The 72089-nt window shown below is 39.5% G+C and overlaps 4 protein-coding genes across 5 annotated transcripts; all 4 read left to right on the top strand.

Moving 5' to 3' along the window:
• Positions 1–41125: 41125 nt before the first annotated feature.
• Positions 41126–42354, top strand: LOC115693646 (fe(2+) transport protein 1-like). Its single transcript, XM_030620680.2, has 2 exons — positions 41126–41917; positions 42022–42354. The coding sequence occupies exons 1-2, from the start codon at positions 41126–41128 to the stop codon at positions 42325–42327; spliced, it is 1098 nt and encodes a 365-aa protein (XP_030476540.1). The 3' UTR covers positions 42328–42354.
• A 3801-nt stretch (positions 42355–46155) lies between these two features.
• On the top strand, positions 46156–50307 carry LOC115693641 (pyruvate dehydrogenase E1 component subunit beta-3, chloroplastic). Its single transcript, XM_030620669.2, has 4 exons — positions 46156–46471; positions 46772–46863; positions 46968–47011; positions 49191–50307. The coding sequence occupies exons 1-4, from the start codon at positions 46366–46368 to the stop codon at positions 50161–50163; spliced, it is 1215 nt and encodes a 404-aa protein (XP_030476529.1). The 5' UTR covers positions 46156–46365; the 3' UTR covers positions 50164–50307.
• Positions 50308–52423: 2116 nt separating this feature from the next.
• Positions 52424–63621, top strand: LOC115693640 (cyclin-T1-5). Of its 2 annotated transcripts, none has more exons than XM_030620666.2 (7): positions 52424–52600; positions 55583–55800; positions 57313–57394; positions 59717–59851; positions 61359–61534; positions 61636–61787; positions 62064–63621. In XM_030620666.2, exons 2-7 carry the CDS (start codon positions 55592–55594, stop codon positions 63131–63133), a joined length of 1824 nt encoding a protein of 607 aa, XP_030476526.1. In that variant the 5' UTR covers positions 52424–52600; positions 55583–55591; the 3' UTR covers positions 63134–63621. The 2 variants fall into 2 exon arrangements, with proteins under 2 accessions (XP_030476526.1, XP_030476527.1); XM_030620667.2 differs by lacking the exon at positions 52424–52600 and adding an exon at positions 53148–53163.
• Positions 63622–68765: 5144 nt separating this feature from the next.
• On the top strand, positions 68766–71425 carry LOC115693645 (fe(2+) transport protein 1-like). Its single transcript, XM_030620678.2, has 3 exons — positions 68766–69407; positions 70701–70850; positions 70996–71425. Exons 1-3 carry the CDS (start codon positions 68769–68771, stop codon positions 71299–71301), a joined length of 1095 nt encoding a protein of 364 aa, XP_030476538.2. The 5' UTR covers positions 68766–68768; the 3' UTR covers positions 71302–71425.
• The last annotated feature ends 664 nt before the right edge of the window (positions 71426–72089 follow it).

The raw sequence follows: 72089 nt of genomic DNA, 5'->3' as shown, positions 1-72089 counted from the left end.
ATAATTTTGACCTGTTTGAAATTCTCTAATGTAATCCTAATATAAGAAAAGATATCTAACATGTATATATTTCCTCAATCATCAAATGCTCTCTTTTTTCTCTAGTTTTCATTGTCTAAGCCGACGAATACGTGCAAAATTCATCAGTACCGCGGAAAGTGTGAGGGGTGTGAATAATAGAAACCCAACTCATTGGGTTTTAAGCTTTTCTTCTTCAGTGGCTTCTTAATTTGCATGACTCAGCTCTGGAACTTAATTCTTTTTTTTATTGAAGTCTATAATTATTATGAAAGCAAAATTTTAAATTTGACGTCTAACTCATATGTACAAAAATGTCAACGATTTTCCTATCATTGATTATTTTGTTGTCCGTCCATCAAACTCTTGTCACAATGTTGGATATTTAAAGTTATTAATTTTGTAACGGTTTTTTATTGTCATCAATTTGTAACGGTTTCTATCTGCAATTAACATAAAACGGTTTTGTAACGTTTTATAACAGCTTTGTACCGATAGTCTAAGGTTTTGTAACTTTGTTTTATTTCTTCATAAACTCTCCATTATTTGTTACTGCCATATAACGGTCATCTATTAATTATCAATAAATTTATAATGGTCTTTTTAACTTCTCTTTTTTTTTTCGTTCCAATAAAAAAATTTCAAATCATAACTCTTGAAGAAAATGAATCAAAAAAGAGCTTTTCCTTTCCTTCTTATTTTCTTTCTTTAGGTTAGACACATAACGATATTTCTGTCCCTTCGAATATTCAGTGCATAGTATTGAAGAAGGTCTATTGTATATTCAGAGGATAGTCACTAGAGCCTATCGCGTCGAGTTTCGTACTCCAAAAAGCAAAATTATCTTTAAGAATAGTGCTTACCCTCATCAGATAGTTTGATTTTATTTTCGCATCTTTTTCAATAGATTTTCATTAATTTCTTATTTTATATAATCTAACATTTTTCCTAAATGAAAAAGATCGAAGCGTTTAGAAAAATACATGTTCTTTGTCTATTAATGCAAATTATGATAATTGTGCAAGACTTTTTACTCCACTTATTTACTAATTCGTTCCATTCAACCTACATTTAAGGCATCTAAACATTCTTTACGTTCCTAAATATCCTTAACTAATTGCTTTTACACATATTGTGTCAATAATCCTATATTATCTCTCGTGTACTTTAATATTAAGATTTGAGTGTTTTCCACCCAACAACAAGATTCCTAAAGTATTTTAGATATTGAGATATTTTTACTTACCATATGTACTTAACAATTTATTTCTGTCGTAAACTTTTATAAATAGTTTCTTCCCATAATTCAATTGTTTAGATATTCATTGATTAAGTCATTCGCTAATCTAATAGTCAGTTTCTTGCACACACGCCACACTCGAGAATTGCTAGTTTTAACAATTATTACGTTTTTGCATATTATGCACTTTGACATTTTGTTCCCTGATGATTTATACGCAATGCGGGATAATATAGTAGTTATTTCTTTTAAAATCGAATCGGCCATTAATCCTATTATATGTCTATCTCTCTAGAATTGATGAGCAAGTTCAGAGAGAGGTTAATTTAATTTATTATCAATTTTAGCTAAGTCCATTATTTGCCTTGCAGTATTTGATTTCCTTATTTACTTAAGAATTAAATTCAACTTTACATAGATCTTATTCTAAGTTATTTTTACTGATGAGAACTCACTTTTCTCCTCCTATACATCGATAAGATGGAATAAACTTGGGACTCCAACTTATTTAAGTAAAACAGAGTAACCAAATAAAACAGAATATGAATATAAGTTATGGTAACTAGGGGTGTCAGAACCGAACCGGAAAATCGAACCGAGATACGAACCGAACCGAACTGAACCGAAAATTTCGTGCATTTCGATTCGATTTCGGTTTCGGTTTCGGTTTGGATCATCATAATTAACCAATTTTTTTTTCAGTTCGGTTTATTTCAGTTCGGTTCGGATCAGTTCGGATCGAACCGAACTGAAATAAACACTCTTCCTCTCGCCGAGACCATCCTCACGGCCCTCCACACTCTTCCTCTCGCCGCCGTCCCTGCTCTTCTTCTTCTTCCTCCCCATCGACTCGCTCGAGTCCCAAGCCTCGACCTTGCCATTACCGCCCCTGTCCCCGCCGCCGCCACTGCCGCCGCCGCCGCTGTTGCCAGTGACGACACTCATCTCTCTCGAACCCTAAACGCGGAAAACCCCCCAAATCATCAAACCCCATGAATCAGCATCCATGGCTCTCCAAGAAACTCCCCCCCGAAGAAACTCCCCGAAAAAAATCTCCCAAAAAAAATGATAAATTACACCGGGAAAAAAAGGCTTGAAATGGCTGACTGGCGGCGGCGGCGATCGCTCTGGCAGGGAGGGTTTCCGAATCGATCGGCGGCGGATGGCGGCTCAATCTACGGATGCGGCGGTCGAAGAAGCCGAGAGCGCGTCGGCAAGAAGAAGAAGAAGAAGATCGAGAGAGAGAGGATTTGGGGGTCGAGTTTGGCCTTTCGGAGAGAAGAAGAGAGAGAAAGAGAGGGGTGTGTGTGTCTGTGTGCGTCGTGTTCTTTCTCTAATTTTTTTTTCTATTTTTTTTTTCTCTTTTTGTGAATTTTCTGCGGGTGGAATTCACCGAGAAGGAAAAAAATGTCATTTTGTGGTGCGGTTGCATTTTTTTATATTATTCGATTATTACTGTTATTATTATTGTTATTATTTTTTAATCTGTTTAATTCCTAAAATTTTCTATTTTTTTTTGGGTTAAGCCTTTTTTATCCGGAAATCTTAACAATGTTTCTTTTTCTTTTTTTTGCCGATGTAGGGATTTTAAAAAAAATTATCATAAAAAAATTATCATGAAAGTTTTTTCATAAAAACAGAAAACCGAGCCATGAATAAAAAAGCAAAAAAAAAAACAAAAAAGAAGAAGAAACCGAAAACCAAACCGAACCAAACCGAACCAAATCGGCTTATCGGTTCGGTTCCAATTCGGTTCGATTCCTATTTGGTTCGGTTCAAGGAGGCACCCTTAACGGTTCGGTTCGATTTTTCAAGAAAACCGAACCGAACCGAACTGTCTATAGCCCTAATGGTAACAGTCAAGTAGTGCTGTGCAGTGTGTCTATTAAGTAAAGATTGACTATCAGTAGAGAGATAGAAGACAATGCACATAGTGTTTATAGTGATTTGGCTTTACTTCCACCTTCCCATGCTGACAACTTAGTGGCTGGATCCCACTAATCAATTGATGAGAAGTTACTGTCGTATGTGCCTGCCTGCAGGTGTTGCTTATACCCGACCCTTAGTCGAGAGTTGCTTGTTGAGTGTATTGAACTCGAGTTCTGGATTTATTTACACTTCCAAGCCCACCCAAGCCCACCCAAGCCCACCCCTCTTTAAAGAATTTTGCGGACAACAACAAATATAGTAAGTGGCATCCTTTTAGGCTTAAACACCATTATGCGAAGCTCTGCTTCTCTCTCGATATCAATCCCGGTGTTCGGTCAAGCACCGACAATGAATTTGCAGCGGCCAATGAACATGAATCTTTGTTTGAGACTAAATTGGCCACTTTAGTCTCTCATATGAGATAAGATCTACTTTGAGTCCTCTTTTGAGAAAATAGTTTCACTTCAGACCTTATGTAAAATTTTTCCCAAACTTAATTGTCGAGTGATTGATCTCCAATATCTTCAAATTTCCCTTTATATCCTCAATTTCAGCGTTCATTTTTCTTGTCAACCTAAAGCATACCTAGTTAGAATATTCAAACTAGGTTTTGAATTTCTTTGCCGTCATATTTGAAGATGTGAGGATATCGGGCGTGCCCCTTTTCCGTCTTCTCTTATCCATCACTAATCGTTTGCCTAACATATACATAAGAAATAGGACCATCACTTTTGATTACCTAGTTAAAAAATACTAGGATGCAATCAACCGATTTCGAACATGGAAATTTTCAAAACCGTCCAAAAAATCAAATACTCAATAGAATAGAATGAACCCATTTTATTAAGACCGAAATTCCCTTTTCATTTTTGCTTCCTCTCCTCTCACAGAGGTACAAAAACTCGCATACATCAATAGTCCTTACACAAGTTCATCTCCTTGAGGCGGAACACACACGCATTTGCCATTTACCAAGGCGGGACGCTGTGGAACAGGACAATGTCCAATACAAGTTTCTCCTAGTCTTTTCCGAACATCCGAGAGATCCCAACTCCCTCCTGGTGCAACTCTTGTTTGAGCATGTGAGATGACAAGACCTTTAAAGGAAGGAAAATGTGGAGGAACTTATCAGTGCAGTTCTACATTTAGAAATGATAAGAGTAAAATTAAGAGATGAGAAGAAACCTACTGGATGCAATCACCAATAGAAAGACCATTGCGCTAAGCTTGGCTTGACCCTTCTCCATTTCCAAGTATATTTGGCTTGATTGATTGTCTAAGGTATATGATTGTCAAAAATATGTGTTTATGTGTCCCACTGAAGTGGGTTTAAATAGATGTCTAAAGTTCGGTATTTTTTGAGTTTGAGTGAAGGCAAGATTAAAAAAAAATTAATAGTGATTGGGTTGCTAAATATGCATATTCTGCTAATATTCTCATTGTCACGCCCTGTACCCTACCGAGCTCGCAACACCCCTCCACGGTCGTATTTCGAATGAGACGTCTTAGGACTCATCGCTGACCCACACTAACACCAAAACATAAAGCACAAGCGAAACTATTAAAAGCACCCAGACAAGATTAAAGATCAAGGATAGCAGAGAAAACACTTGAACAGTCAACAACATATTTCATACAATAACGCAATTACAACATTCAACTTTACACACGTTAAGCCACTAGGGTTAAACTCCACCTTCATCAAAAAGAAAACTGGTGATTGGGTAGGCTAGCCTAGCCATACAAAAAGGACCCTGAAAAGGGGTTTCTAGACTTAGCACTAAAACACCACTACGGCTCCCAATTCAAGTCGGAACTCGCAGACTCAGGCTCCGACCCCATGGGTTCCTCTTCGGGCTCCTCCTCCATTGGCTCTTCTTCGGGATCGGACTCCATTGGCTCTTCTTCAATATCGGACTCTATTGGCTCTTCTTCAAGATCGAACTCCATTGGCTCTAGGATGGCCTCCTCGGGTTTTTCTTTCGGCTTTGACTTGTTGACACCTGATTTTTAGCTTATTTTTCATATTTTCAAAAATCTCAAAATTAGGACTAGGAATCTTGGCCAAGCTTAGAAACCTACTTCTAAACCAAAAATAAATTTTTTAGCATTTTCCTGCATTTTTTCTTAATTTCTTTTAGTCAAAATAAGTGAGAAAATCAAGAAAAATAGCAAATGGAATCAGAAAATTCCATAAAAATAGTCATTAGTCTTATTTTAAATCCAATTTCATTAATACATCATCAATTTTGAAAAAATATTAATTGGGTATATGTTTTTCCCAAAATTGGGCAAAATCAAACCCGAATTGAATAAAAAATGCAATTAAATCTTTTCTAGTCATTTTTAAGTCATAGCATCTTCACAACAAATGTTTCTGGGACCTTGAATTACATAATGGTCGGTCCAATTGCACAATTTGTCAAAGAAATCAGAAAACCCCAAAATTCAATTGAAAATTAAGAATTTTGAGCCCAAATTGGGAATCGTGCCCAATATGAAATTGTCAAACCATGAGACCATTGTTCCTAGGGTTAATCAGATGTGGGTAATTCAATTTTGGCATCAATTTTGCCTAATCAGGTCGTTAGGACATCGAATTGAACAAAACCCCAATAACCCGAATACAAAAATTTAAAAATCTTGGACATGATTTTATCAAAAATTGGAGAAAATTACATATTTGGGTTCAAAATGTGACGAGGAATTCAATTTTGGGGTTTAATTTTGAAAATTCGGTTGAAATTGGGCTTAATTTGGATTTTTAAACAAAATCGGGCTTGCCGGGTCAACCCGACCCGACCCGGCTACTCTTCTTCCTTACCCGACTCACCCAAGAACGCACAAAAAACCCAGAAAAACAGTTCAAACCCGCATCTCTGCTGACTTACCTTGAGTAAATGAGCACGTGAAAATTAAGATGGCCAGCTGGAGAATCTCCAGCTGGTACCAGATGTTCGATCCAACCGATCGAAAATCGTTGGACCGAACTTTGGGTGGGAAAAATCAATGAACAAAAACCAAGAAAAACTGAACATTGAGAAAACAAGGTGTTTGAGAAAATTCCCAAGAGAGAAGAGAGAGAGATTGAGTGTGAGGTGAGTAGAGACTCCCTGAGACCGAGCGATCGACGCTTTTCCGATCAAAAAGCGCCGACAAATCGGTCTCGACGGTGAGTTTCCTCACCGGCAAATCGGAGCAGAAGTTGATTGTGAACGCTTGAAAATCTAGCTCGGTCGACGTGCCCGGAGCTCTTCCGGCAAAGCCAAGACCACCAGTTGGAAGTCTGGGTGTCGAAGAACAACTCTACGGGCACCGCCTAGTCCAGGAATTCCGATTTGATTACATTTGAAGAAGGTAAAATTCTCTCCCAATCACATTTTTCCAGATTTGAGAAATAGTATATTTGAGCTCAATCTCGCTAAACATATGTTATCTTTCACAAATCCGAGTTCTTAGATGCCTAAAACGTGTTATGATCTCATTTTCATCGTTTGTTTGCACTTTGAATGATTAAAAACGGATTAAAATCGAGTCGGCCATTTCTGGAAAATGTCGCCGGAGCTCCCATACCTCGCCAGAGGGTCGTCAAGGCCCTAGGCCATTCAAGTAGGCTTTTCTTTACCTTGTTTGATGATTTTATGTTTGTTTTGAGCGATGTAGACGGTTAGGGCGATGTAGAATGATGACTTGAATTCTGGAAATGCAAGTTTAGTTAGAAATGGTTTAGGCTTTTTCGGACTTGAATTTCGCCGGCCGGTGAACATCCGACGACGTTCCAATTAATTTAGGTTGACACTAGATGATATAGACTGGAGAATGGATCAACTGAGATGGTCAAAATCACACCAGAAGGTCGTCAGAATTTGGCTTGAAGTGACGGCCTGGAAAATGTTCGATATAAAATGTTGCACACCACATGTTCGACAAAATGCCCCAATGGGCATAGGGCGAAACGGCACCGTTTCTAGCGTCGTGCCTGCCGGAGGAGGTGATCGACGACTGACGCCGGCGAGGCTCGGTTCGATCAAGCCAAACCGGGTTGAACCGGGCCGGTCCGGTTCACCACTTCGGCGGGAATTTTTTTAAAAAATTAAAAAATCTAAAAAAAATCCAAAAAATCAATAAAAATTTTGAAAAATTGAAAAATTAAAAAAATCAGGAAAAATACAAAATTTTTTGGAAAATGGAAAAAAATCTAGAAAAATATGAAATTCACAGAAAAATAAAAATTTTCAGAAAATTCAAAAAAAAATTCAGAAAATTCATGAAAATTCAGAAAATTTTACAAAGACAAACAAAAAAATATAAAAATTCAAAAAAATTCAAAAAAAATAGAAATTTCGAAAATTCATAAAAATTTTCAGAAATTCATAAAAATCAATCCTCGGTTAATGAAATTCTCAGAAATTCAATTTCCGAAAAAAAAATTTGAAAAATTCATAGAATGGCTCAAAAACACTGTGGCCAACCTTAGAAAGTGAAATTTGAATTTTTGGAAGTGCCCAAGTGGCATTTTTAGAAAATCTCAAATTCAGGGGTTATAACCCCTAAAAAACCCTAAAACCCTAAAAAATGCAAATCATGAAATGAATAAGCTTCTAGGGCTTCATTAGGGTTTGGATGTCTTGATTGATTTTCATTTTTAGAGACCATTTAGGATTAATTGATTTGGTTGACATTGATTGCACATTCAATTCTTGAATAATTTTCCCGCGATTGGAATGAATAGAATTAGTGGGTAAGCCTCGGAAACTCACATGACACGTTAGACATCGTATCGTTCTTAGATACCGAAAGGGCGTTAGGGATCTCGATTTGGGATCATTAATGTAACCAAATCTCCGTACTCAAAATCTCTGGTTCGTAGAATCGTGGTATTTCTCCCATACCCCGATTAGGTTTCTAGTCAACCTACCAATAATGACTAATTGCGACTCCAAAATAAAAAACTTAGACCAAATAGGAAATTACCATCCGATGTCACTTAAGGTATGGTCTGGGAGAGACCCTTACACGGAAATACCTCCTTAGCGTGCACATCTTGAAAGTCCCAAAATAGCGCAGCGCAACAGGCTTGGCGACTCCGCTGGGGAGTTACCTTTTCTAAGTAGACTTAAGCCTAGATAGAACGATATGCATGTGTTTTGTACTTGCAAGGATCTCAGGTACGTCCTGCTAACAATAGTGTTAAATGATTTTGCAGGCAGATAGTATAAGAGGTGTAGTCTTTGCTAACCCTTGTTTTGCAGGATTGTGTTGGGATTGAATGTGAATTGAATGAATTTTAGAAGTGTTGTTTGGTCATTAATTACTATGCATGTTTTTAAATTGCTTTAGCACTACACTATTAGCACATAACTCGTGGCCCAACCCCGGTTACATTTAGGATGACCCTTAGGAGGTATGTGTTTAGGCGAAACTATGAGTCGATTGCTCATGGGATCGTTTAAATGCAATACCGATTACCGAGATGGAATAATATTCCATTACTTTGGGCCAATTGCCTATTGGAATGGAATCCCTTGTCCATTAAGGTGGTAACCTTGAGCCTTTAGCATATTCTACCCTTTTAGGCGTCAAAACTTCACTAGTTGCATCCGTTTGTCTTTGTAGTTGATATACCTAAAATCAAACAAAAATGTCCCGGTAAGCAAGTATCATTCCATTCTATTCTTTTACAATTATGCATATTAGTTGGCACATTTTCAAAAAATTCCTAAATGACATTCAATGCTTGGTCTAGATGCCCTTTCATATTAGAATGCATGATTAGGGTGTCATACTCCATTTGACCATTCTTTCATTCTTAGATGAAATGTATGGGTCTATGGCGGATTTTCTATGTAATTCAAGTGCTTATTCATTCATTTCAATGTATTCGAAATTGTAAACCATAGTTTAAGACTTTATGGTCTAAATGGAGTATGATAATGGGCATTTACATCACACATTGAATTTGTCCATGATCTCAAATATATGCTCTTTTAAAGTCTAAACGGACTCAAAATGACATTTGCATTATTTTATAGGCATGCAAGTGTATTTTACCTCCGTCTTACCTTAAAAGGACATATAATTGAAATGGATGCATTAAAATCAATCGGTAATCCATGGTGAATAATAATCAATTTCTTTCACGTGCTTTAGATCGAAATGGGGAAACTAAACATACGAGTCATTCCTATTCCAAGAAAGGAGCTTTTGGCATGGTGGGTAAACATGACAAAAGACAACAAAGCATATGTAAGGGAAAGGCTCGGGTATTTGTTCAAGCTCATCAACCTGGAGTACCAAGTGAGCTTAATCCAAGCATTATCTCATTTCTGGGATGTTACCACTACCACATTTCAATTGGGCGAGCACGAGATAGTACGTACACTAGAAGAATATAAGGCAGCCATTGGAATTGATTTCAATTCAAGAATCATCGAACCGCCAATTGGATTAAAGCCCACAAGTGTTATAGCTGAATTCTTAAATTTAAAGACCCCTCAAGTGGAAAAGTTGATCAAGTCAAATACCGGGAGATTTCCTCTATCTTACTTGGTGGCCAATTACTCCAAATTGCCAAAAGAAACCGGAAATACCTCCGCGAGGGTTTTTATTTATGCCTTCTTCGGATTCTTCTTATTCCCCGCATCAAGAACTGGATTAAATCCTCTCGTTGCAGTAATTGCTAGGCAAGTTTGCCTAAAATGGGACTTTTCCAATATGCTCTTGGTGGAGACCATCATTTCATTGAACAAATATCAAAATCAGCAAAAGGGTGTACTACAAGCTTCAACTAGGTTGCTTTCTGTGTGGTTTATTTCCCATATTCGACCTTAGGAACGTTATATGCGCATTCGAGAGATTGACTCATCTACCAATCTCATTGAGAAGTATTTGAAACTCCAAGACAAAATGTCAAAATACTCTTTTCATGAGTGGGCAAATTTCATTAGAGTATTAACTCTTGACCAGTTTCAATGGAGAACTCAATGGCCGAAGATAGCGAAAGCTCAAATTACTACCCAAGACGGCAATTTGGTGCCTTTGCATGGATTAAGCGACAGAACTGCTTATTGCCCACTAAAAGTCACACGACAATTTGGAATGGTTCAACAAATTCTACCTATTTGGCATCCTGACGAGTTCACATTTGAGATATCACAAAAACCCTTATCGGAAAAGGAAGGAAAAAAGTTGCGAATAAGAGTTGATGGGATCGTGAATTCCTTGAAGAAATCAACCAAGCAAATAGTACAATGGCTTGAAGATTTGGAAGGAGAAATAAAGCTCTTTTTGGCGTCTAACGAGTATATAAAGTGGTTGAAGGATAAGCGACCAATCGATGTCAAACCCTATGTACCCTTAAGTGTTACTACTCACTTCGATGAGCCGTACATCCCAGAGTATATTGTGCCAAGTACGCCGGGTGTAGAGCTGTATATTCCCGAGGAGGTTATGATCGATGTGGAAGAATGGGAGACACGAGCCAAGAAATATGAAGAAGCTGAAGCTACCTTAGCTAGCAAGAAGCCTAGACTTGTTTAAGCTAGTGTTCCCCTATTTTGATAAATAACATTGTAATAAAAATTTTCAAAATTGAAACAATTACTTAATGAAGTTTCAAAGTATGTTTTGTAAAGAATCACCATGGATTACAATTCTTTAAATTGTATGATTTCTTAAGAACGACATTGATGAAGAATTTTATACAAAGCTAAGGCTTGTATGAAATTTCTTATCCTTGACAATTTCATGAAACCATACAATTAAAAGAATGTAGGGTTCATGATCATTTTACTATGCTAATATCGAGTCTTTTTGCGAGACAGGTTGTTTAGCAACGGAAGGTAAAAGACTTCAAACTCGCTTACAAGTTAGAATGGCGGAAGAAGAAACCCGTGCTCGACTAACTGAAGTCGAGAATCAAATTACCCAAATGGCTACAATGATGGCAGAAATGAAGGCTTTTATTCTTACATCCCGTGGACAGTATCTTATTATTCCAAATGCGGGAACTTCAAATGCTACTGAAACACCAATTGAAGAACCAGCCAGAAACAAAGAACCGGTTCAAGAAAATCCTCCAAAGACTACACTTGGGGTAGTAAATTTGGAAGAAAATTATCCGACCAAGAAGACATCCAAAACAAAGGATGAAGAAGAGGCCAATTTCTTGGCCAAAATTGAAGAATGCTTATCAAGTCAAGGCTATGAACTTCAAAGGTTCGACAAGTTCTTGCCGTATGCGAAGGTGGTTGTTCTAGAAAATTATAAAGAACCAGCGTTCATGAGCAAGTATGATGGCATTGGTTGTCCCAAACGCCATTTGAAGTATTATCTCCATAAGATGGCGAGATATTCAGATAACACGCTACTTCTTATTAGCACATTTCAAGATAGTTTGAGAGGAGCGGCCCTCGCATGGTACATAGCCCTCGACATAGAAAACTTCACTAAATGGGATCATTTGGCGGGAGAATTTCTTCGCCGGTACAAGTTTAATGTTGAAGTACTCCTAACTAGAGAAGATCTCGTCAGAACCGAGAAACGGAAAAATGAAGGGTTCAGAGCCTAGGCTCAGAGATAGAAAGCTGTTACATCACAAGTAAAGCCCGCCATAAGTGAAGATGAGCTCATTGAGCTCTTTCTAAAATCATTACTAATTGAGTATTATGACAAGCTTCATGTATCAGGCTGTCAAACATTCACCATGTTGGTAAAAGTGAGTGAGAGAATTGAATGGGAATTGAAAGAGAAGAAGGCTCAAGAAACAGCAGCACGAAGGCCTTACCCCGGGAAAAAAGACAAAGAGCTCATCTGAGAAGTGGCTATGGTGTCTAGCCCAAGTACTCATCAAGCATCATTTTCAAAGCAATTGAATGTCGCTTGGAAAAATCCAAGGCAGTTCGAGCCAAATAAAAGGCCCATGAGGCAATACACACCGTTGCCCCGACCCTTGTCAAAGCTATTACTAATGCTTCTAGAAAGGCATTTGGTGGCCAAAGAAGTACCAAAGAACAATCCTGCAAGATTTTCTTGGTACGATGAATCAAAAACCTGCACCTATCACATGGGAGAAAGGCGACATGATGTAGATAATTGCCCTACTCTAAAGTACAAAGTTCAACAGCTCATTAATAAGAAGATACTGAACTTCCAAGACCCCGAGCCAAATGTGCATCAGAATCCTCTTCCTGAGCATAACACGGTAAACATGATCAAAGATGAAGAAGCAATAATCAAGTCTGACGGTAAAGATGAATATGAAGTCAAGATTAAAGCTTCTCGATTAGAAGATGCCCGCTTTCGTCAAGAAGCATTCCTAAAAGGCGAGATTGTAGACAACTTGGGAGAAGACTCCGGAAGATATAACTTCCAAGTGAAATATACCCCACCGCCATGGTCATTAAAAAATGAAGTAATTGTACTTGATGGCTGGGGTGGTATGGATGACGAAATTAGTCCTGAGGAGAAAGCCCTGTCTAAGAAGGAAATGCTCCAAGATGAAACATATGAGGATGAAAAGGAGAAAGAAAAAGTCCGCCAATGTGAAAGGCGTTTCACCCAGAAATCTTCCAAGGAAGGCGAAACCGTAGATTTACTCGGTCAAGACAACGGTAAATACAATTACCGTGTCAAAATATACTCCACCACCATGGGCATTTAAAAATAAAGACATTGTACCTAATGGATGGGGTGGCATGGATGAGGTCCTGATCAGCTAATTAAATCTCGAAAAAAATGAAGATCGAGAAGAGAAAAAGAAGAAAAAGATTCGCCGAGGTGATAGGCGATTTGCTCGTAAAGCACGAAAACAAGGTGAAGTTGTTGATTTTTTGGGTCAAGATAGTGGCCGGTATAATTACCGTGTCAAATATACACCCCCTCCGTGGGCATTCAAGAATGAAATAATCACACCTGATGGCTGGGGTGGAATGGATGCTGACGAAGCCAATAGAAGCATGGTATCCATGATTACACCATTTCTGTGACATTCCGAATTTCGACCCATTTTTAGGATTTATAAAACGTGTAATTCGTCAGTGTGCTTATAGTAAAATCTCGCCCGGGAACTAATCACTCCCGGTTATTGTTTTTAAAATTGAGATTTCGCTAGAATCGCACTCGATCGAATTTGGCCGTTATTTAGAGCCCAAACTTTGGTGTCGAATTTCTCGGAGTTCCAGGACGAATTTATTTGGACGGTGTTGATATTATTGTGGCCCATCTCGATATTGCACGGGATATGTGGAAAGTGAATTTTTGACCGGGTGCGGATTTAGACCGGTAGACCTCTTTTGCAGTGTGTTTTTATTAATACCCTTTGGCCAAATCCCAAATTATTAATTAGGATTTTTCGAGGACCGTTAGATCGTTTTTGGATTCGAATCGTGGCCGTTGGATCGCAATTATTGCGATTTAACCTTTGCTTTTCCCCTCTCTCTCTCTCTCTCTCTCTCTCTCTCTCTCTCTCTCTCTCTCTCCCCTCTTTTCCCCCGGCTTCCCCCCTGCGTGCCTGACACACCCACCTACTCCTTTCTCTCATCCTTATCTCCTTTTTCTTTTTCTTTTTCTTTTCCTTTTCTTTTCTCTTCCTTCTTCCTCTCTTCCGCGTCCGCTTCTGGCTCCTTGCTCCTGCGTCTGTCACGCCGCTGCTCCTCCGCCCCTCGCCGGACCGACCTCCGCCGCTCATCGCCGCCGCGCACCGTCCAACCACCACGCCTTGCCCCCGGCTCGTTCGCCGCGGACAAGCCGCCGGCCGCTTTCCCCTCCCGACGCCGCGGCCTTCTAGCCTCCGCTCCCGCCTTTCGGCTCGCCCTTGCCCGGCTCCTCTCGCCGCCGTCCCAAACTTCGACCGAGCGTGCGCCGCGGCCAAACTCCGCCTCGTCCGCCCCGCTGTTCGAGCTCCGCCAAGCCGCCGGACCCGGCCACCACGGCCGCCGCTTCTTCGTCGTTTCCGTTCGCCGGTTCGTCCGCCGGGCCGCCGAGTCCGAGCCGGAAACCACCGCGGATCGCCCTCGTCACCGCCGTCGTCCTCGCATCTTCGCCGGCGTTAGTTGTGTAAGTTAACCCCTAATCCCGTGTTTAGGGTGTTAAATTTGCTTAGGGTAGTTTAATTAAGGTTTAGATTAAGTTAATGTTGGATTATTAGATGATCTTTGATGATAGGTTATTAATTATTTTATTATTGTTGATTACTTTATTAAATGAATTTATTTCGGAATTAAATATTATTTTATTATTAAATGATAAATTTCGGATTAACTATTAATATTTTATTATTAAATAATTAATTTCCGAAAATTAAATGTTATTATTTTCGGAAAATTTCTAGCGTCAAATTGTGATGCCAATGTTGGTTTTCGCCGTATAAGTTGGCGTATTTAGGAAATGATTTGAATGATTTCGATTCGAGGAAATATTTTGACATTTTGGAAAATTAAATTATTTTCGGATATTATTAATTAATTAATTCCGAATTTAATTTATTGTTATTTCGGAAAATTTATAATCTCAAATTATGATTTCTAGCTTGAATGTTGGCGATTTTACCGTGAATTGTCGTATTAAATTGAATTTATGATAAACTGTTTTGATCGGAAGTTTTTAAGAAAGTTTACGAGTTTTTGGCATTAAATTATATTTATTGTCATGCCAAGTAATTGGTAGTGATGCTTTGTGATTGATAAACATGTTTAGCATCGAAGCTTGCAAGAATTGAATGACTGTTTGCATGTGTGACCACTTGGTTTGTTATGCGGCATTGTGTGAGCACTATTCATGGACGCATGGGCTAATTGAAAGGATAATAATTGGCCGGTATGCTTGTGTGCTCGTGTGGTCACACGTTAAAGCCGTCTTGCTGTGTATCGCTTGACGTTGCCCGATTTATCGGATGCTTGGGGATAATCTGGAGTGCCGATACCTCGGATGCCTTATTGCGGCCCGAGGCCGGACTTGATGCTCCTTACGGGATACCATCTTACTGTGTATCGTTTGATGTTGCCGTATTGGAATGTCGTCATCCTGTGTATCGTTTAACGTAGCCGTGCCCGACGGGGCGGGACGGAGCCCGGTTTTTACCGGTAGACCGCCATCTTGCTGCGTATCGTTTGATGTGTGGTGGCCCCGAGGGGGCGTAATAATTGGAATACGTGTGACGCATAGTGCTTGATTATGGGGTAGAAACTGCTAGGCATGGTATGGGACGTGCCCAAGCGGGTTTTACCTTATAATCGAGACACGCGCGACTGTGTTGCATTAATGCATGGAAAATCTCGTTAAATGCTTCGAGTACGTGACATATGCATTTCATCAACGAGTGTACCAAGGCGAGATAAGGATGCCTGTGGTTGTTTAATATTGTTGCTATTGATGCTGTATTGACTGGTTAGGGACCCCCGTGCGAGTTAGCCTCCTAAGCGGGGCTTAGGCTGCTAACTTATTGAGACTTTCGTCTCATTTGTTGTTGTTAACCACTTTTCAGGCCGTTAGCACATTGATGCACCCAGTTGGTTCAGGGTGTTCGGAAGCTGGTTTTTTTTTGGAGTTCGACTTGTTGGTGGAGTAGATTAACCCTAACCTTTGTCTTTTGCTGGCTTTTTGTGAAAACGCCCGGAGTGGGTTTGTAAGTATGTTCCCAGGAGTTAATCAAGTGAATATTAAAAATGACTTTTGTTATGTCTAGTTTTCCTCTGCTATCCCTGATTTGATTACTGTCTGGGGATTGTTGTGTTGGTTATCGTTTCCACTTGCGTAATTCAAAGATAAAAAGAAAAGGATCGGCGACGAGTCCTGGGTCGTCGCATCATAACGACCACAGCGGGATATTGCGTGTCCGTAGGGTTCGGGGCGTGACATCCCCGTCCGAATTGGTATCAGAGCAAGGTCTGCTCGATCCAAGTTTGGTCGAGACATGGAGTGATAAGGTGCGATGGGTTTTGGGATAGTAAGTTAGGAAAACACTATGTGCCTGTGCTTGGTTATTAGATTTCTTGTTTTTCAGCGGATTGTTTATGATTTCTAATTCCTTTTTAGAATTGGTAAGCAAGGAGGTTTAGGAATGAGCTGAAACCCGAGATTAAGGATCAATTGGTGCCCCTGAATCTGAAGAATTGTGATGAGTTATATGAGATGGCACAGTTAATTGAAAGGAACTTGGCTGAGAGGGCAGCCTCGTTTAGATCATGGTTTGTGCCAAACAAGGATAATCATTGGTTTGGGAAGAAATTGATGACAGGGAATAGGTCTCCCAGCCCTCCTAACGAGAAAGGTAGTATGAGGAAATTGACATTCAATTCAAATGGTGTGTGCCGCTTTTATCATAGGAGCCGTGGATCAGCCCCATGCTTAGGGAAGACGGGAGCTCGATTCAGATGTAGCTAGCACGGCCACCATGTAAGAGACTGTCCACAACAAGCCGCAGGAGCGCATGGACCAGTGCAGCAGGTAGGACAACCTGCTAGGAATGTCTCACCAAACCTGTTGAACCGACCCCAAATATAAGGAAGGGTCTATGCTGTCGCAAGGAAGGAGGCGGAAGACTCGCCTGCCATAATTATAGGTATAGTCTCGTTACACAACCATGCTGCTTATGCTTTGTTTGATCCTGGATCTACGCCTTTGTTGTGGCTAAGCGATTTGTAGACTTAGTGGGGTTAAATCCGAAATTACTGAGAGTGGTCTATAGTATTTCTGCCCCTTTAAAGGATAGCGTAGTGTCCGCAGTTGGTTGTGCTAGTTGTAAGTTATCTGTTGGTGGTCGTAAAGACAACATAGATTTAATTGTTTGGACGATATTTGACCTCGGTGCGATTATTGGGATGGATTGGCTCACCAAGCAATGAGCCATAGTAAATTGTTATCGTAAGACGATTCAATTTGAGCCTATAGGAAGCGTTGGATTTGAGTTTGACGGGAATCAAGGAGGACTATCGATCCCTTTGATTTCGTCACCTAAGGTTACTCGGATGTTAGATGAGGGTTGCCAAGGCTATTTGGCAACTGTAGTTGACGCTTTGGCAGAGGAATCAAGGATGCTAGTATTGGTTATTTTGCATCAAGATTGATGTATTTTAGAGGTATTAAGTTTAAATTTTAAGCTCTGATGGTGAGTACTAATCTTTTGGATGTTTGGATGTTATCCGTAAAGGTCTTCGAATGAGATGGAGGAGTTTTGATTATTGGTGGAACTAGATGAATTGGCCAAGATATGATTTATAGAAAGTAAGTTATGATTTTGAAAACTAAGTTATGATTGATTGAGTTAGGCTGCGATCTCCTATTGGAAAAAAGAGAATCTATATCCAAAGTCTTGATGTATCACATGAAGATACTTAGTATGATAAGTAATGACCTTGGAAGTTATAAGCTTGAGTTGTTACATGTGGTGTAAATTCACTTGTGGTTTATAGGTTGAAGTGATAGGTATGTTCCTCATGATTGGAGGATCCAACTTGATTTTAACCAGTTTTGTGGAATTAGAGGATAAGGATTGTACCCTCTTTAAAGGAAAATGGCTGGATGCTTAAGTTGTAATATTAGAAGTGATAAGTTGAATGATGATTCTCGAGGTTTAGAACTTGGGGAACATTGAATAGAATATAGGTAAGTTTTTACCTTTGGGAGATTTGAGGAGCTGAAGTTATTCAATTAGGTAATGATCATTTAAGTAATAATATTCACGTTAAGTTATGTGGAATTGAGGACAACCTCTTATTTTGATGATTTGGAAGATGATAGTCACTCATGTCTAAGAGTCGATCTTTCAAATAGTGATCAAAGACAAGTTCATACTCAGGCGGTATCAAACTCCATGGAGACAAATACAATCAATTGCTTGGGAGATAATGAGTTCGACATTCGAAGAAATTGATCTTTTTCTAAGTATTATGATTGGAAGTATTTTAGCCATTGATTTAATATTCTGATTTCGTGAATCTCCAATTGGAGGGAGAGGTATTCTTAAGTTATGTCGTAATTAAGATGATAGAGATATTGATAGACTCATTAATAGTTTCTGAAAGTTCAGATCATGCCGGATATGAAAGATGCAATACATTGGAGGTCAGGTAGATTGTAGGTTGGAGCGCAAGCGAATATGCTGGCGGATGTTCTTAGTCGAAAATCTTCAATGACGGTTGTGAATATGATTAATCGGGAATGGAATTTGCTTAAGGAAAATTCAAATTTGGAGTCTAAGCTAGATATGAATGAGCTGACGAGTATGATGGCTGCACTTAGGATTGAACCGGAGATTATGTAAAGGATTAGAATAATGCAGCAATCAAATCTTGAGATTACAAAGGTTTGCAAAGAAGTAGCAGAAGGTAGAAAGATCGGAATTTTCAAGTACCGGATGATGAAATGGTAAGGCTTCATGGACGTCTCCGCGTTCCCAAAGAGGAAGGACTTGCGAATGAGATTTTGTCAGAAACGCATAGGAGAAGATATAGTATCCACATTGAGAGTACGAAACTGTGTCGTAACCTACAGCAACATTATTGATGAAGTAGGATGAAGGTTGATATCGCGAAGCACGTCTCGAAGTGCCTGGCATGTTAGCAAGTGAAAACCGAACGCCATAAGTAGATATGATAAAACCTTTAGAAATTCCCAAATGGAGATGGGAGCTTGTTATTATGGATTTTGTACAATGATTGTTAAGAACGTCAAGTAATCACGATTCTATTTGGATAATAATAGTGGATGGATTGCCTAAATCTGCACATTTTCTGGCTGTGTGAGTAGACATACATTTGAAAAGTATAAAGACTTATATGTTAAATAAATAGTGCGACTGCACGGAGTGCCTGTGACCATTACATCGGATCGAGACCCAAGTTTCACCTTAAATTTTTGGAAGAGTCTTCAAGTGGCTTTAGGAACGAAACTTCAGTTCAATACCGCACTCCACCCATAAACGGATGGACAGTCAGAATAGGTGATTCAAGTGTTAGAGGACGGGTTGCGGGCATATATGATTGATTTCAAGGGTGATTGGGATGAGAAGTTACATCTAGTGGAATTTGTTTACAACAACTGTTTTCAGAAAAGTATTAACATGACCTTATTTGAGGCCTTATATGGAAGGGCTTATGGAACATTTGTCTATTGGGGCGAGGTAGGAGAACGGAAGTTGACAAGATCGGAGTTGATACCAGTTATAACTGATACAGTAAGGATGATACGCGATAGGCTAAGGACTGCCTAAAGTCGCCAGAAAAGTTATGCAGATAGGCGACGTAAACCATTGGAGTTTCAAGTCGGAGATTATGTGTTCCTTAAGGTATTACTAATGCGAAGGACATCGCGCTTTGGCAAGAAAGGCAAGCTGAGCCCAAGATATGTAGGAACGTTCGAAATCTTGGAGCGAATTGGAGCGTTGGCATATCGTCTAGCATTGCCACCAAGGTTGGCTCAAGTACATGATGTATTTCATGTGTCTATGCTAAGAAAGTATGAACCGGATCTGACCCACGTTTTGAACTACGAAGAGATCGACGTGGATGACAGAGTGTCGTACGTGGAAAGACCCGTGAGAATTGAGGATCGGAAGGAGCAGGTATCAAGAATCAAAACGATTCCCCTTGTCAAAGTAGTGTGGCAACATCATGGGACCGAGGGAGCCACGTGGGAAAGCGAAGAGTTGATGCGACACCAATATCCCCATTTGTTTGAATAGTTGGGTTGGATTGTAAATTTCGAGGACGAAATTTTTATAAGGGGGGAAGAGTTGTGACATTCCGAATTTCGACCCATTTTTGGGATTTATAAAACGTGTAATTCGTTAGTGTGCTTATAGTAAAATCTCGCCCGGGAACTGATCACTCCTGGTTATTGTTTTTAAAATTGAGATTTCGCTAGAATCACACTCGATCGAATTTAGCCGTTATTTAGAGCCCAAACTTTGGTGTCGAATTTCTTAGAGTTCCGGGACGAATTTAATTGGACGGTGTTGATGTTATTGTGGCCCATCTCGATATTGCACGGGATATGTGGAAAGTGAGTTTTTGACCGGGTGCGAATTTAGACCGGTAGACCTCTTTTGCGGTGTGTTTTTATTAATACCCTTTGGCCAAATCCCAAATTATTAATTAGGATTTTTCGAGGACCGTTAGATCGTTTTTGGATTCGAATCGTGGCCGTTGGATCGCAATTATTGCGATTTAACCTTTGCTTTTCCCCTCTCTCTCTCTCTCTCTCTCTCTCTCTCTCTCTCTCTCTCTCTCTCTCTCTCTCTCTCCTTCCCTCTTTTCCGCCGGCTTCCCCCTTGCGTGCCTGACACACCCACCTACTCCTCTCTCTCATCCTTATCTCCTTTTTCTTTTTCTTTTTCTTTTCCTTTTCTTTTCTCTTCCTTCTTCCTCTCTTCCGCGTCCGCTTCTGGCTCCTTGCTCCTGCGTCTGTCACGCCGCTGCTCCTCTGCCCCTCGCCGAACTGACCTCCGCCGCTCATCGCCGCTGCGCACCGTCCAACCACCACGCCTTGCCCCCAGCTCTCGTTCGCCGCGGACAGGCTTCGCCGGCCGCTTTCCCTCCCCGACGCCGCAGCTTCTAGCCTCCGCTCCCGCTTCATTCGGCTCGCCCTTGCCCGGCTCCTCTCGCCGCCGTCCCAAACTTCGACCGAGGCGTGCGCCGCGGCCAAACTCCGCCTCGTCCGGCCGCCGTGTTCGAGGCTCCGCCAAGCCGCCGGACCAGCCACCACAGCGGCCGCTTCTTCGTCGTTTCCGTTCGCCGGTTCGTCCGCCGGCCGCCGAGTCCGAGCCGGAAACCACCGCGGATCGCCCTCGTCGCCGCCGTCGTCCTCGCATCTTCGCCGGCGTTAGTTGTGTAAGTTAACCCCTAATCCCGTGTTTAGGGTGTTAAATTTGCTTAGGGTAGTTTAATTAAGGTTTAGATTAAGTTAATGTTGGATTATTAGATGATCTTTGATGGTAGGTTATTAATTATTTTATTATTGTTGATTACTTTATTAAATGAATTTATTTCGGAATTAAATATTATTTTATTATTAAATGATAAATTTCGGTTTAACTATTAATATTTTATTATTAAATAATTAATTTCCGAAAATTAAATGTTATTATTTTCGAAAAATTTCTAGCGTCAAATTGTGATGCCAATGTTGGTATTCGCCGTATAAGTTGGCGTATTTAGGAAATGATTTGAATGATTTCGATTCGAGGAAATATTTTGACATTTTGGAAAATTAAATTATTTTCGGATATTATTAATTTATAATTCCGAATTTACTTTATTGTCGTATTAAATTGAATTTATGATAAACTGTTTTGATCGGAAGTTTTTAAGAAAGTTTACGAGTTTTTGGCATTAAATTATATTTATTGTCATGCCAAGTAATTGGTAGTGATGCTTTGTGATTGATAAACATGTTTAGTATCGAAGCTTGCAAGAATTGAATGACTGTTTGCATGTGTGACCACTTGGTTTGTTATGCGGCATTGTGTGAGCACTATTCATGGACGCATGGGCTAATTGAAAGGATAATAATTGGCCGGTATGCTTGTGTGCTCGTGTGGTCACACGTTAAAGCCGTCTTGCTGTGTATCGCTAGACGTTGCCCGATTTATCGGATGCCTGGGGGATAATCTGGAGTGCCGATACCTCGGATGCCTTATTGCGGCCCGAGGCCGGACTTGATGCTCCTTACGGGATACCATCTTACTGTGTATCGTTTGATGTTGCCGTATTGGAATGTCGTCATCCTGTGTATCGTTTAACGTAGCCGTGCCCGACGGGGCGGGACGGAGCCCGGTTTTTACCGGTAGACCGCCATCTTGCTGCGTATCGTTTGATGTGTGGTGGCCCCGAGGGGGCGTAATAATTGGAATACGTGTGACGCATAGTGCTTGATTATGGGGTAGAAACTGCTAGGCATGGTATGGGACGTGCCCAAGCGGGTTTTACCTTATAATCGAGACACGCGCGACTGTGTTGCATTAATGCATGGAAAATCTCGTTAAATGCTTCGAGTATGTGACATATGCATTTCATCAACGAGTGTACCAAGGCGAGATAAGGATGCCTGTGGTTGTTTAATATTGTTGCTATTGATGCTGTATTGACTGGTTAGGGACCCCCGTGCGAGTTAGCCTCCTAAGCGGGGCTTAGGCTGTTAACTTATTGAGACTTTCGTCTTATTTGTTGTTGTTAACCACTTTTCAGGCCGTTAGCACGTTGATGCACCCAGTTGGTTCAGGGTGTTCGGAAGCTGGTTTTTTTTTTGAGTTCGACTTGTTGGTGGAGTAGATTAACCCTAACTTTTGTCTTTTGTTGGCTTTTTGTGAAAACGCCCGGAGTGGGTTTGTAAGTATGTTCCCAGGAGTTAATCAAGTGAATATTAAAAATGACTTTTGTTATGTCTAGTTTTCCTCTGCTATCCCTGATTTGATTACTGTCCGGGGATTGTTGTGTTGGTTATCGTTTTCGCTTGCGTAATTTAAAGATAAAAAGAAAAGGGTCGGCGACGAGTCCTCGGTCGTCGCATCATAACGACCACAGTGGGATATTGCGTGTCCGTAGGGTTCAGGGCGTGACAATTTCTGATCAAGCTTGATGAGGTAGATAAATATAAGGAGGAAGGTCCTGTCGAACCAATCACTATCCAACTTCCCATTGATCAACTAAGGATTGAAGGAGAAGAAACACATCCTGTGATTATCACTCTCCCTCCAAAAGAAAAGTTTGATACTAAGTATGTACCTTGGGATTACTCTCCTAAAGAAGTTGATGCTATAACCCGATCGGGGATATGCTATGTCCCGAAAGAAGGTGAGCACGAAAAGAAGGAAGTAACCGAAGAAGATGTCAAACAATTGCTTTCAGTCATGAAGAAGAGCGAATTTGAGGTAATTAAATAGTTAAAAAAGATGCTGGCACAGATTTCTCTATTGGATCTCTTTAAGACTTCCAAAAGCCACAAACTGGTGCTTATGAAGCTTCTCAATGAAGTGCACGTTCCGAAGACAATTAATGAAGTACAATTGGAAGACTTTGTTGGCACTATTCTTTTGAAAGATCAAATTGCCTTCTCCGATGAAAATTTACCAATTGACGGGTGTTCTCATAATAAGGCTCTGTATATTGCCGTCAAATGCGAAGGCAAAGAGGTGTCACGTGTGCTGATCAATAATGGCTTCGTACTTAATTTGTGTCCACTAAGCACACTGCATCGCTTGGGAATTAGCGAAGAGCTTATCAAACCGTCTAAGGTAATTGTGCGTTCGTTTGATGGAATGAAAAAAGACGTTATTGGCGATATCGAGCTCGAGGTGAACATAGGCCCTGTGTCTTTCCTGATTGATTTCCAAGTAGTAGATATTCCAAGGACTTTCAACTTGTTACTCGGAAGACCTTTGATTCATATGGCTGGTGCTATTCCTTCATGTCTCCATCAGAAGGTCAAGTTCGTCATTAATGGCAAGATGATCACCGTACATGAGGAGACGGATTTCACCACTTACAAAGAGAGTGCAATACCGTATGTCGAACTCGAAGTGAAAGAAGAACCAAGCTATCATTCCTTTGAAATGATCTCAATGGTGTAAATCCCTGCCGGTTGCATTATAAAATCCCCAGAGTTCTCAACATCATCCATTATGTCTAGAAGGGTGTTATGCCAGTATGGATTTATTCCCGGTAATGGTCTTAGATTGAAATCCCAAGGAATAAAAAAACCTATCACTCCGCTTGCTACAAGAATGAAACACGGAGTAGGTTATATTCCAGATAGCTCTAAAGATTATCATGGAAGCCAAGGCCGAGGTCGAAAGAACCATGGAGGCTGTAGAAGCCGAGGTGATCGCATCATTAATCCATTAATATGGAAGAGCAAAGCTAAAGAGCTTTCCTATCATCAGATCCACATCAAGGAAACTTTTTCTGGACCTTCCAAATTACTTCAGGAAGAAAACTTACATGCAGTGGAAGAATCTGTTCTGCCTGGTTTATTCGAAGAGAATACCATCAACGTTATCATAATCGAGGCAGAAGATACCTACGCACTGGAGTAGGAAGATTCTTTTGAACTTTTGCTATTAGCCTTTTCCATTGCATTTTGTTGATTACAATTTCAAATTTCTTGTGATTTTATTTGCAATTTTAGTTCAATTGTAATTTAAACTCCTGTTGATATAGATGTAATCACGTTTTTCAATTCAATAAAAGTAGTCAAATGTTTTGTTAAGGATATATAGAAACAAAACCAAATCTATGATGAATATTATCTTCATTCGTGAGGCTTGAGGCTTTGGGTTTCTATATTGCTCCTCATTTCAAAAATGATTTTAAGAGCAAGAAAGTTTGATGATATGAGGACCAGCTCTGTCTTTATATTCTTTCAAAATAAATTTCAAAATGAATTTCCAAAAGGTTTTTCATAGGACTACGCACGTTACTTACTTCGTATGTAATTACTAATCATGTTTGTTACATGTCAGGCATGAGCATTTACATATCCATAATAGATTCTTATGTGGCCCAAATCTTTCCAAGGAGATTGCTTGCGATATTAAAGAAGATAACGGGGATGAGGAATGGGTCAGAAAGAAATGGATTCGTCATGAAGAATCAAAGCCACTCATATTAGAGAAAACGATCACTGTTATTATAGGCGGCAAAGAAAATCCCAAGGAAGTTAAGATTGGAGAAAGTCTTCCCTCAGCAGAAGTAGAAGGAATCACAAATTTGCTCAGAGAATATCAAGATATATTCGCATAGTCTTATGCTGACATGCCAGGCCTTGATCCGAGTATAGTGGAACATGCTTTGCCAATCGATCCAAGTATTCCACCAAAGAAACAAAAACTGAGGCGAACAAAACTGGACTTGGCAAAGAAAATAGAAGAAGAAGTGATGAAATTGCTCAAAGTCGGTTTCATTGAAGTAGTATCATATCCAGAATGGGTTGTCAACATAGTACCCGTAATGAATAAAGATGGTCGAGTACGGGTGTGCGTTGATTATCGCGACCTAAATAAAGCAAGCCCTAAGGATAATTTCCCACTTCCACATATTGATGTATTAGTGGATAGCAATGCTGGGTTAGAAGCATTTTCATTCATGGATGGTTTCTCAGGGTATAATCAAATCCTCATGAAAAAAGAGGATTAGGTGAAGACGTCATTCACAACATCATGAGACACGTTTTGTTATAAGGTGATGCCTTTCGGTTTGAAAAATGCTGGTGCCACATATCAAAAGGCAATTGTAACTTTGTTCCATGACATGATGCACAAAGAAATCGAGGTATATGTAGATGACATGATCGCAAAATCCAAACAAGGAGAAGATCATGTTGAGGTGCTTCGCAAGTTGTTCGAAAGACTCAGAAAATACAAGTTGCGACTGAAGTGTCTATTTGGGGCAAAATCTGGCAAACTGCTAGGATTTATGGTCAGTAACAAGGGCATCGAAATAGATCCCTCCAAGATCAATGCAATATACGACTTAAAAACTCCTTCTACGGTAAAAGAAGTGAGAAGCTTATTGGGGCGATTAAATTATATTGCCCGTTTCATCTATCAGCTTTCTGAGATTGCTAAACCATTCTTCAAATTGTTGAAGAAAAATGCCAAAGTAAAGTGGAATGCAGAATGTCAATAAGCCTCTGGCAAGATCAAAGAATATTTGGTATGCCCACCAGTGTCGGTACCACCAATCCCTGGGGTTCCGCTGATCTTATATTTGACGATTCACTATGAGTCGTTAGGAGTGGTACTTGTACAAAGAAGACCAAATTTTTATAAAGAACAAGCCATTTATTACTTGAGCAAGAAGTTCATAACATCATAAATGAATTACTCGGCAGTCGAGAAGACGTGCGTTGCATTGATTTGGATATTACACAGATTAAGGCAATACACCATTTATCATCAAATTTTGCTAGTGACTGAGAATAATCTGATCAAATACCTTCTTGAAAAATCCTACTTGGTTGGGAAATTAGCAAAGTGGCAAGTTTTGCTATCTGAATTTGACATCAGAAGTTCATCCCAAAAGTCAGTCAAAGGACGAGCAATAGCAGACATGTTGGTAGAAAATTCACAGAATATCGCCAATCCTGAAGAACAACTTGATGATCATATATTAACATTGGTCGGCGATAAATAGACCATGTATTTTGATGGTGCAACCAACTTATCTGGATCAGGAATTAGGGCAGTACTGATCTCCCCAAAAGGTTAACACTATATGGTATCTGTGAAACTGGTATTTCCATGCACCAATAACGTCACTAAATACGAAGCATGTATTCTCGGCTTGCAATTAGCCCTTTCAATGAAGGTAAAGAGGTTGCAAGTATATGGAGATTCTATGCTCATCATATTGTAAACAACTGGTGAATGGCAAAATCGAGATGCCAAACTAATTTCTTATCACAGATACTTAGAAGAGATGATAGAAAACTTCGAAGAAGTAACATTCAATTATCTTCCAAGAGCTCAGAATCATTTTGCAGATACTCTTGCAACTTTGTCATCCTTACTACAAGCTGAAGATGGTATGGATATAAAATCATTAAGAATAATATTCTTGAACAACCAGCTCATTGCATGATGGTCTAGGCAAAGTTTGACAACGAACCATGGTATTATGACATCAAAAGGTATCTTCAATCAGGAGAATTTCCTGAAGGAAGCCAACCAGGTGACAGGAAATTTATAAGGAAGATAGCCAATAAATTCTTCCTCAGTGATCAAACCCTCTACAAGAAATCATTCGATTCAATCTTACTAAGATGTGTGGATGCTACAAAAGCAGAACAGATCATGAAAGAAATTCATGAAGATGAATGTGGACCGCACATGAATGGACATTTTCTAGCCCGAAAGATTATGTGGTTGGGATATTATTGGATGACAATGAAAACAGATTGCATCCAACATGTGAGGTGTTGTCATCAATGTCAAGTTTATGGAGACAGAATCAATGCACCGCTAAATGAGCTACATCAAATGTCCGAGCCATGGCCATTTTCAATGTGGGGCATCGATATGATTGGTCCAATCAACCCCAAGGCTTAAATAGGCACCGGTTTATCCTGGTTGCTATTGACTATTTCACTAAATGGATCGAAGCAAACTCCTACACGAATGTTACTGTCAAGAATGTTGCAAGATTCATTAAGCGGGACATCATTGCTAGGTATGGAGTTCTAGAAGCAATAATTACAGACAATAGCTCAAATCTAAACAACAAAATTATGGATGATTTACTCGAATACTTTCACATCCGACATATGAACTCATCTCCATATCGTCCACAAATGAATGGAGTAGTTGAAGCGGCAAATAAGAATATCAAGAAGATACTGGCCAAGACAGCCGAAAATTATCGTGATTGGCACGAAAGGTTACCGTATGCTTTGATGGCATATCGAACTTCAATTCGAACATTAACTGGAGCAACCCCGTTTTCCTTGGTTTATAGAGTGGAAGCAATGCTATATGTTGAAGTAGAAATTCCTTCATTAAGGATACTATCTCAATTTAACAAAGATATGAATAACTCAACATGATCGATGAAAAGAGATTAAGAGCTATATGCCATGGGCAAGCCTATCAGAGAAGAGTGGCTAAATCCTTTAACCAAAAAGCGAAACCAAGGCATTTCAAAACAGAGGATTTAGTAGTGAGGAAAGTTATCTTCAACAATTCAGATCCTCATGGCAAATTCACTTTGAATTATGAAGGTCCATACATTATCAGGAAAGTTCTTCCTGGAGGAGCATTGATTCTTGTAGATATGGCAGGAATAGAATTGGCCTATCCTGTAAATGTAGATGCTGTCAAGATTTTCTATCCATAAAATGAAGACGAACATTCAAGAAAAGATTCGGGTCACTTTAAAACATGTGCATATCATGCATTTCATAAACATGTTTATCTATTTTGCAAAAGAAAGCAAAAGGAGTCCGAACCAGTCGATGGTTTCAGAATCCCTAATGAAGTTGTCAAATAATAGAGGGAAATATCACTTCCAATTCTATTTTTCATTGATATTCCCTAATGTGCTTTTCTTTTTATCATCCTCAGGGAGACCAAAAAAAAAAGGGAGCAACAAAAAGAAAAATCCCCAGTGGAATCAAAGAAAAACATGCAAATAAGAGGGATCTTGGTAAGTTGATTAGATAGGTATCCCTAAATCGTAAGTGCATGTGTTAAAGAAGTTGCCTTTCTAAGAGAAAATCAAATTTCTTCTTCCTCAAGCGGAATGATACTAAGACTGAGCAAAACAAAACATATTGTTTTGAAATGGAAAATACCTTAGAAATGTTTCAGATCAAAATTTTTGAAACACACTTTCTTTGAGAATGCATTAAGCATCAAAATTCCCTAAAAGGGATAATTTGACAAAAGGCTTTGAAAAATTTTTAAAAAAAAGGTTTGGATCAAATCGAATGGAAAGACCTTTAAATGATGAAAGATAAACTGTATCCAAACACGTCCTCTATACACTCAAAACCAAAGTAAAGGAGTGAGTGAGAAAAAAACTCATCCAAAAGAAATAGGAGAAGTTCGCAATGATTACATAGATTGAAATGATGAAAGGCAGTCATTTCACTATCACAAACACATGCTTACCCTTGCAAATCAAATTTGAGCCAAAACAGTGAAGAAGTTTTTCCAAAACAACCCTGTTAAGAACCACCCCACAAGGGGAAATCAGGAGATTGTGATTGACAGCTATGGAGAATAGGATCAAGAAAGATTTTATTGCATACTCTTGCATCAATCTTTTTGTGATAACTTCATATGAAGTCATATGAGAGCTCAAGACATCCCAAGAGGAAGAAGAGCACTTTATTTCTTATACCCAAACACATTACCTTTGGCAAAGCCCAATTGAGCCTGAATATTCATTTCAGAACCCTAAATTGGTGATCATCTCTTCACACTGGAGCATGAGCATATGATCCACTTTAATAGATAAGAAACAAAAGAACATGACACAGAGTCCTTAGAATTAAAAAAAGGTCAAAGGCAAAAGAATCTGGGGCATGAAAAAGCAGTGTGCCGGTAAAAGCAAGGCCAAATGCCCAAGGAATATGAGAAAGAAAAAGAGAGTTCAAAAGAAAGCTCGAAATGATGAAAAAAGTCATGACAAAACAAAGTCAAGATCATGAGAAATCATATACCACAGAAAGTGAGAATGAGCAAAAGAAAAGAGATTGTAATGAATGTCTAAGGGACTCTGATGTTCATGAAAAGAAAGATCTCTAGTAGACAAAAGAGAAAAGGGGTGGTGATGCCAAGAAGATAACCAATTTCATAAAAACCCTAAATTCAAATAAATGAGCATTTTGAGCCTACCCAATACCAACAATATAACCTCTCCCCAAAGACTCTTCAGATTGGGATGTTGAGAGTAGAAACATGACTTTATGACAAGAAGTCATCACTCAAATAAGTATATGCAATAGTATCTTGTCTTGTCCTCGAGGCTCTTAACTTGTAGACCCAAAGTCAGATATTATGAAATTCTGTTTCTTGGCCTTAAAATGCCTATCCTTTGAACAGCCATTGATCAAGCCAACATTACAGTCCTTCGAAAGACCTTATCGGATCAATTGGATTGTATACATTGCGAACATCTCCGAACACCTGAGGATTGGTTAAGAGAGATAAAATGGAACAATATCAGACAAATTCTCATTTCAATCAGATAAAGGAAAAGACCAAGTTCATAGATTGAGACAAATCATTTCTAATGAAGGTCTTCCAAATGATCATTTCAAGCATTTTTTAAAAGATTGCACGCATTTTGTTCAAATAATTCCTCCAAAAGGAAATTTGATTGTCTGAAATGCATTAATGCAAAGAATGCATGTTTCCAAATCAAGTTTCAAAAGTTTTTGGTCAACTTAAAATCAAGTTTTCAAACAGTTTGTGGTAAGCTAAAAAAAAATCACGCTTCAAACAGTTTTGATTAATTTCAAAACTATTTTTCAAAATAGTTTTTGATCAACTAAAAAACCATACAAAGGTTAGTGAAACCTCAAAAATCACATAAATCATTGTCAATGCATTCATTGTTTGAAGTCTTCCCAAAGTCCTACAGACGAGGAGCCCCTTGGCAAATTCAAATCCTAGAGGCGAGAAGCCCCTAGGCAAATTCAAGTCCTACTGGTGAGGAACCACTAGGCAAATTTAAGTCCTACAGGTGAGGAGCCCCTAGGCAAATTCAAAGTCCTACAGGCGAGGAGCCCCTAGGCAAATTCAAATCCTACCAGTGAGGAACTACTAAGCAAATTCAAGTCCTACAGGCGAGGAGCCCCTAGGCAAATTCAAGTCCTATTGGTGAGGAACCACTAGGCAAATTCAAGTCATACAGACGATGAGCCCCTAGGCAAATTCAAAGTCTTACAAGCGATGAGCCCCTAGGCAAATTCAAAGTCATATAGGCGAGGAGCTCCTTGGCAAATTCAAAGTCCTACAGGCGAGGAGCCCCTAGGCAAATTCAAGTCCTACTGGTGAGGAACCATTAGCCAAATTCAAAGTCCTACATGCGAGGAGCCCCTACGCAAATTCAAAATCCTACAGGCGAGGAGCTCCTAGGCAAATTCAAGTCCTACTAGTGAGGAACCACTAGGCAAATTCAAGTCCTACAGGCGAGAAGCCCCTAGGCAAATCCAAAGTCCTAGAGGCGAGGAGCCCCTAGGCAATTTTCAAAGTCCTACTGGTGTAGAACCACTAGGCAAATTTCCAAATCCTCAGGCGAGGAGCATCAGGCGTTCATGCTTCGTGGGTTCATCCTTTAACCACAAAATCTGAATAATCATTATAACCATCACTACCATCAATTCATGTCCTTGGATAAGCAACAAAGAGACACTCACAAATAGGTAAGTTTCTCTCCCTCAATCATTAAGAACATTTCAAAATGTGTTCTGAAAAGAGAACCTTTGGATTAGATCACGAATTTCAAAAGCAAGATCCCTAATCAATTGTTGTGAAATTTTCATCTTATCTTGTTCATTGAGTCGACTAAAAACTCAGGTGTCACCTTATCTTTGAGACTAACCTCTAACGAGCTCAATCTCAAAGAAGGGCAACTGTTGACATCTAATTTTTAACTTATTTTTTTTATATTTTAAAAAATCTCAAAATTAGGACTAGAAATCTTGGCCAAGCTTAGAAACTTACTTCTAAACCAACAATAATTTTTTTAGCATTTTCCTGCATTTTTCCTTAATTTCTTTTAGTCAAAATAAGTGAGAAAATCAGGAAAAATAGCAAATGGAATCATAAAATTCCATAAAAATAGTTATTAGTCTTCTTTTAAATCCAATTTCATTAATACATCATCAATTTTGAAAAAATCTCAATCAGGTATATGCTTTTCCCAAAATTGGGCAAAATCAAACCCGAATTGAATCAAAAATGCAATTAAATATTTTCTAGTCATTTTTAAGTCATAGTGTCTTCACAACAAATGTTTCTGAGACCTTAAATTACATAATGGTTGGTCCAATTGCACAATTTGTCAAAGAAATCAGAAAACCCCAAAATTCAATAGAAAATTAAGAATTTTGAGCCCAAATTGGAAATCGTGCCCAATATGAAATTGTCGAACCATGAGACCATCGTTCCTATGGTTAATCAAATGTGGGTACTTCAATTTTGGCACCAATTTTTCCTAATCAGGTCATTAGGACATTCAATTGAACAAAACCCCAATAACCTGAATACAAAAATTTAAAAATCTTGGACATGATTTTATCAAAAATTGGGGAAAGTTACATATTTGGGTGCAAAATGTGATGAGTAATTCAATTTTGGGGTTAAATTTTGAAAATTCGGTTGAAATTGGGCTTAATTTGGATTTTTAAACAAAATCGGGCCTGCAGGGTCAGCCGGATCGACCCGACCCAGCTACCCTTCTTCATTACCCGACTCACCCAAGAACGCACAAAAAACCCAGAAAAACAGTTCAAACCCGCACCTTGGCCGACTTACCTTGAGTAAATGAGCACGTGAAAATTAAGATGGCCAGCTGGAGAATCTCCAGCTGGCACCAGATGTTCGATCTAACCGATCGAAAATCGTTGGAACGAACTTTGGGTGGGAAAAATCAATGAACAAAAACCAAGAAAACTGAACATTGAGAACAGAAGGTGTCTGAGAAAATTCCTGAGAGAGAAGAGAGAGAGAATACGTGTGAAAGAGAGAGAGATTGAGTGTGAGGTGAGTAGAGACTCCCTGAGACCGAGCGATCGGCGCTTTTCCGATCAAAAAGCGCCAGCAAATCGGTCTCGACGGTGCGTTTCCTCACCGGCAAACCGGAGCAGAAGTTGGCTGTGAACGCCTGAAAATCAAGCTCGATTGGCGTGCCCGGAGCTCTTCCGGCAAAGCCAAGACCACCAGTTGGAAGTCTGAGTGTCGAAGAACAACTCCACGGGCACCGCCTAGTCCAGGAATTCCGATTTGATTACATTCGAAGAAGGTAAAATTCTCTCCCAGTCACATTTTTCCAGATTTGAGAAATAGTATATTTGAGCTCAATCTCGCTAAACATATGTTATCTTTCACAAATCTGAGTTCTTAGATGCCTGAAACGTGTTATGATCTCATTTTCATCGTTTGTTTGCACTTTGAATGATTAAAAACGGATTAAAACCGAGTCGGCCATTTCTGGAAAATGTCGCCGGAGCTCCCATACCTCGCCGGAGGGTCGTCAGGGCCCTAAGCCATTCAAGTAGGCTTTTCTTTACCTTGTATGATGATTTTATGTTTGTTTTGAGCGATCTAGACGGTTAGGGCAATGTAGAATGATGACTTGAATTCTGGAAATGCAAGTTTAGTTAGAAATGGTTTAGGCTATTTCGGACTTGAATTTCGCCGGCCGGTGAACGTCCGACGACGTTCTGTTTAATTTAGGTTGACACTAGATGATATAGACTGGAGAATGGAACAACTGAGATGGTCAAAATCACACCGGAAGGTCGTCGGAATTTGGCTTGAAGTGACGGCCTTGAAAATGTTCGATATAAAATGTTGCACACCACATGTTCGACAAAATGCCCCAATGGGCATAGGGCAAAACGACACCGTTTTTGGCGTCGTGCTTGCCGGAGGAGGTGATCGACAACCGGCGCCGGCGAGGCCCAGTTCGGTCAAGCCAAACCGGGTTGAACTGGGCCGGTCCGGTTTACCACTTTGGTAGGAATTTATAAAATAAATAAATAAAAAATCAATAAAAATCAATAAAAATTTGAAAAATTGAAAAAAATACAATTTTTTTTGGAAAATCGAAAAAAATTCAGAAAAATAGGAAATTCATAGAAAAATAAAAATTTTCAGAAAATTCAAAAAAAATTCAGAAAATTCAAAAAAAATTCAGAAAATTCAAAAAAATACAAATAAAAAAGTAAAAATTCAGAAAAATTCAAAATATATATATAAAATTCGAAAATTCAAAAAATTTTCAAAAATTCATAAAAATCAATCCTCAGTTAATGAAATTCTCAGAAATTCAATTTTCACAAAATAAAATTTGAAAAATTCACAGAATGGTTCAAAAATACGGTGGCCAACCTTAGAAAGTGAAATTTGAATTTTTTGAAGTGCCCAAGTGGCATTTTTAAAAAATCTCAAATTCAGGGATTATAACCTCTAAAAAATCCTAAAACCCTAAAAAATGCAAATCATGAAATGAAGAAGTTTCTCAGGCTTCATTAGGGTTTGGATGTCTTGATTGATTTTCATTTTTAGAGACCATTTAGAATTGATTGATTTGGTTGACATTGATTGCACATTTAATTCTTGATTGATTTTTCCGCGATTAGAATGAATAGAATTAGTGGGTAAGTCTCGGAAACTCACGTGACACGTTAGACATCGTATTGTTCTTAGGTACCGAAAGGGCTTTAGGAATCTCGATTTGGGATCGTTAATGTAACCAAGTCCGCGTACTCAAAATCTCTGATTCGTAGAATCGTGGTATTTCTCCCATACCCCGATTAGGTTTTTAGTCAACCTACCAATAATGACTAGTGGCGACTCCAAAATCAAAAACTTAGACTAAATAGGAAATTACCATCCGCTGTCACGTGAGGTATGTTATGGGAGAGACCCTTACACGGAAATACCTCTTTAGCGTGCAAATCCCGAAAGTCCCAAAAAAGCGCGGCGCAACATGACTCCATGGACTCCTCATCGAAGTCGAACTCCACTATCACCGGCCGGGGGTCAGAATCTTCGGGGGTGGTATCCGGGCTCGTGACCACACCGTCGGGAGCGAGAGCCGCTGAAGGGTCCCACTCACCTACCCCATTAAACGGAACATCGCAAGCCCGAAGTGGTCCATAAATGCCGTATAAATCCCGATAACAGTAAGCCCGATACGTATTAGGCTGCAGCATCTTACTGCCCACGTCTACCCACACCACAATAGTATACTTAATATAGGCCTCCTCGTCTCCTACGGGGTATTCCATCACCGAGTGCTCAGTATGCCTCGAGATCCCAAAACGATCTAGCGGATTACTCATGGTCGGGGTCGAGGGTCTGAAATGATTATATAATAACCATGAGAACGAGTCTCAATAAGCAACACTCTAAACCCTGCCTAGGCTAACACGTACCTCTCGACAAATAGAATAACACCCAACACATTCAATCAACATGCAATAACATTCAATGTCACTCTCTAGCCTTACCTCGATGCATATTTATCCCTGCTCTCAATGCACATTTACTCCAAGGTACAATCAATTTCCTACACATGCATTCATAATAACATTCCAACCTATTCCAATCCCAATCCCTACACATGCTTACATCTTTCAACTTCCGACACGCACATGTGTCCACCTCGATCAATACCGACCCGCATAACGCGCCTCAGGCCCACCTCATTGTACGACTCGCGTAACATGCATCAAGCCTACGGCACGACTCATGTAAAGACACATCAAGTCGACGGTCCTCCGGTTTATCCGGGCATTGTCTCGCGTAACACGCCTCAAGACAAATTCAATTCCTCATGTAAACACGCCTCATCCAATGGATCACATTGCATCATGTTGGGCAAGTCAAGATCTTAGGGCTCACAAAATTCCTCCCAACCAATTACCCAAAAATAATAAATGGCAAGTAAAAGTAAATATGCAAGGAGGGAGTGGCACAATGGTCCTCTAGCTTGGCCATTGGAGGGAAAATGCCAATTTCCAAATTGCCCTTCAACCCTTCAAAGGAATTCAAATAATCACAGGGGTAAAATGGTCATCTTCCACTCCCGGTCCAAATTCCAAATTTCCGACAAATCTAATAAACCTTGAGGTTGGCCACGCTTATGTGACGTCGTCCAAATAAATTAGTTGTGACACTTCGAGAAATTCGACATCTAAGTTTGGATTCAAATGACAGCCAATTTTACTCAAATGTGACTTTAGTGTATCTCTAACTAACGGGCGGCTTTTTAGGATTTACGTGTATCGACCCGCGGTTACTCAAGTCATGGCGACCTCAATCGTCACCGAAGGTCAACTCATGATCGAGTTCTTAGATCCACGTACATTTCCCTAGGTAGCCATTCCCTAAAGGTTATTATCTAGAGAATGATCAGTTCCGGGCGAGATTTAACTACAAATGCATTGAAGAATATACACATTTCATTTATCCCAAAAGTGGGTTAAAATTCAGAATGTCACACCCATAGAGATTTTTTCTTTGTTACCTTTATTTCGCGGGTCTTTCATGGAAATGCACATTTGCTTTATTAGGTAAGACTATATATGCTCGCAATATACAATTGGATTCTTTGAGATTTTCCTACCATAATTTAAGCATTTTTCAGTGGGATGAATTTACATTTTTCTTGGTAAGAAATGTTACTTTCTAATAAAACTCAATTCTATATGATCTCCTGTCAACAAAGAAAGTAAATCTAGAGTGTAATTTAGATTAGATAATCGAAATAGCCGATTTGCTAATTAATATGCACATTAGTTTCCTTTCCTAAAAGTACGTGCGATTTTGACCCATTTAAAATTCTCTAACATTTTCCTAATCTAAGAAAAGATATTTAACATGTATATATTTCCTCCTTCGTTAAATGCTCTCTTTTTTCTCTAATTTTCATTGTCTGACTCGACAAATACATGCAAAATTCATTAGTACCGCCGAAAGTGTGAGGGGTGTGAATAATAGAAATCCAACTCATTGGGTTTTAAGCTTTTCCTCTTCAGTGGCTGCTTAATTTGCATGACTCAGCTGAGGAACTTAAATTTGACGTCTAGCTCATATTTACAAAAATGCCAATGATTTTCTTATCATTTATTATTTTGTTGTCCGTAAATCAAACTCTTGTCACCTATGAAATGTTGGATATTTCAATAGGCATCGTTAAAAAGAAATCACATTAGTGTCAATTGTCGTTAAAAAGTGATCATTTCAGTGCCAAGAACGCCACGTGGACTGAATTTTTTGTATAATATACCATAAAAGCCACGTATTATTTTTTGTCGAAATTTCTTGTTATTGGTACTTAAGTGATCCGGTGAAAACTTACACAACTTTTGGCACTTCTAGTGTCTTTCTGCCGCAAAAGCGAGAAGAAACGTGAAGTGGGAGAATACTAGAAAAAAGAAGTGATGGAATTTCTCTCTGTGAAACAAAGGGCTAAAGGAGGAAAGAAAAAAAAAACTTGGTGATATTTTGTGGAATACTTAGTGAACTAGGATCTTTATTTGAGACTAAATTGACCATTTCAATCTCTTATCTGAGATATCGTCTACTTTGGATCCTCTTTTAAGAAAATAGTTTCACGCCCCTATTTGATATTGTCCCCTAACTTAATTGTATGGTCAAATACGAACACAACCAAAATGGATCTTCGATATCTTGATATTTCCCTTTATATCCTTAATTTCAGCACTTCATTTTTCTTGTCAACCTAAAGCATACCTAGTTAGAATATTCAAAGTATGTTTTGAATCTCTTTGCCGTCGAATTCGAAGATGTGACGATATCGGGTGTGCCACTCTTTTGGGACCTCGTCTTCTCTTATTAATCATTAATCATTTGTCCGACATATACATAAGAAATATTACCATAACTTTTGATTACCTAGTTATAAAATATGGTTTTTTTTTTGGGTAAGGGTTATAAAATATGGTTAATATCACTAAAAACCCCAAACTGGTACACTTGTGATAAATTCACCCCAAACTAATTTTTTCACCACGAAATACCCAACCTGGTACACTTGCGACAATTTTACCCCAAACTAATTTTTTGACCACCAAAAACCCCAAACTGGTATATTTGTGATAAATTTACTTCCATTAGTTTCCGTTAAATTGGATTAATACATCAAAAAATCACAAACTAGTACACCTATGACAAACGGAGGATAAAACCCAAAACTAGTACATCTGGCAACTACTATATATCATTTAACAAAGTAATTTATCAGTAAAATTTAACGAAAACTAACGGAGGGTAAATTTGTCACGAGTGTACCAGTTTGAGATTTTTCGTGGTAAAAAAATTAGTTTGGAATAAATTTGTCACAGATATATCAATTTAGGATTTTTCGTGGTAGTAACCCTATAAAATACTATGATGCAATTGATCGATTTTGATCATCGAAAATTTTCAAGACCGTCCAAAAAGTCAAATACTCAATAGTATGAATCCATTTTTTTAAGAGTGAAATTCCCTTTTTATTTTTGCTTCCTCTCCTCTCACATACGCACAAAACTCACACACATCAATTTTATCATAAATGTATCACTTTGGGATTTTTGGTGGTTAAAAAATTAGTTTGGAGTAAATTTGTTACAGGTATACCAGTTTGGGATTTTTGGTGGTCAAAAATTTAATTTGGAGTAAATTTGTCATAGGTGTACTAGTTTGGATTTTTTCGTGGTATTATCCCTACGGTTGGACCCAAAGTGACCCTTTTGTTTGAGGTTAGATATTTTTTGAGATTTCCCTTCCTACACTTGGCATGAAGAAATGCTTCTTTATTTCTTTTTCAAGAATATCCGAGGAGAGGAACATGCAAAATTGGATAGGAAGAAGCCGGAAGAAATTTCAAACTTTTCTTGCGACATAATTCTCGACTATTCCATGTGCAAGCACGATTGCCACTTGCCCCAAATAACTCGACAACCTTCCAATTCTTCTTATTCGAAATATGCTTCGAATAAATTATTGATCCGTTTCTTGACAGTTTAAATTTTTAAAGGAAAAAAAAATCGAATTATCCAATGCCATAATTGTCATATCCCCCTCCCCTCAACCCCAAAAAGAAATTATTTGCCATTTGGAAGAGATCATGGTGTGAAAACTAATGATGGCATTGCTGATTAGGACAACAATATTGGCAGTGCGTATGATGCTTCTTGCCACGAAAACATCATGCTGTATGGTCCAAAGCTTTATCTTTTTCGCCCCATAATTAGTCTTTTTTCATTCATGTATTGCCCAGCAAAGTTGAGATGACCAAGGGCCCCAAAGGCATGTGAGCTTCCTGGCCAAGAAAGCTGTTGGAATGACTAATGAAAGAAATACTAATCCTTTGAGTTGAGACTTGATCTGGGTGACATTGAGTGAAATCTTGACAGCGAGAGCGTGTGAGAGAGACAAAGAAAGAGGAAGTTACTGAAATGTACTCCATGAAATTGGCGCGATGACCTCTATTAAGGTCACGATGGCCCACGGGAGACCTTGTTGAGGTTGCTAGGAGGCAGCGGCTCTGTCGCCACGTACAAGTGGTGCTCGGAGGCCGTGGCGAGGGGACTACTGTGGTTGTTCTTCGGTCGGGGTTTCACGGATAGAATTATTTGTGTGGGTATGAAGAAAGAGTATGGCTAATTTCATCAGAGGTTGCAAAATGGGATTTCAAAATTAGAGGACGCAAAGTGATGGGGCAAGAAAAACTCGAGAATGGATAGTTAACTGGTAACAAATTCTGGTAGATGCAACAATCTCGACCGATGAGGATGCCCGGTTCTGACCGAGCTCTTTTGGGCTCGAGCCTTTTCTGGACTAGGTCTTGTTGTACACCATAATGAAAGGAAATTTCCTGAATTTAACCTCGGTAGGACTCTCCGATACTTGAGTCGGTATCAAGGGATGATGAAAGGAAAGGAGCCCGGCTCAAGAGCTTTCTCTAGAAGAGAGCCAACGAGCCAAAGAAAATGTGGGGCTCATCCTTACCCATTTATATATCACGATGTAGCTATTCTTTCTAGGCGTTACCATGAATGTCTTATTGCCGTTTGTGGAATATTCAAAGTTTGATCCATAACTGCTCAATTCATTCGGTATGTCAGCCGCCGCCACAGCCCCACTAGCACGCCAGAAGCCACAAACTCTCTTTTCGCATGAAGTAGCAAATACCTAGCGCACAAGTTGGCCGGACCGCTCACTCACGACATGACTCGAACTCTTTATCATCACCAAGCTGCTGCGCTGCTCGGCGGTGGATCCCGAGCTCGTCCTCCAAGTAGGGTTTCTAGAATCTCAGCAGGCCATGGCCAACATGGGATCCACATGACGACGGGACATACCGTTTGGAAAAAAATTGAAAATGGGCCGGGCCTACTTGTACTTCTCATTGGACAACTCGACAGTGATTGAGGCCCAACCAAATGGGCCTGATATTCTCACCCCACATCACCACCAATATGTGCCCCCCCCCCCCCCCCCACCCACCCACCCACCCAAACCAATCATGCTATCTTCAGGCTTTTTCTTCTTCTTTTTCTTGGGATAATGACACAAATAGTTCCTAAACTTTAACTCAATGTGCAATTTGGTCCCTGAACTTTAGCCTAATGTTCAATATGGTCCCTGAACTTTTGGTACATGTTCAATTTAGTCCTTGAACTATATAAAAATGTACAATATAATCCATAAACTTGAATTAATGAAACGACTACATAGAACATTTTCATAAAGCCCAGAGACTATATTGAACATGTACCAAAAATTTAAGGACCGCATTGAATAAATTGAAAGTTCATGGACCACATTGAACATTGGATTAAAGTTCAGGATTATATTGAACAAATTAAAAGTTCAGGGATCAAATTACACATTGAGTCAAAGTTGAGGGACTGTTTGTGTTATTTTCTCTTTTTTTCTTTGAATTCTTCACGTAACAAATGTTGGAAACAGTTCGTAATACCCACCTACGAATTTCTTTCGTGTTGTATCACAGCTCTACGAGCATGCGTTTTGGATGGATTAGATCATTATTAATTTGCGTAACTCGAGAAAATGATGCTTGTTTGGCATGATTTAACTAGCATCATGAGAATCACCGAAAATTCTCCAAAATAAGCGTAAATCGAGTGAAAGCCAAGATTAACAATTTTACGTTAGAATCAAATAAGCAAATGTTGGAAATTGGAAGACATTGATTGCTGTAAATCTTTTTTCACAAAATACTTTATACAGTATGAGTTGGAATTATCATATGATGAAAACAAATTATTCAACAAATTATTCTTTTTTTTTATAAAACACTTTAGGTAGCGTCAATAGTAATTTTCATTATAGGCCGAAACTAAAAAAAGGGCATTTTGAAAACAAATTCAAATATTAATCTCGCCACGTCATCATCTGCTTGTGTCCACGTCATCACGGCTGCCTGTTACCGTCTCCATTCCCACACGCTCCACGCAGTGAAAAGCGAAAGTCGGAAATCACCGTAGACCACACAGACACCGACGCCATGCACGAGCATGGCTGCGCCTCGTCCGATTCTCTTCAATAACCTCCGCCCAAACCACGATTTACCAGCAAACCACGGCAAAAGATCACGTAATTACGACAACGAGTAAGGTCATAATGGACATTTGGGTCACGAACTTTGAGTCTAAATTGTAGGGGAGATCCCCCTCAATTCTCTATCACCAAAGCTTTTTAAACGCACTTCGCTCACCCCATCGTACCCAGAAACAATGGCCAACACATCCACTAATGGCCGCCGCCTTGCCTCCGCCCTCCTCCTCCTCGCCGTCCTCGCCCTCGGCCTGATCCCCAATGCTTCCGCTGAGCCCGCCCCGGCCCCACCGGCATGCGGGTCCGAGTCCCGCGGCGGGTGCCACGATAGGAGCGAGGCCCTGAAGCTCAAGGTGGTTGCGATCGCGGCCATCTTGGTCACGAGCATGATCGGGGTCGGCCTGCCGCTGTTCTCCCGGGAGGTCCCCGCGCTGAAGCCCGACCGGAACCTGTTCGTCATCGTCAAGGCCTTCGCCTCGGGGGTCATTCTGGCCACGGGGTACATGCACGTGATGCCCGACTCCTTTGATGACCTGCGGTCCGAGTGCCTGCCCGAGGTCCCGTGGAGGAAGTTCCCGTTCACGACGTTCGTGGCGATGCTCTCGGCCTTGATCACTCTGATGGTGGACTCGTACGCCATGGCCTACTATAAGAAGATCAATGCCAAGATAAGTGGTGATGGCGGCGACGGTAATGGCCAGGCGAAGGACGCGGTGGCGGGGTTAGAGCACGGAGGGACCGATGCACATGCACATGGCGGTGCTGGTGGTGCGATTGATGGGGAGAAGGCGCAACTGCTTAGGTATAGAGTGGTTGCTCAGGTACTGGAGTTGGGCATCGTGGTGCACTCAGTGGTGATCGGCCTCTCGTTGGGGGCCTCCGATAATCCGTGCACGATCCGGCCGCTCATCGCCGCTCTCTGCTTCCACCAAATGTTCGAAGGGATGGGCCTCGGCGGGTGCATACTACAGGTACATCAACACGAGAACCCGTTATTCGTTCAAAACTATTTCGTGTATTTTTGGCAATGATTGGATGCTAACATGAACGAGGCGACATGACGCGTGACCGACAGGCGGAGTTCGGGCTCTCGGTGAAGTTCATCATGGCCTTCTTCTTCTCGGCCACGACCCCGTTCGGGATCGCTCTCGGGATCGGCCTGTCGAACGTGTACAGCGACAGCTCCCCGGCGGCCCTGATCGTGGAGGGGCTGCTGAACGCCTCGTCGGCGGGGTTGCTGAACTACATGGCGCTGGTGGACCTCCTGGCGGCCGATTTCTTGGGGCCGAGGCTGCAGGCCGACATGAAGCTCCAAACGTGGTCCTACGTCGCGGTCCTGTTCGGGGCGGGATTCATGTCCTTGATGGCGAAATGGGCTTAGCTTGATTTTTAGTGAATTAGGTGTTTTATTCCTTTTTGTCTTGATCGAAATCCGTATGGGTGGAATTATTGTAATTTTTTTTTCAGAGGGAATGGAATTATTGGTGGTGAAAATTATCATTTGGCGTTGATATTTCTTAAATCTCAAAAACTTTTTGTAGATGTTGAATCTGGCCGCCATCGAAAATCGAGCCCGAGGCTCGAATTCTTCTAGCCCGATAAGAAAACCCGGACCTTATCAAATCGATCTAGTTTGGGCTGAGCCGGGCTCTAAAATAAATTTTTTGGTTTTTTTTCTATTGTGTGCGCACTTGATCCGTCGAATTTTAAGATCCAAAAACACAAATCTCATATGAAATATGCGTACAGTATTTTAAGTAATTTACACTGTAGTACCGAGGTATCTATGAGTTTCAAACGATGTCACAGATAAAACCTGAAAAATCATTGCACAAATGATGATAATAACTCTTCATCAAGATCTAACATCTGTAATCAAAAGTTATATGAAACCCCACAACTGATCCAAGTTAATATGCAATCATCGGCTACCACAGTGCATGAGAGACGTCACACATCCAACCTTTTTATTTAGATCATAAAAAAAAACTTTGCCTAAGTTTTTACTCAATCATGAAAAAACATGCCTCTACTTTTTAAAATAAAAAGTTTGGTACCTCGACTTAGTAAATTTGTACATTCATTTACAAGATTGTCATTTCTCTTTTCAATAATGCCCTCTGAATCTCCTCACACCCACCCACGTATGAACTATAATCAACAAGACACGAGCCACAGACCCCCATCAGTTGCCACAGCCCCTGCGGCCGAGGTCTCCGGCTGCTTGCCTAGTCTCCTTCGGCGCTACCTTGAAGCTACCCATCCCAAATTTCATCATCCTAGCCCCGTCGTCCCCCACGATCGCCTCTCCATCTCGCGGAAGAGAGAGGGGGGCCTGACATAGCAATGAAGAGAGAGGAACAGGTCCAACATGGCAACGGGCAACGTCGGCGGAGTTTTTAAGACGGCGGAGATGGTGGCCGACTGCAAGGGAGGGCAGCGACGGAGCTAGGTTGAGAGTTCAGATCGTAGGTAATATGAGACTGGGGTTTTGGGGATCTTTACACAAGGAAGGATAATTAGTCATTTTAATGGGACCAAAGTATGTAATTTGTATTCTTGAAAGTAGAGGTATGTTTTTTTTTTTTTGTCATGGGGTGAAAATTGAAGCATATGTTTGGTATTTTTCCTTTTCTTGCTTGTTGCTCCAAAACCAAAAGGTGGGTTTTTTGGATTAGGATCTATTCCTCTGCCATTTGATTGAAAGATCTAAGGATAAACAATACTGATTAGGCTTAAGAATGATGCTGAGTTGGCTTATTGAAATAGAGGGGCTACGAAATTTGCTGAGCTAGCTTCTATTTATTGAATTTTTTTTTGTCGAAATTCAATTTATTGAAGTTTAATCGTCTACAAGAATAGGTTTTTACTAGTCTACTTTTTCCATGCTATCACATGGGTCTTGTCTTTTTTAATTTTTCATAAATTTGTATTACCAATGTTCCTTCTCTAACTTTGCATATTTAGCTTGTATGAGAATATAACTTTTTTGGAATTACAGTAATGACAATAATCATGATATCTGATATATGAAGTAGAAAAACAATTGAAAAAAGTTGTCACGTGAAAACAATAAATATTGGTAAATACATAAATTGAATTGTCTTAAGTATATGTTATTCATATAAAAAATTTGATATGTCATATATTACTGTATATACAAAAGTTAAAATGAATTTTATATCGAGTCATTTCATTTATAATTTGACACGACTACTTTATCGCCATCTTCTCTGAAAACACAAATAGCAAATATTGTATTTAATCACGTGTTGTATTATACAAAAAAAAAACAGTATTTTAATTATACTGTCTATGTTATGAAGTAGACTCGTATTTATATTATAATTATAGATGTATGTCCAGCACCAAAGCATACTATGCACAATAAAGTAATATTTATCTGCATACTGTATTATTTGATTGAAATTTAGCCTACTCTCGGCTGTATTACAGATTGTATTGTACACAAGAAAGTCTAATTTTGTCCCGATTTTTGTATAGGGATAGATTTGTAGTATTTTCTCTTTACCACATAATATGATATGCACAACAAATTTAAACTTATTCAAATCTATAACTATGGATATTTTCTCATTACTAAATAATATCTCGAAAGTTGGATTCACATGATGTTTTTTATTTATTTATCAGAATCAAGTATATTAGAGATTTTATGAATACAAGACACTTAGATAACTAAATTAAGTTCAACGAAAAAAACTTTTAAACATTATCATCGACAAACTTTAAGAAAAAGCCTTTTAATTTTGTTGATGACATACTACTATTTACAAAGAGGGAAAATAAATTAAATGTCTATCTTTTACATAGTAATTCAACTAAAACTTAATTCAAATGAACCAAAAAGAAAAATGACATAATTAATTTGATTAATTTAAATGCTCATAAGTTGCAAAGTATTTAGCATAATATTTTGGATTAGATAGTATTAGTTTAACTGTGCACTTCAATTAGTTCACTTTCTTTTACGTGCAGAATAATTAAGACATTTATATTTGCAAATAGTTCTTTTGGCCGAAATATTTGTAGATAGTTAATAACTGAAAAAATAAACTAAAAGCAAAAGTGCAATACTCAAGGCACGCGTTCAGCGCACACATCACTCCTACCGCTAAGCAAGAACTACAAATTATGGCGGGACAAATAGCAACGCCAACTCATTTCAATGCATTAACTCGTCAGTCTTTCGTTTATTGCAGAGGGTTTCTAAGTGCTTTTCTTTTAACCACTTCCATTGAAGACGTCGAAATTAGGGATAATCGATTCCTAGTCTAGTTCGATTCCAAGGCGGAACTGGGAATCATATCGAGAGGACCGATTCCCAAAATTGGAAATAGGGACCGATTTGCTAGAAAGCGGACAGACCATCGTCCAATTATAACCGGCACTTAAGGTTAGTTCACATTTGAAATTTACTTCAATAATGATTCACTTAAAGTTTAGTTCATATTTTACTGATTTTTTTGAAGTACATGTAGTTGGTCCCGTTTCCCCTTGAAACCAGGAATCGGACCGCCCGACCACAGGTTCCACTCCTAGGAATCGAAAATCGAACCACCACACTCCTAGGAACCGGTCCAAACTAGCCAGTTTGGTCCGGTCCAAATGGTTTCCAGTTTGGACGGTTTGTTTTGCATACCCCTAATCGAAACCCTAATTTGGCCAATTGGGTGAGAAAGAGCATATCCTTCTTCTATATGTGTCCAATTGATTTGACAAAAACCCTAATCCCCAATTTAATCGAGCGTCTTTTATCTCCTCATCTTGTTTAGTTTCCCCTAAAGGATGTCGGTTTGGGAAACCGTTTCTAGGTTCATGTTCATGATCGATCCGTCATTCGCCACGTTGGATCCTTCATTCAAGCGACGTTCACGACTATCCCTCCTTATTCGTTTTAATGAGGAAAAGCCATCGGAAAGAAGATGAGAGTACCGATTTGAAATTTTACAATGGAAGCATAAAAATACGAATTTCACGTATAGCAACCGTATACCAACCTCATTATACGGAAGCATAAAAATTTAAACAAAAAAGACAAAAAGAAGGGCAAGAAAAGGAAATTACAAAAAAAAAAAAAAAGCTACGTGAAATTTGGGCCACGAGCACGAAGGTTGACAGAAAGAGAGAGAGAGAGAGAGGCACAAGCAAAGAGCTTTCCATTCCTCTGTTTCTCCGCCCAAACACCATTCTTCTTGTGCACTCTCTCTCTCTCTCTGCTGCGGGGTTGAACAACCAACGCCTCTCCCTCTCAATTTCTCCGCCCGATTCACTCTCTCCCTCCCCGTATAAAACATCACCCTTCTCTCTCTTTTCCCTTCGCTCTCCTCTCTCTCCCTCTCTCTCCCTCTCTCTCTGTCTCTCGTCATTTCTTGCGGGTTCTGCTGCAACATCTCCCATGGCCGCCGCGGTTTTCCAGGGATTCGGGGCTTCCACGGCTCTGTCGCTCTCCAAATCCTTCGACTCCAAAAGGGTCAAGCTCCCCTTCGGCAGATCTCTCTCGGGTTCGCTTCTTTTTCCCGGGGCTTTTCCTTGGCTCTGGTTTCTTGGCGCTGCTCCGTTGCGAATTTCGTAAATTAGTCCTCGCTTGGTCACGGACGGAGCGTAGCTGGCATGTTCATCGGATTGTGCCTTTTGGGTCGATCTCTATAGTTCGAGAAATGAAAGAAATGCGGTTGATTGATTCACATGTTTAGTTAAGAGGGAGAGCCGAATCGCATTGCGTGGGAATGCTGGAACATGATTTCCTTTCTTGGTATTGATTACTTCTTCTTTTTCTTTGTTCCTGTGCGCTTTTGATGTAGAGAGAAGAGCAAGTTTTGTTGTGGTCGGATCTGATGGGAGAGTGGTTTCTGATTCGAGGCGTGCCCAAAGGCTCGTCACCAGTGCAGTTGCAGTTAATTTCTTTCTCTCTCTCCCTCGTTTCTTGGTTCTTTTAATTTATCGAATTTGGTATTCGAGCTTGAGATTCGGTTCATGTTTTTTCTTGTGGCTGTGTAGACGAAAGCGGATGGCGCGGCAGCGACTTCGGCATCCAAACCCGGGTACCTCATTCTTTTCCAATCACAATTGATTGCTGTTGTGGTAGTCTCTGGTTTTACATTTATTTGCATTTCCTGTTCGAGTTCATTCTTTCATTTTGTGGGAAACTTGCTCTACTGTCCCCTTCCTCTTTAGGTAAGTTTACATCATCAAGTAGCCCTTTTTTTGCCGAGTATGTTCAACAAACCAGACACTGTCTCTAATCAAGCTTTTTAATCACATTGTTTTAGCATTTCTATTAGTAATTTGGTGTGTCAATTCTCTGGGTTCTAGAGGATGGTCTGATGTTATTCTCTTCATTCTGGAAAAGAGTTGGGACCGTTAGTCCTCTATAAATTGCATTTGTTTAGGCAAATAGGTGAAAGTTTGAAGCATGATTGGAAGTTTGTTTGCTTATGTAAAGCTTTGATTTTTTGTGTCGATTGTTGGGTAGCGTTATCTTTTAGTCCCCTTAGACTTTCCAAGTCTGATGAAGACATAATCCTATGTGATTGATGTGATTGTCAGATGACGGTGATAGATAGCTTAGCTGGGTAATATCTACTGTGAAGCATCGTTGTGGAGACATGCTAACAATAAGTTTTTCATAGGTTCTGCTTCCCCTAGATGTAGGACCGACAACACACTTAGCTTACGTTTGGAACGATACAGCTCGATCGTGTGAATGAACATCAAATGATAGAGATATTGCTTGCAAGTCAAGCTAGGATAGCTGTTGGCACAAATGAGCTTTTTCCCCTTGTGTCGCAATTCTATGGTACAGCCCCACATGACTTCCGCAAAGTTCATATTATGTTTTAACGTTACGGTTTGTAAAGTATCCTTCACTTTGAAGATGCCTGAGAAAGAATCAAATTAGAAATATTCTGCAAAACTAAGTTCTCATTTTGTGTGCTGACTTTGATAGAATGTAGCGTTATGAAGAAAGAATCAGATTGCAGCTTCCAGTGATTTCATCCCTTAAGAACTTTTGCTCCCAAGGAGCAGATTCTCATTTTGATTTGAGTAGTAAGATGACAAAAGCTAAGTTGAATATATCTGGGAAAACTACAGAGGGCGGTATCACTGCACCACAAGTCAGTCCGTAATTGATCCTCTGTCCACTCCAGACTCCCGCATTAACGAACCGTGTGAAGTTACTCAAACCTACCTATGTGCTTTCACTAGCTAATGCCATTAGAGAATCAAACTGTTGCATTATTCCGGGCCCTTTTGGAGGTCCATGCTTCAAAATATGACCTGCTTTCAGAGGCTTCCTCGTTCTGTGGAGAACCTCCAAAGTGATTTCCAAAAGGTCTTGATTAACTCTCTCTCTCTCCCTCTATACAGCATCGATTGCTGAATTATCTTCCACTTAAGTGAGATGAGTTTCTTGTCATTATCACTGTTGCCCTAGAAGAAAAGCTCTTTGAATCCTAGAAGGTGAGCACACCCGTAGACCCAATAAAGATTTATATGTTTAATGCACGGAATTACTCTCTGTCACAGGATGGAATATTCGAATTAGAGATCAATGTTAGTGTCTCATTTCCTGATTATTATGTGCCAGATGTGAAAAGTACCATTTGCTTGTTTTGTGGGATGATAGGCATATTGATCGTGTTTATGCAATGTGCCGTTTGCTTTCCATTTGCATTTTTGCTGCGTATGCACATGGTATATATTGATGCAGAGGATGAATTTTCATTTTTCTTGGAGAGAGAAACTGCGTATATAATTTGCTTAAATATGTGGTTCTGTGTCGTGGTAGTGTAATATGGATGAACTTTTGTCTCCTGTGGACATGCATTTTCCTAATTGAGTACTGAAGCAGTTCTAGATTCAGATTTATCTCTGCATTGGTTTTTAAACCATTGATAGTATCCTTCATTCGTTAAGCCATAGCTTTTCCCTGTCTGGGATGTAGGAACTTGTTCTGTATGATGTTTATGCCATTTCCTTTAACAGGTGATATTCAAGCTTCGTTTTACTGTATGTTTCATCCCTCATCTCAAATTTTAAAAAACTAACTAGGCCTAGCCAATAAAAGCTTTTTCCAGACTTTACATATTTACGGTATAATATTATCAACAAAAGCACTGTCCTTGCATCTACACGGATCTGCATTTCCATGTTTTAGGAGTCATTCTGATAATACGATCTGATTGAGAATCCAACCGAGTCTTTGTATTTGATTACCAGGCATGAGCTTTTGCTTTTTGAAGCTCTTCAAGAAGGTCTGGAGGAAGAAATGGAGAGAGATCCCCATGTCTGCGTGATGGGTGAAGATGTGGGTCATTATGGAGGATCCTACAAGGTCACTAAGGGACTAGCTAAGAAATACGGCGACCTTAGGGTTCTTGACACACCCATTGCTGAGAACTCCTTCACGGGAATGGGAATTGGAGCTGCCATGACTGGCTTGAGGCCGATCGTGGAAGGTATGAACATGGGGTTTCTCCTTCTCGCATACAACCAAATTTCCAACAACTGCGGCATGCTTCATTACACTTCTGGAGGCCAATTCAAAATACCAATAGTTATACGCGGCCCTGGTGGAGTCGGGAGGCAACTCGGAGCTGAGCACTCACAGCGTCTGGAGTCGTACTTCCAGTCCATCCCTGGGATTCAAATGGTTGCGTGCTCGACCCCATATAACGCCAAGGGCCTGATGAAAGCCGCAATTCGGAGCGACAATCCTGTTATTCTGTTCGAGCACGTCTTGCTGTACAATCTCAAGGAGAGGATTCCCGATGAAGAGTACGTGTTGTCCCTTGAGGAAGCCGAGATGGTCAGGCCCGGAGAGCACGTGACGATCCTGACGTACTCAAGGATGAGATATCACGTGATGCAAGCTGCGAAAACTCTGGTGAACAAGGGCTACGATCCGGAAGTGATCGACATCAGGTCGCTGAAGCCATTTGATCTTCACACGATCGGGAATTCCGTGAAGAAAACTCACCGTGTGTTGATCGTGGAGGAGTGCATGAGGACGGGTGGGATCGGCGCCAGCTTAACGGCAGCTATCAACGAGAACTTCCACGACTATTTGGATGCCCCAATAGTGTGCTTGTCTTCTCAAGACGTGCCGACCCCATACGCTGGGACATTGGAGGAGTGGACGGTCGTTCAGCCCGCACAGATCGTGACGGCAGTTGAGCAGCTCTGTCAGTAACTAAACGGCCAAAGGAGGCGCCACAGGCTGCGCCAACAAGCCACCCGTGTCCTTTTTCCTATTTATAGCAGCATAATTCTTTCTGAACCGTCTTTTGAGCTCATGGTCATCTCCTTATGATAATTGAAGTATTTTCTGTGGAAACTTGCAAGTTCTTGACCGTCATCTGAGGCAATAGTTTGGTGTTTTTCCTCGTTTAACAGGCACATAGGACCTTAACTTGTTTGTGATTTGCCTTTCCATTGCGTAACCGCGATTACATTACATATAGTCAGGATTTGTGTTTTGTATGTGATGGACTACATTACATATAGTCAGGATTTGTGTTTTGTATGTGATGGACGTTTGTTTCGTGAAAAATGATTGATTTGAACAAAAAATTTCAAGAAAAATCGTTTGTATCGTTTATAAAATTGAATAAAATATTTAAATATAAATTATTATCGGTAATGAAAATATTTTTTATCTTGATGCAATTGATTTAAAAAATTATTTTTTAAATTATTCATTTTGGATAATCAATTGTATTATGATAAGCAATTGTATTATCGATAATCAATGAAGCGGTTCTCCCGACATCTATTGTATTATCATTGACTTTCGTGGGTCTGTTCTTTCAAGACATATCTATATCGGGAAATAGAGGTACAATTGCTTATCATAAAAACATTTCAAATTATTGACGTTAAAATAAGAGTGATTAAACATAATCTATATATATATATATATATATATATTTATGCTACTATTTGGGTCATTTTGGACGTACGTTGATTTCACTAGGACGTATTAAGCTTGCTCGTATTTGCTTGTTATGGTGCTGATGAATTACTCCGTGACTGTGCAAAATGAATAGTATGATAGACGAATTTAGAGTAGACAATTTTGGAAGAGGCTAAATTCGTATAAATAATATGCAAATATCAACACATCAATCATACGTCTCGTGATGAATATTTACTTGAAGATAAGACGAGTTTCAACTTCTGTTATACGGATGGAGTCTCAAGCATACGCTTCATTATAGTCAACTCGACTCATAACAATAATAGTATGCTTTAAATAATATTAAAAAATAGGGTCAATATTACGAAAAATCCCAAACTGGTATACTCGTGACAATTTTATCCCCCGTTAAATTTTATCATCAAATTTCTGAGTTGGATAACACGTAATAGTTGACTGGTGTACTGGTTTGGGGTTTAGTGTATCAGTTTATGATTTTTTGTGATATTAATTCAACTTAACGAAGGGTAAATTCGTTACAAACGTATCAATTTGGGATTTTTTATGGTAAAAAAATTAGTTTGGGAGAAAAAGAGTAGTGAGAAATACGCATATTTTTTTTGGTCAAAGATAGGATAATGAATGCGAGGATAATTTAGGAAGTTTAAATGAATGATTTAAAAAATATTTTCTTAAATTTAATCGCTTGTAGATGATGAAAGAAATTTCATTGATTAATTATTTTAAGTAATACAAGCGAACATTTTTAGGAAAATATTTTTCGAGAAACAACCGGAACCTAAAAGTGAGAAAAGAGATAAAAAGTGAGTTGTTATTTATGGAACGAGACAAAATTGTATTTGGCAATAATATATGGGCGCATAGTAATATCACAAAAAACCCCCAAGCTATGCTTACTTTTTTTATGTGTCACAAATACCCCCGGCTTTTTTTTTTGTGTAGGGAAAAAACCCAAACTTATGCACTCTCTATTTCAATTCCATCCATCCAGTAAATTTGTCACACCGTTATAAGTTCGGGGGTTTTTTTATGACACTAGAAAAAGTTCGGGATATTTGTGTCGCAATGGGAAAAATTTAGGGTTTTTAAAAGAAAAATTCGAGACATTCGTGTCGCGACGGGCATAGGTCTAGAAATTTTTTTTTTTGGTGGCGTTAACCCTAGATATATTGATGATAATAATAATCTAATTTTATGTGTGAAAAAAAAAGAAATAATAAAATTAATCTTATATCTCAAAGGGGATAAAAAAATATAAGAATAGTGTAAAATATCTCACATATCTCTTGCCTCCTTCGTCCCCGTTTCTCATTAACTCTTCTCCCCTCTTTTTGCCTTCTTCGCTCGCACGGCGCAGCCGCCCCCTCCCTCGCCGCAGCCAAACCCTCGCCGCCATCGCCATCGCCGCCGCCGGCCCTCCCCCCGCCCGACTCCGGCCTCCGCCCCGCCGCCCCCCCGCCGGCCGCAGCAGCCCGGCCCGAAGCGACCCAGCTCCGTCTCTCTCGCTTTTGCCCCCCCCCTCTCTCTCTCTCTCTCGCTCGCTCGCTCGCTCGCTTTCTCTCTCTCTATCCGTAGCGCAACCCTAGCTCCGCCTCTCGATTTCCCTTCGCGGCCCGCCGACCTCCCCGATTGCCGGCCCTCCTCTGCCGTCCGACGCGCCCGGCCCGCCGATTCTCCGTCGGAAAACAAGGTGAGTCTTCGTTCCTCCTCCTTTTTGTGTGCGGGGGGTGGGGGGGGGGGGGGGGCTTGTAAGATCGCGAGATGCGCGGCGCCAATTGCCCGCCGCCGTGTGCGGGATTAGAACGCCGGCGCGCTGCCGTCCCCCGGTGGTGGTGGCGGTGGAGGGGGGGCGGGTTTTTCTTCGCGCGATGCGGGGCAGGGGGGCTTGATCCCCGTGCCCGTCCCTAGGGTTTTCGGGAGTGTGCCTTTTGTTTTCGTGTCTCCCAAAGCTTGGATTTTTCTCTGGCTGGAATATGCGATTCTTGTGTGAGTGTGTCTATTATCCTATAGCAGTCAGCTCGCAACAACTGACGCGGGATTTTACCCTAATTTTCATCCGGCTGGAGTTTATACCCTAATCCCATAGAGAATATATATTTTATTCCTGTTTTCAGATTTCTCTGGGTGTTTCGTTGTTTCTTGAATCTCGACTATTTGTTAGTTCTGCAGAGCTGGATTCAACCTCATCCTGGTCTAAGATTCTTTGAGCTCAAATTTCACAGTTTGTTTCTTTAGGAGTTTCTGTTGGCTTAGGTGATGTTTGACAGACACTTAACAATACCTTTCCCACTGTTGAATTGCGAATCAGCGTGTGTATTTGGTATTATTGGCACTCTTGGAACACTCTGTTCTTTATTATCTTGTTTTTTAACTTAACTGGAAAAGGGTGATCGAGGTACTTCACTTTGATCAATTTCTAATGAAGAGAACCAACTTGAGTCACTGCTTATTATCGTCCCTAGTTGAATTAGATAATCTATCAGTTGGTATACTTGAAACATGACAGAGGTACACAGAATTCGTAATTTGAAACACAGGAAAAAAGGAACACTAAATAGGAATATATCAGACCGAACTCCCAAATTGTATAGATAGAAATAGTCGGCTTGCTGAACTAATGTACTTTGACCCTGAAGCTCCAACTTAAGAAATAATAGAGATCACATCTTCTAAGTAACGCGAATATACTTGTTAACTACCTCGTTATTTTTAGTTTCTGTCGTTGTGTAGGTAGCTCTTTTGAGCTCGGTCTTTTTGTACTTTTAGATCCTTTCTATCTTCTGGGATGTAAATGGGAGGCATGCCGTTGGTGCTCTTAAAATACTTATAAAACAAATGAGAATACTGTTTTATTTTAAGAATCTGTGGATCCGCTCTAGTTTGCTTGTCAAAAGTCTAGGAACTTAAGAGGCATATCCATAGCATGATATTAACAGCAAATAAGCGCAAAATTATGTAATTTAAACATATCGTAGTAAATAAGAACTGTATCGTATGTGTGGTGCACACCATGGAATTGGCTTAGTGGTTGAAAAAGGACTTGTTTGTGACAGGTTTGGTTCACCACATCTTACACACATTTCCTTGTTGAGCCATCCTCTCCAGTTTTGCTCGCTTCTTGCTTGGTCCATAAGGTTACTGGGTATTTATTGGGATCAAGAATTACTTATCTAATGTAGGCTTTCTGTCATAAGGATTATTTTGCATGGGCGAGCGTGTGCGTGTGCATCTGTATAGAGAGGAGAGAGAGATGATAATAAGCATTGGTAGTCTGTGTTGATTGTTACAACAACAAAGCAAGTCTTATCTCACTAATTAGGATTGGTTATATGAATCCTTTTAGGTTATGCGCTTAAGTCACGTGCTTGCTTATGTACCTAGTTTCCTGTGAGATCCTAGTATCCTGTATCCTTGTTGTTTCTTTCCATGTTGTTGTAATTTCTCTGTCCTTTTAAGTTTTACCCTCTCTATCCCATAATCACATCTCGCCACCACCTCAAGCTTGCTTTCTCATCTTGATTTGGGTGCACTCACTTTTCCACCAGTATTTTCATTAATAATATCGTCCTTTTCTCAAATGCTCACAATTCCAGCAAAGCTGTCTCATCTATGCTATAGTCATTGTCCTTTTGTTAGGCTTCAATTGCTAGCTTACCCATGTCATAAGCATAATGCTCGATGCTAGGTACAGGAAGATTAATATACGAAATTAGTACATTAAATTATGTGACAAATAGCTAGGGGGAATTTTCTATAAGAGCGTATCTCATAAGTTAGTATATCAATTTTGTAAATCTATCTTAAGATGCCTAACATTGTTCCCAGCCTTATCGTCCTTAGAGTTGGCACAGTTGGTTGGGGTTGTCAGGGCATTCCAACAGAAGAGTTGTAGGTAACCTGTTCAGTTCCCCCAACTTTGTGGGAGCAACTTCGGGTTAGGGCCACTTGCATAGGTTAAAGGTCCGGACTTAAGCGAATCATGAAGTTTGCATGGTGTTTTTTTATAGCTCTCCAGACAACTGGGCCTTCGTTCTTGCCCCTAGATTACAAAAAGAATTGGGATTTGATTGTTATTGGGGTTTTGTTAAATTCCCTTTCTCTTTTTTAAGTGGGATATCATATTCTCTTTCAGAGAGTTTCCTGTTCAACTACGTGCCTTGTTTACAGGTTCTATTACAACTGGCGAATGGGTTTTTTTTAGAAGAGTCTTCATGTATGATTGTAATTGTTTCTTTTTAGTAGAGTTCATTAATTATTGAACTTTAGCAGGTCTTTGCATTTGAATCGTGTGCTGCAATTCTTCTCATGGGTGTGATGCTTAGAAAGCTTCAAGTGTGATGCTTAGAAAGCTTCAAGTGTGATGCTTAGAAGAATATATTTGTTTTGAGTTATTGAGTGATTACTCTTCATGTTTTATATTATATTGGGCTCACTATTATGGAAGTCATTGCGCTACATGTCAATGAGTTGAGCTCGAGTCTAGAATTGTATTGGTTTGACAAATCTTGGTAACAACCGTAATGGTGGCTCTAACCCTTAATGCTGCAATACCATTTCTTGTTGCTATATTGAGACTTTTATCTGTCATTTGTTTTTGTCGATTACATCTATAGATATCATATCTTAGTCTGAATCAGTGAAGGTTGATAGATGACTATAAATCATTGTTTAGATAAACTAAATGGCTGGCTACATCGGAGGAGAGTCTTCTTCGCAAGGACTACAGCAGCAACAGCAAGAAGAAGGTATGGGAGGTCGATGGTACTTGTTGCGAAAGGAGATTGAAGAGAATTCGCCTTCGAGACTAGATGGAATTGACCTCAAGAAGGAGACCTATCTACGGAAGTGCTATTGCACCTTTTTGCAGGATCTTGGCATGAGGCTCAAAGTGTAAGCTTTATTGTCTTAATTGTCTTGTTCTTATTCTCAAAGTCAATACTTCGCTGTGTTAGGTTTGCAATTCTACTTCGAGTTATTGAGAACAGTAATTCAGTATCTTTGTGAAAATCTTTGGGGCTAAAAGATATTAAAAATTTTATGATAATGATATCATTGTTCGTGCCAAATTGCCAATTTGTTCTTTAATCATAAAGACTCCAAGTGCAGGATGCCCTTTTCTCTTAATTCCGGATTTTTGTAGTTTTGTTATCAATGCTTTACTTTAACCTTTTCTGAAGTATTTGGAAGCTTAGGTCTGGGATGAGGAGGGAGAAAGGTGTCACATTGTTGTTGTTGTTGCGGGTGCTGTTGTTAGAAGACGTAATAACATTGTAGCTATTTAAGCTAAACTAGTGGTGTGGACATTCTCTCCAATATAGGAGCATAAATGTAGGTTTCACGGGGATTTTAACTGGATAGCTGTGGGCAAGGGAAAGAGGGTGGACATGATAGACCGATAATTTTGGAGCCTTACTGGAAACCATTTCTTTAGGTTGTTGAAGTGATTTTTGGGTGGTGGTGTTGAATGTTATTTGTACAGAGAACCTTTTACTGTATTAATGGCTTTTTTATGATTTTTTTTTATATAGTGGGAGAAAAACAGAATAATTTTTTTGGGGGTGATTTTCCCTTTTTGGGAGGGGGTTAGTTTCGAGGGGGTTTTAAGTGGGCTGTTGTGCTTGTGAAGGGGTGGCCCGATGAACTAGAAACTTGAAGCTTGATTGGGAGCCCTTTTCTTAGGTTATTTTTGTGATCATTTAGCTTGTTGATATCTTCTTTGCCGAGAGAAACTTAATTTATGCCTTATTACCATGTCAGTACGCCAAGTTCTGCAAATTGTTTCTATGTTATTAGTAACTGTTATGGCTTGCAGGTTGTTGAAATATAATTATTCGTTACCATGTCAGTAGACCAAATTGTTTGGGTAAGGTTTGTGAGTTGTTACCCTCTGAAATCCTAGATCTACGTCTCCATTCTTGAATTAGAAACCTAAGTTATTTGTTCATTACCATGTCAGTACACCAAGTTGTGGAAACGGTGTTTACGTTATTAGTAGTGGTTAAGGCTTGTGGGTTGTTGCAATATGATTATTCATTACCATGTCTATATACCAAGTTGTGCGGGTAAAATTTGTGAGTGTTGCCCTCTGGAATTCTAGATCTATTTTGTGTTGCTAATAGGTTGTTCAAATTACTTGGATGAACGACACACTAGAGCTTCATAATCATTGGATGGAGCTCACCCTGAATCCTATTTATGGTTTCGTCTTGACTATTTCTTTAGGTTATATCGAATATGCGATAAAAGCTTCTGCATATGATCTTATTTACATCAGTTGGCCATTACAGACAAGAGGTCCAACTTTTTCGCTCTGGAAAAGTCTAGTAGCCTTGTTATTACATGCTGCTGAATTATGTTGTACATATGTGGATGTGACTGGAACTATTGTGGTTTATTGTTTAGGCCTCAAGTAACAATAGCTACGGCAATTATATTTTGTCATCGGTTCTTCCTCCGACAATCACATTCAAAGAATGACAGAAGGGTCAGTATGCAATCTTTATAGTATTTCTGTTGTCTATTTGGTTATTTACATAAATGCATTGTGCATTAGCATTTGCATATATCATTTTCAAGATTGATTATTGGATGGCTGTCTTCTTCAAGCAAGCAGAAAACTGACTTTGGGATGTGGATTAATTTGTTGAGGTAAAAAGATGGCATTATATACTCACATTATGAAGAAAATTTATTAGTATGGAGTCAATTTAACCTGCTGTGGTTTTGAGATTTACTAGAAACAATCCTGAATGCATAACTACGTAGATATATGTAAATCCCCTCCCCCCAGACCCAACCAAACAAAAGAATGCCCTACATGCGCGTTATATATGGATGGAAAGACATGACAATTGTGAGCACTATATTATTTTGGTTGATGATATGGTCATTTTTAGACTTTTAGCTATTTTCCCAAGCTAGATTATTAAAAATAATGTGTCAACCTTAAAGTTGAGGCCTTGTCTTATGTTTGATGTACTTATGTTGGGTTTTGTTAACAAGTGCTCCTAGGGTACTAGTTATTAAGTTAACTAAAAGTGGAAATAATACCTCCAAGACACTTTGAAGATGGAGAAATTACATATTGTTATAAAGTCACTTTATTCAAGTGGTAAATTTTAAATTTCCAAAGCATATTCAATAAGGCTTAACAGGCGCCCAAGGGGCACTCTTAACATTTCCATTATGTTAACTAGAAAATAAGCCTGAGAATTGTTGCGAAAGTTTTTATTCTCTTTATCAAGAATTTTTTGACATGTCATTATATAGTCATGTAATAGTCAGCCATGGGTTTAAGTAAGAGACATAATCTTAGGGAAACTCTTAGAAAATTGATAGAAATGATGAACTTACGGATTGATAAATGAAGTTTTGATGATTTAAAGTGAGAATAGACAACATACTTACAGTTTTCATGATTATTTGAAATGCTAAATAGAAAAATGAAATAAGTACTTTTTCCTTGATACCTTAAAATCTTGCTCCATAGAATTTAGTGAGTTATGCTGTACCTTTTTCATTGAAAACTAATTGTGGTTAATAACATATGCATATCTGGTGGAGTTTAGGTTTGAAATAAGTAATAATGAAAGTCGTGCTCCCACCAAATTTTTTTAATTTGTATGCACTCATCCCATTATATATTTACCTTAAGGGACTCGTCAATTAAAAGTAAACTGAAAAGATAAATATGAGCAATCAGCTGACATGAAAATTACGAAAAGGGAAAATAAATACAAAACAAGGAAAAAGAATGGGAAAAATGAAAGAAAATGTAGATTATTGTTGGTGACTGGTAAATTGGAACATGGCATCTAGATGAAGGGAGAACATGTCACCACTGGACAGCTTATTTATGATTGGTTAGGTATGGGAACTATGTACATAAAAAGAGTTTAAAGTGGACCAAACCGAGGACATCAGGGCACTGGGTATATGTCTGATGGACCAGTCTCATGGTCCCAGACCTTTCATCTTGTGAGAAGCCCACCCAGTTAAAACTCCTTTATTGCATTGTAGATAGTTAGAAAAACAGAGGGGTGGGGAAAGAGGGAAAAGGATAAGAGGGGTGGGGAAGGGAAGTATAATGGCTATCTTAATTTGAATGACTGAAAATAATATGATACTGAAATTATTGGCTCTTTGACGGATCAGACAATGTGGTCTGGATGAACTCACTTAAAGAGCTAGGTGTGATGAACTCTCCTTTTATGACAATCTACGACCATTGTAAGATATTATGAAGTGTTTCGATGTTTCTGTTGAATATTTGACATTTTGGAATTCGAATAACCTTGTTTTGTGAGGCTGGTTCTTTGTATAGTGCTACAATGTTAATTACCAAATCTCTATCTGCTCAGATGAGATAGGATAAATTAGGCTAGTCGGAATTATTTTCATTTTGTTTTTCCAACTGGACCACTATCACCTGTCATCTTTTGGTGTTGAGTTGTGCTGATCCTGGGTTCCCTTGCTGTAGATTTTCAAACTTATGCTTCCTTATGAAGTTGGCATTCTGGGTACTGGTAACTCAGAGCATTTCTATTTTTGGACATTGTCATGCATGTCTTTGTTTCATTAGTTGTGTTTTTATGTCTGTCTTTTTCTGTTGATGGCATTAATTGCTTTAGGCCCATAATTTCGGCCTTGATGAAATCATGCTTTCAAGAAAATCTATATGGAGTGGTCTAAAATGGCACTTGTCTCCTGGTGACTTATTACTCCTGAATTAGATTTCCTAACTAATGGGAAAAAAATTAGGGTGATTTTTCTTTATTTGATTGGTCTCATTTTCAATGCTTCACAGACAATTGCAACTGTGTGCATGTTCCTTGCTGGGAAAGTTGAAGAGACTCCGCGCCCACTGAAAGATGTTATACTTGTTTCTTATGAGATAATCCATAAAAAGGATCCTGCTGCAGCTCAGAGGATCAAACAGAAGGTTTTCCTTAACTTGCCATTTTGTTTTTGAAGAGATTAATTCTTGCCTGTTGGGTTGTTGCGAGTTCTTTTGCCACTTCTTACTGTCTTGAATTTGCTTGTGCTGCCTAAGTAGAATCTGTTCATGTTATTGTGTACTGAAGTCTAATTTTACTGTTTGTATCATTGCACAGTTATAAGATAGGGACTATCATATCGTGTGTTCATCTGTATGAAAAGAAGGATCATTCTTGAATTTGTATAGGCACTGCATAGTATGCCTATGTTTGAGCGAACTTGGCTGACAAACATGACCCATGCTGCTGTTTTTTGAGAATGTTCGTCAATATTAAGTTGGGAGAGAAATGATATGGGAGAAACGCGAAAGGCAATGCCTACATATTGTTTAAATGTATAATGAAGGAAATTGATGTGGAGAGGAAAGAAGATAGGACTTGAAAGCTCTTTGTATTATATTTTATGAAATTAGACTGGTAATACTGCAGTATACATGCCTTGGGAAATTGATTTACTTCATTTCCTTCCAAAGTCGGGAGGAAATTGAATGTCTCACTAGGAAATATTCCATCCATTTCTGTTCATTTCTCTCTTTGTTACAAGAACAGAGGAAATGTTCCCTTTAGAATTAGTTCCTCCCACTTACCTCCACTTCCCTCTGTTTAAACATAGCATTAATGAGATTATCCCTGTGTCATTCCCATTTCTGCATAATCAGTGGTGCTATTGAACAAAAAATCGTGTATTTTTAATGTCCTCTTTCGTCATTATATTTGTCAGCATCACGTGATGTCTTGATTTCCCTTGGCCTTTTCAATCTAAATCTGAATGTTCAGGGGTTGATACTTGTTTGGAATCTCTCTAAAAGTAAAGTTTTAGAGTTTTCTTCTTAGAATCCTTGTATAAAGCTATTGGCAAATTCAATTTCAATAACTGTGGTCAGTTTCCTGCCAAGGTTATATGGCTTCCTAATGTTTTGCCCACGATATCTTTCTTTAAATGGGCCGCTTATAGAAACCTCACTTCCGAGAACCCCAGGAAGTGGAATTTTGTTCTAATTGATCTGTGTTGCTTGTGCAAAGTATCTAGGGAACACATGTATCACTTGCTTATTTATTGTGATTTGCTCAAAATCTTTGGCATTTCCTTTTTTCTGGTATATGTCGGGGTTACGCAATAGTTAGTTCTGCAGTTGTCTTCTTTGTGCTCTCCTTTTGAAATTGGTGCGGAGTGCTGCTCCACTTTGCCAAATGTGGTGCATTTGGAAGGAACGAGATGGGAGACTAATTAAGGGATCTGAATCTTATCTTAATTTCTTTTTTCCTGATTTTAAAAATATGTGGACTTCATGTTTTAATCTGTTTATGGAGTAGTGTGTGCATTAAGTTTCCTTTTCCTGTTTTTGTATATTCCTATTGTACTTCTATTGAAGAACTTTATCTTCCTAAGAAATATTGTGATTTCCCTTAGTTTTGGATGCTCTGACACTCATGGTTCTGTATCTTGCGCAGGAAGTATATGAGCAGCAGAAAGAGCTAATTTTACTGGGAGAGAGGGTTGTACTTGCCACCTTGGGATTTGACCTAAATGTTCACCATCCGTACAAACCTCTTGTTGAAGCAATAAAGAAGTTTAAGGTTGCGCAGAATGCACTTGCTCAAGTGGCATGGAATTTTGTGAATGATGGGTATGATTGAGATTCGTCTCTTTCGTTTCAAGTCTCTGATAATTCCAATTCAGTAGTCTCTTGCCTTTATGTTCTTTCACACACTGTAAGGTGGCTTGCAGACTGAGGACATCGCTCTGCCTGCAATTTAAGCCCCATCATATTGCAGCAGGTGCTATATTCCTTGCTGCCAAGTTCCTCAAAGTGAAGCTCCCATCAGATGGTGAGAGGGTCTGGTGGCAAGAGTTTGATGTCACCCCACGTCAATTAGAGGGTTGGTGTCCTCTTTTAAATTTTTCTGTAAGGATATTGTGGACACTTTGGGGCCTCTGTTGAACAGGCTCTCAGTCCCATATTGCATGTAGACATTGATATTTCATCGCATTCAAAATAAGTCCATTGGGTTACTTATTTCTAGGAGTGATATCACATTGGTTTGTCACGGATGTCTTTAACCCCACACTCTTTATGATGCACCGTTGCCTGTATCTTATGTTTTGACTCATACATCGCAATGTGGGTTCATATCTGCCTTTTTCTTACTATGCAGAGGTTAGCAATCAGATGCTGGAACTATACGAGCAAAACAGGGTTCCTCCATCTCAAGGGAGTGAAGTTGATGGAAGTGGCGGTGGCGGTGGGTCAGCTCATCGGCCCTCTTCAAAAGTTTCAGGGGCAAATGAGGAGCAGGCCTCGAAGCAAGTGTCCTCACGTGCTGCACTTGACCATTCGGTCTCTGACTATCATGGGTTACATCAGAGACCTGCTCAAAATCATGGTGCCGATCATGCTGATGTGGGTAGTGTTATTACTGATCAAAGGGTTGATGTGGGAGCTAAAGAGAACGCAAGAGAGCATCCCGATCAATTTCCTGGTAAAGACAACACGAGAGAGCATCTTAACAAATACAAGGCAGATTCGGAACATGTTTTTGGAGAAGATCAAGAAAGAAGTAGCAAAAGAAATGATTTTACAGAAGAAGGGGAGTGGATAGACGCTGCATCACGTAAATCAGTTGTCAATCGAAATCCAGAACTCCGGGAAGGATCAGTTGGTCAGTCGCCAAAGGAAGCCATCAAGATTGATAAGGACAGGGTTAAGGCCGCGCTTGAGAAAAGGAGGAAGGAGCGTGCAGAAACGACAAAGAAAAAGGATGTTATGGATGAGGATGACCTGATTGAGAGGGAGCTAGAGGATGGTGTTGAGTTGGCAGTGGAAGATGAGAAAATCAGGAGGGAAAGAAGACCAAGCTGGTCTAGAAGTGACGAGCTTGATCATGAAAAGGACCATGAGGATATGGGAGATGGGAAAACCCTGATAACAAAGGGTCAGTCATCAAGAAGAGCAGAAGGCGAATATGCGGAGGAAGGGGAAATGCTGGATGATGCTTCACCTATGCCGAACTCACGCAAAAGAAAAGGAAGCCCAATTGATAGACAAATAGAAGGAAAGAAGCGGCATGAACACCTATCAAATTTGAACCGAGAAACTGGAGATGACGGACACAGGATGGGTCGCGTTGGTTATGGAGAGAAGGATCATAGAAGGCATGGCCCTGAAAATGGCTATACTGCAGAGAGGGAGCACAGAAGACATGCGTTAGAGACTCATCGATCATGATGGTGTGGTGCGTATTCCTTGTCGAGCAATGTCAGATTGCATTGTTTTAGTGGGCAGTATTAGTATGTCACGTATTGCAACTGACTGTATTGGGCACATTATTATACCGGAGGACTTGTCCATGGATTGAAGGGACTTGCTGCATGCAGCAACTGTGGGACATCTCCGAAGAAGCCAAGAGTTTTATTTACTGATTTGTTTCTTTAAGTCGGAGTAAGGAACATATGCCGTATTCAAACTTATTCCTGCATTTGGGATTCCTGCGTCACGTCAAAATGTTGTGCATGTCGCTGCACCTACTGATGATATGTGTCCGACACTTACTGGGTTTGAGCTAATGCTTATCACTATACCCGATAGTGTTGCTGAGATTCCTTAATTGTCGATAACTATACGTACGCAAGCTGTAAGATCATGTATTAAATGACAATTTTTCGCTAGTCTTGATGCGAACTGTATGAAGAGCAACTATATCTCTCCTTTCTGAAGTTCTATGTTGTAAATGGGAGGCACCCCCTTTGGTGCTCTATTTAATGGGGTTCCGACTCGTAAGAAACAAAAAGGGTAAGTGAGATTGGGAGTAATTATAGGCCTCTTCATTAGCCTGAACTGTGTCAGTCTTTAGCCCAAAAGCAATGACATGTCTTCATTATAGGACGGATATTCATCTTTTGCCTTTTGAGTGTTCATTACAGGACAAAACCCAGTTTGGGAATTTTTCAGTCTAGAGAGTAATGTCTTTTGCCCACCTATGTCAGGCGACACAGCAAATACTATTATCCTTTCAAAATGATAGTATCTGCCATCTGAGTGGATGAGAACATCATATACTTAAAAAACAACCGAAAGGCTCATGTGAACTTGGCATGTGTACTCTCACTATTCAGGCTACAGATGACCTTAAGAAGACATGGAAACCCAAAATGTGCAAAAGCGAAGCGTGGGAAATCGAACTCGTAAAGTCATCTTGATTTTAATGCCATTTGATCGATGATGGAGCTTAGTTCCCCAACCTGTAAGATACTTAACAGTGAGCACATGTAAATGTTAGGTGCGAATCCTTAGGCCCGTCAAATGGGTGGGTCGGGTCGCTAAATTGTCCCACTCAAATTGATCTATTTAATCCGTTTTGACATATTTCCATGATCTAGTGACTTATGTTGGACTCAACTCATACGCGACCCGATCCACATTGTTAAAAACAATTTCATATTTAACCAAATCTTGAAAAATTCATATCTAAATTGAAGTGAGAGCTCGGAGAGAGCGAACACAAGACCGAGTGAGGGCGACAAAAGGAGAAAAAGAGAGTCATAGAAATATTTTGGATATGAGTAAGCTGTGAACCCATTAAAACATATGTTATTTTGGGCCTTTTCCCTTTCTAAACCTATTTACTGATGTAACTAACTCATCTAACAACTCAGCTTATCAAATAGAGTTAAGAAATGGATTTATAACCCATTTTGACAGGCCTGCGAATCCTATCATGCGCGACTCTAAGTACTCTTTTTTTCTTTGTAGAACCACATTGTCTGGAGCGGACTATCAGCATAATCATTTTCTCTGGGCACCATCGCGAGGGTTCCATGCTAGTTAAGGAACATTCTTACTTGTCACCAAGCAATACCCTATCACCATACCCTCGCCGAGGTGTTAGGAACCCATTCACCAAATGTAAATACACACATTACTAAGTTAAGCGGGCGCAATCTCGTATTTCGAAGTATTGGCCTTTACCCCTAAACTGTCACGTGGTGTATGACTAGTACTCATTTACCTAATGAAAAGTACATGGACCCCTCTAATCTTTACTATTGCCGACTCCTACAATTTGCAAAGGATATAAATTTATATTATATGTACAATTTGTGGAATTAGAACAAAATCAGTGTGTTGGAGACTGACATTTCCAACAGTACCGACCCCTTAGATGGGGATCAAAACGTCATCATCGTCCTGAATTTCTTTATACCCTAGTGGCAATTTTCTAAGTTATTTACATAACTCGAGATAATTATCATAGAAGTGCGAGCTGATTAAACTAATCGAAGCATAAAAATCAACGAAGGCTAGACAGCTAATCGGTAATTTATGTCGAATAATCTGTTGAGAAGCTCCCTTTCTTCCTTAATTAATCACACGCACTGATTATAAGATTGATAGCCAAACTAATTACAATGCCAAAAGGCCATCAAATTGGGGACATAAATAAATTATTCTAGAATAAATTAAAGGTACAAAATGAATGTCCTAGAGATCCGTAACTTCTTCTTTTCCGCGCACTTAGAGGTACCAAAAGTTGGGGGAGATATATGATTATTGGAAGAAGTAAATTAGATGGAACGTTAACATTATTATTAAAGGAAAGTAATGGGACTTTATCCTTGTGGGGAAATCGAGGATTCGAGGTGAATAAACAAAGATGGAAAGGGGGAAAAAATATTAAAAAAAGGACCGACAAGTATCTTTTTCTCGTATTTGTGCATCACTAAAAAAAAATAAAAATTGAGATAGCTTAAACATGTCCTTGCTACGAATATTTGGGTCGGTAAATAATTTAATGCTGAAAGGGTTAAACTTTATAATGAAAATGTTAAAATATCCAGCTCAATAAATTAGATTTACAAGTGGAGAGAGACCATATATATATAGCCAGTGTATGAACCCCGTAAAGAGGTGGTGCGGGATTCTTTAATGTCGGGATAGTTACTAAAATAGTCCTAAACCTATTGTACAAATGCCAATTCAGTTTTAAACCTTTCAATGTGGGGAAAATTACCAAAAATGTCTAAACCTATTGTGTGAATGTCAATTCAATCTTAAACATTTCAATTTGGCCAATTTAGTGCTAAACTTTTGACAATTTGCCAATGTAATTCTTTCAGCCAATTTTGGTCGGTAATCACTAACGCAGATGCTGGCCGTCCTACGTGACACGACCGGCGTAGGACGGCTAGTGGCTAGTGCCAACGTGGACAACTATACGCATTTTCTAAAATTTTCTGAATTTTTTATAGTATTTTTTAATTTTCTTTTTTCCTTTCCTTTTTTTTGTTTTATTTCTTCCTCCGCTAGTTGCTGGCCATCGCCGAGGCCCGAGAAAATAAAAAGAAACGAAAAAAATTATAAAAATTCAGAAAATTTAAAATAAAATGAAACAAATTGTCTATGTTAGCGCTGATCATGTCACATAGGATAGGCGGTGTCCACATCAGAGATCACAGGCCAAAATTAGTCGAAAGGACTATATTGACAAATCGTCAAAAGGTTTATGACTAAATTAGCCAAATTGAAAAGTTTAATACTTAATTGGCACTCATACAATAGATGTAGGACTTTGTTTTTTGCAATTTTAAGGGATAAACCCTCTTATTAAACGTGGAATTTGGACAAACAGGGGCTTGGACATGCGATGGCAGAACCTGATTCTATTACAATGTTAGAATGTCTTTAAATTAATAGGTGGATTAATACACCATATATATATATTATATAAACCCAAAACAGGCCTAATATGGAAATTTTCGAAAAAAATTCAGAATTAGTCCTCATGGCATTTTGCATAAATTAATTATTCTATGTTTTTTTCGTTTTTTTTCTTGGGTGGGGTGTGGATTATAACTAATGTAACTAGAGAGCACGCGTTGAGAAAAGACTTTACCACCATTTTGATTTTATTTTTTGCATTTTGTCTCATTTCAGTTAATGACAGAGGACCACAGATATATGTTAAGAGCATGAAACCATCACATCCTCACACATTACATCAACAAATTATAATATTAGCTAGCCTTTTTAAATCAAAAGGTCAAATTAGCACAAGGCTAGAGAATTTACATGTTGAAATTCCCTAATCTCCACATTAGTCAGCCCTAATTTGGGGTTGAGTCCTTATCCTATGTGGTCATCAAAATAGGAGGGTTTCCAATTTCAATCCATTCCCGCACTTGCAAGTACCGCATTTCTTGGCACGTCATGCCCTGATATTATATACTAAACCAATCGTTGATTACAAGAGAAAATTATCTTAATCGATCTCAAACATATCGTACGGACAACAATCCAGTTTTAAGCTCTTCGATTTTATCAATTTAGTCCTAAACATTGGCAAGAAACTCTAATGTAGTTGTTCCGGCCAATTCCCGCCGAGGAAACTGCCGACACGACGGTGTGCCACGTCAGCAATGATGTCTTTTTAATATTGCGCAGCGTACGATGTCACTAGCTTAACGTAGACAAAATCATGTTTCTGTTTTTTTTTTCCTTTTTCTATTCGCGCGGGACACGCCTCGGCTCAGAAGAACGTCGCCTCCACGGGCACCACACGTTCCCTCCCCCGTTTCGGCGAATCTGGGCATGTGCCCCAATAGTTTCTTTGCCGCCACGTGGCGCTGGATCGTGACATTAAGACAGAATAATATGGAAAGGACAAAAAAAATAAATTAGGTGATGAATCAGGCCCGATGGAAAAGAACAAAATGAGAGAGATTTGAAAAGGCAAGACATGTCGGATTAGATCCGGTCATAATATGGAAAGGACAAAAAAATTGAAGTAGGAATTGGATCGCCAAAAAGAAGAAGAGAAAAAAAAAAGAGAATAGGAGGGAATTTGATTCGCCGTCTTTTGAAAAAAAAATCGATTGTACTAATTTGAGATTTTTTATGGTATTAACTCTTGTATTTATAGTATTAGTTATACGATAAATTCAGTGTGATGGAGGATCAAAGAAGTCAGTTTGATCTTTTTTATGCACATGAGTATTAGTTATACGATAAATTCTTACACTCGTTGATTGTACGAAATATTTTTTACACCGATGAAGGATCAACCGCAGCTCATTTAGATCAACCCGAAATAACTAAAAAAAAAGTATTTATAGAATTACACATACAAAAATTTACTTTTTCTATTTATCCAATCTGTATATTAATTTTCTTCTATCATTAGAGGATTAGAAGAGTTTATTATTCAGCGAAAATCAAAATATTGAAGTAGTTACCTTACTATCAATATGGGTCAAGAACTTGACATGCGAGTCTTACTTGACTGAATTTTTAATTTTTTAAACACACATGTGAGGGTGACGCATCCAAACATACAATGATTAACATAATAAATCCTCCCATTAGGATTAACATAATACAAGAGGAGACTTTGAATCTCCTAAGTCCTGACAAGTAAGGGCCGCACGGTACACATGGCGACCATCGAGTGGAGGGAATGCTCGCTGGCATGGAAGGCCGGACCTACCTAATATTTTCTCGGAAACCTAGTAACATGGTATATGTATTAACCAAGAAAGGAAAAGAAAAGCTAAATAGAGAAACAAATGATTTGCTCAAACGGGAAAAAACAAGGGAGGGGGGGGAAGAAATACTAAATAACGAGGAAGTATTAAGTAGAGGAGGAAAACAAGGAAACAAATCACGATATAGTAAAGTCAACATGAAAAAAAAAAATCCATACTTACTTTATTAGAAAAGAAACAAGAAAGTATTATCTGGACCCAACTCATGGCGCCACAAGTTTCGATATAAAGGAATAACCTCCCATGATCAACTTGCCGACCCCCAAAATCTCAAGAAGAAGAAGAAGAGGAGGAGAAGGGATTAGTGTTGGTCACCGAAAACAATGTCCACTTCACTCCTCAAGCGCACCCCCGTCCTCCTCCTCCTCCTCCTCCTCCTCACCTTCTTTCTCCTCGTCCCGCCGGCGCTCTCGGTCGCGCCCGAGGAGTGCACCGCCGAATCCGGCAAATGCGTCAACAAGGCCAAGGCCCTCCCCCTCAAGATCATCGCCATCGTCTCCATTCTCGTCACGAGTATGATCGGCGTCTGCTCCCCGCTGCTCATGCGCTCTGTCCCGGCCCTCCACCCCGACCGCGACCTCTTCGTCATCGTCAAGTGCTTCGCGGCGGGCATCATCCTCGCCACCGGGTTCATGCACGTGCTGCCCGACTCCTTCGACATGCTGTCCTCGCAGTGCTTGCAGGAGAACCCTTGGCACAAGTTCCCGTTCTCCGGTTTCGTCGCCATGCTGAGCGCCGTTGTGACGCTGATGGTGGACTCAATGGCGACGAGCGTGTATAGCCAGAAGAACAACGCTGGCATCATTCCCAACAGCGAGGGCAGCAAGGGCCGTGACGGTGACCTGGAGATGGACGTGGCGAACGCCGTGCAATTGCATAGCCACGGCCACCACCACCACAGGGAGGCGGCGAAGGTGGAGGGTGCGAGTTCTCAGCTGGTTCGGTACCGGGTAGTTGCAATGGTAAGATCATGCTCAGTTAGATTTAATTTGTATGGTACTGCTAAAGTCCACATAGACGTGAAGCTCGCACGGATCAGCAAGATGAATCCCCTCCACCCCACTATCAATATTTCGCAAATAGCATCATCCATTTACATAGACCATGTGAAATTCAATTTAGCAGTACACATGAAGAACATTTTTAAGGCATTTTTTTCTGGGGCTTGAACTTAAAGGAAACAAATGTCGACATAGATGCAAGACTCGCTTCATATGCTTTAGATTTCGTATTATGCATTATGTATTATCTACCTTATGGACCGTTCAAAAGTTTATCATTGGCATGTGGGATCTCCTGCAGCTCTTGGGTTTGTAGTTGAATGCTTATGTATCGAATTTCTTGAAAAGAAGGTTGAAATCTAGTCTTTTGTGTGCTTGGGCAGATTCGGTCTTATAGAACATAGGACCAGACAATGAAGGCAGAAATTGCAATCAAACACAGACACTTCAAAAACAATTAAGAAATGCGGAATACTTTGGTCAAGGAAGATGATTGTTGGTGTTGGTATAGCTAATGCTCAATGAGCTGATTAACTTAACACTGAGTGGTTGGATGAGAATTGTTAAGAAGTTGCATTAGCTCGTCTTTGGGTGAATATATATTGGGATATCGGTGGCCAGAAAAAAAAAGGATAGAAATGGTAGTATTTTTAGTCATAATTGAAAGATTGAAGAGGATTTCTTTGAGAAATCATATGATGGACTTTAGGAAATTCTCGAAGAGAATTGTGTTCTACGATATATATTTATCGATCAGAATGGTTAAAGGATTCAATTTAAGTAACTTCTTAGGGTCTTCTCTCTACACTTAACAGCTATTTTCCTAGTTTATTTTAAAAAATCCTGATAATGTCAAAATGAGCGTTGTAAATCATAAAAAATCACGAAAGATTGTATAGGGATCTTACATGTTCGTGTTATAAGACTTTAAGTGTTTCAATTCGAACAAAAGTCAAATCACGAGAGTCGCATGATTAGAAAACCAGTAAACATTAGAAGTTATGATTTGATTACGTGCATCCCTCCTATTAGCGACCCTCGTACAATTTGATTTTCTCAATTGGGATAATGGAATTTGTAAGATATATCGAACTTACTTGAACTCCTACTTTCTCTTAATTAAAACCAAGTATATCTATACCTCGAGAAAAATATGATCACATAGTGTTGGAAATTAATATATTAGCTTCAAATTGTTTTCCTCACATATCAATTTCTTTTCTTGACATTGAAATTGGGATCAATTGTACTCAGGTGCTGGAGCTAGGAATAGTGGTACACTCGGTGGTGATAGGGCTTGGATTGGGAGCTTCAAGCAATGTGTGCACCATCAAAGGCCTTGTGGCTGCTCTTTGCTTCCATCAAATGTTTGAAGGCATGGGTCTTGGTGGCTGCATTCTTCAGGTAACAATTTATATCCACAAACCTCAAAATGTTTTACAATTTATAACGAATAAAAACAAATTAATCTGCAGAAATCGTTGTTATCTCAAGTTCACATGCTGGCCCAAATTGGTTAATTGGAACTTATGCTTAACACTATGAACAGGCAGAGTACAAGTTGCTGAAGAAGCTGGTGATGGTGTTCTTCTTCGCGGTGACAACCCCGTTTGGGATCGCACTGGGGATCGCGCTGTCAAGTACGTACCGGGAGAACAGCCCGAGCTCGCTCATCACGGTCGGCCTGCTCAATGCATCGTCTGCGGGACTCCTGATCTATATGGCCCTGGTCGACCTCCTCGCCGCCGACTTCATGGGTCCAAAGCTGCAGCGCAGCATCAAGCTCCAGATCAAGTGCTATGCTGCCGTGCTTCTGGGTGCCGGTTTCATGTCTCTCATGGCCAAATGGGCTTGAGGTTATGCTAATTATCCTCAATAACAAAATGTGTAACTGGAGTTCTATTCTTTGTTCTTTTTGCTATTTGGTTTATGCTCGTGCTACATGGTGTTTGGCTTTTGGCTTTTAAACAACAATAGAATGTGATTATCGTGTATATGATATGCTCTCACCATATGGGATGCTAAATCATGAACACGAAAAAAGTATTTTATAGATCCGCTACCTTACGGTCGTGAAAAGACGGATTAGTCACTTTTGAAATGTCGTTTCCTCTTTATTGGACAATGCTGACACTCGCACCTCAACAAAGATGCCAATGACCAAATAAGGTAGAAAGACACCCGCCTTTTAAATTACTTTTTACTAATGAAAATCCGTGGATTGTGTTTCTTCATCTTAACAAATATAAAGGTAGATAAAAATATCATTTCAAATTAAATTGCAAGAAGTTTGAATTAATGTTAATTATAAAATTGAAAGTTTGGATAATATTTCTTTTCAACATATAAACTAATTTAATTTAAAGTAAGAAATTAGCATCGTATAACGTGCCACTAAATTATTGAGTAGACATTAAAACAACATGTACAGTAGAAATCTGCATTTCATCAATGACAAGTGACAACCTATAGTTATGTGCATTATGCAAAATTTTCAGGGAAAAGCATCCTCAGAATTTTCCGATATATGTAAAATGATTTTCATTTTTTTCCTCTAAGGAGAATAGCAATATGTTAATTTCGTAGTTGGTGTAACTTAACGATTTAATTTTATTCGTTAATGCAAAATTCTTAAAAAGGTGA

Source organism: Syzygium oleosum, unplaced genomic scaffold (genome assembly GCF_021117445.2).
Source record: "Syzygium oleosum isolate NSW1041296 unplaced genomic scaffold, Sole_v2.1 Sole_v2.14, whole genome shotgun sequence".
Classification (NCBI taxonomy): domain Eukaryota; kingdom Viridiplantae; phylum Streptophyta; class Magnoliopsida; order Myrtales; family Myrtaceae; genus Syzygium; species Syzygium oleosum.
This window is presented reverse-complemented; position numbering and strand designations above follow the sequence as displayed.

Coding starts and splice junctions, on each gene's coding strand:
- LOC115693646 (XM_030620680.2), top strand. CDS start 41,126: ATGGCCAACACATCCACTAATGGCCGCCGCCTTGCCTCCGCCCTCCTC. Junction 41,918..42,021: donor TCGGCGGGTGCATACTACAG/GTACATCAACAC, acceptor CGTGACCGACAG/GCGGAGTTCGGGCTCTCGGT.
- LOC115693641 (XM_030620669.2), top strand. CDS start 46,366: ATGGCCGCCGCGGTTTTCCAGGGATTCGGGGCTTCCACGGCTCTGTCG. Junction 46,472..46,771: donor CTTCGGCAGATCTCTCTCGG/GTTCGCTTCTTT, acceptor CTTTTGATGTAG/AGAGAAGAGCAAGTTTTGTT. Junction 47,012..49,190: donor ACTTCGGCATCCAAACCCGG/GTACCTCATTCT, acceptor TTTGATTACCAG/GCATGAGCTTTTGCTTTTTG.
- LOC115693640 (XM_030620666.2), top strand. CDS start 55,592: ATGGCTGGCTACATCGGAGGAGAGTCTTCTTCGCAAGGACTACAGCAG. Junction 55,801..57,312: donor CTTGGCATGAGGCTCAAAGT/GTAAGCTTTATT, acceptor TTTATTGTTTAG/GCCTCAAGTAACAATAGCTA. Junction 61,535..61,635: donor TGGAATTTTGTGAATGATGG/GTATGATTGAGA, acceptor GGTGGCTTGCAG/ACTGAGGACATCGCTCTGCC.
- LOC115693645 (XM_030620678.2), top strand. CDS start 68,769: ATGTCCACTTCACTCCTCAAGCGCACCCCCGTCCTCCTCCTCCTCCTC. Junction 69,408..70,700: donor GGTACCGGGTAGTTGCAATG/GTAAGATCATGC, acceptor AATTGTACTCAG/GTGCTGGAGCTAGGAATAGT. Junction 70,851..70,995: donor TTGGTGGCTGCATTCTTCAG/GTAACAATTTAT, acceptor CACTATGAACAG/GCAGAGTACAAGTTGCTGAA.